We start from the raw sequence: 72089 nt of genomic DNA on the forward strand, positions 1-72089 counted from the left end.
TAACCATGTCAACAATTCAATAGACAAATGATTCAAATGTTCCAACTACGCCATTTAATCAATGATTTCCCCAATTCCATAAATTTAACCATCTTTTCCCAATTCCATGAATTAATTATACAATTTAATTTAATAATAAAACTAGGGTTTTTCCCAAAATTTACCAAAGTATCCCCAACATGTTAAAATACCAAAACTTAGAACAAAACCTATAAAATGGAGTAGGAAATCCCTACCTTGAAGAAAATAACTCAAATGGTGAAGACAGAGATGAGTGCCCAAATACCGATGTGCTCCAAATCGCCAAATGCTCAGATTAAATGAAAGCCCTCGACTCCCTCTATATATTTAATAAAGCAACTAGGGTAGAAACACCCTCTAAATAGATCAAATCTAAGAAAGAAGGTGAGTAGGGAGAAGGAGAAGTCGGACCTAGGGTTTGGAATCAAAAGAAGATGAAAAAGACTGATCAAAACCCGCTGCTGTGTATATAAACTGGACAGGCTCGCTCGAGCGAAGACTTGGTCGCTCGAGCGACCAGACACAAGAAACTACGCTCGAGCCAAGGAAGCCTTGCTCGAGCCAGCAACCCAAAAGCTCGCTCGAGCGAAAGAAAACTCGATCGAGCGAAGAACTCAAACCCTCAGGTCTGAACCCAGACACACGCTCGAGCGAAGGAACTATAGCTCGAGCGAAGGATGAACTAACTCGCTCGAGCGAAGAAAAGCTCGCTCGAGCCAAGAATGCAAAGCTACAGGTCCATACAAGACGCCATCTCTCGCTCGAGCGACCAAACCCCAGCTCGAGCGAAGAACCAAAACGACATCTCGCTCGAGCGACCAACTCCTCGCTCGAGCGAAACACCAAAAACCTGGACAGCAACACTTGGTTTCTAAACCCAACCAACCTGAAACAAACCTGCCCAACACATCCTATAATTCCAAAAGAGAAAATAAAGGACAACAACAACAATTATACAATGACAGAATCTACGGAACCTAAGTCCGGATACAATAATCAAATGGGAAAAGACCGGGGTCGCTATATGGAAAGATCTAGTTTATGGGACCCTTTTGTACATTTTGAGTTGTATGTGTGAAAGGTGCTTTATTTTGTTGATGCAGGTTCTTCACCTCACATCTTTGTAAGGGTGATTAGAACTTGGTTGGGTATGACTTATGGGATAGTATTTATGTTTTTCTGGGGCCAACTACAAATTGACAAAATTAAAAATACAAAGTTTATTGTGCTAAATGGCTCAAAACTTGGTTTTATTTTATTTTTATTATTATTAGTAATTGTCCCCTCCAAAAAAAATGATGAGTTAAGGAGTATTAATGATTTTCATTTGAGAAGAGTTTTCCATGATTTTTTTTATGCTAAATTCCTGTGTGTATTTCCTCGTGTGATTTATGTGTGGTTTTCATTTATATAACTCGGCATAAACATTGAACTTCAAATTATTTTTCAAATGAGTAATTTTATTTTTGTTTTTTTTATATATAAAATTTGTCCTATTCACCTAACTTTAATTAACTTTGCGTAATCATTAAACTTCAAAGTTGCGCATATAGGATACTACAAATCTTGATATGTAGTTTTTGTTTTGTGTTTTCTATATGGACATGTTTTTTATGCATTACATGCTTATGTTTTATTTTGCTTTGTTTCTTCAAGTAAATAGTTTGCTTTATATTTTATGTTTTATATAAATTTATGCTTTTTAGTTACCAAAATGGCCAAAGGGGAGAAACAATGGATTAAACCAGGTTTTCTAGCGAAACAAAAGCTAATAGAGTACAAAAAGGAAAGAAATAAGAGAAATAAAGAAGAATAATAAGAAAATGAATGCTCTACAAGTGAAGGGTTTAACAGCTTCTTTGATGGGTTCTACTCAGCCCAATCGTGTCAATGAGAAGGGAAAGAACATTAGGGTTGAGGTAGATGACAATGACTACATACCATCAGATCATCATCATACTGATGATGATGATGAGTCCTTTGAAAGGGTTGAGGATGAGGTACTATATGCATGATATAGGTTATGTATGATATCTAATTTTTGTTATTATGTCTCGTAACTATATATTCATTATTTTTTGTTATTATGTCTCTCTTATTTTTTCATATCCAAGATTAGAATTCTTCGTAACCAATGAAGATTTTTAATAAAACATTTTTTTTCCCCTTTTGTTATTGTTTCATTGGATTTTCATATGTACCATGATGTGGAATCTAGGGTTTTTTATTTGGGTTTTGAAATCTATATTATATGTGTATATGATCTGATAAGAATTTAAAGCCCCGTGCTATTTCCCTATTTCTATTTCACGATCATTGGGGTTTGATGTAATGAAAAGGTTGGAAAATTTTTGGCAATTAGTGATTATGCTTGTCACTGCAAGGGCCTTTACCAATTAAAGAGTTAAAATGGAAAATTTTGCCTAAATTTGCACATTTTGTTGAAAGATAGTAATCAAGTTAAAGTTTTGAGTAAATATGCTTTTTTATGTGCCCATTTAAATTTTTTGTCAATTAGATTTTTTTTCCATGGGCATGTGATAATTATTAGTTTTGCCTCTTATTTGCAGGTACAATTGTTTAGCTTTTGGACAACTTGGTATGCTATTACCTGTTGTTCGATTTGGATTTGTGGCAGTTTAGGGCAAGAAAAGCCTGTAGATTTAAGGTTCTAGAAGAAGGTATAAGAAAGGTTGTAGGCGTGTGGGGATTGAATAGGACAGCATATTGTTTGGCTTTGGCTTTCTTAAGATAGTTCTCTGGCAATTATTACATGTTGAGCTATTTACACTTTTCTATAAACATTCAATTGAGTATATTTTAAGACATTCAGTGAAGCTCATGATGTGTAAATTTTTTTCTGAAGCTGAGATGGTTATTTGAAGTCAAGGTTTTGAACCACATTCATGTTTTTCAAATCTTTGTAATTAATGTATGTGTGGTGTCTCCATGGAAGAATCAAGTATCTACCGAACCAAGTTAGAGCTTTTGGGATGCTTGTTGGAGGCACTGGCATTACTCCAATGTTCCGGGTACCTAACTTGTTGATAAAAGATGAATAGCTTTCCCAAAACGAGGACTCTTTCTGTGTTGAACAAAAAAGATGTAGGTTATCTATTACCCCTCAAAAGCAAGTTTTATCCTTTTGAATTTTTTTATTGCAGTCCCACTACTTGTCATGAAAATATAAATTGATATTTCTATTACATGTTTAAATTAATTTGTTAATTTTATGTTATGTTTCATATAAAAAAATTTGTTAGGTGCTTGCAATTGATATTTTTGTTGTAACAAATGCATATTTATAATAAGGGTAAATTACACTAACACCCCATGAGGTTTCTGTTTAATACAGATCCTCTCTCACGTTTGAAAAATTACACTTAACTCCTTGTTAGATTAAAATGACATATTTGCCGCTTAGCCTTTATACATATAAAATAATAAAATAATGTTGATATTTTGTTCATGTCATTTTTGGTTTAATTCACACAAAAAAATTATTTTTTTATTTTGTGTTTTTTTTTTATTTGTACTGAATCTTTAAAAATATTTTAAGCAATTTTTTTTATATTTTAGATACACCTAATCTAGATATACTTTAGAAGTATAATATTTTGTGAATTTTTTTTTTAAATTCACCAAATACAAAAAAAAAAAATTAAAAATACAAAAATTCAGTAATACTGTAATATATGTGAATGACAATGTTTGGTAATACTATAATAAATGTGGTTGAATAAATGAGAAAGAAAATGATGGTTTAAATAAAAATGAAAATTTCTATTCATATATAAAAATTTATCATAAAAATGTTGATATAGTGATGTTGTTGTAAATAGAAATCATGTTTATGGATGTTTTGTTCTAAAGGGAAAAGTCATCATTAAGCTATATCATTGTATTTCAAAATTTTATATAAATTTTATGTTTATATAAAATGACATAAAATTTATGTTTGTATTTTTGCCTATTTATGTTTGTATAGTTGGTTATATGCATTCTTGATTTGGATATGGTTTTCTGGAGGTGGATGGTTAAACAGTTTTTGAAGGAAGAAGCTTATCAATGTATATATAGGCTTTTGTGAAACATTTTTGATGTTGATAGAGCTTGTATCTGTGGTAGGGACCTTTGTATTTAGCTTGAAGAATTATGAATATTGAACTATAACAAATTTATTCCTCAAAAAAACTATAGAGATTTAAACAATATGGACTTTATTGGTTTCGTCTATGAAGCATGGACACGGATAAGTGACACTACACGGATAAGTGACACTACACGGACACGTGAACACGAAAATTTTAAAAAAATAAGGGACACGACACGTTAGGGACATGTTCAATATATATAATTTTATTTATTTATTATATGTAAAAAAAATTATTTATATTTATATTATGTTATTTATTTATTTTAATGTCAAATATCATTCATAATTTTTTTTTTACAAAAAAAAAAATTAATGTTTAACAAACAAGAATATTAAAAAAAAATTAAAAAGTAAACGAGGGAATAAAAAAGATTTTTTCATTACCAAAAATAAAACAGGTAAAAAAAAAAAGAAAGAAAAAACAATAAAGAAGAGAAGAGAGAAAGAGACAACAGTCTTTGTTTGGGTGGATATGAGAGGCAGATAGTCAAAGCACAAAGAAAATGAGAGAAAGAGTCGAACAAAAAAGCAAACGGAGAATCGAACAGAGAAAGAAGGAGAGATGAACACAGCAAGAGAGAGACAAAGAGAGACGAACAGAGATAAAGAGACGAAAGAAACGAAGATTCGAAGAAGATGAAGGTGTTATGTTCTAGGACATCTCCAAAAAGGGTTTCAAAAATCTTGGATGAACTAGAACCAAAATTGGAACTAGAGTTAGAATCGCCATTGTTTGGTGGATCTTTGGGCTTCTTTGCCATTACATTTGATTCGATTCCATCAGTTGAGCAGTAGAGGAAGCGGCTATGAAGAGAGAATTCAAATTTGAGAGAGCGAGTTAAACACACAGATTGGAAGAACGCACCTCGATCTAGCCTCGACCTAGGGCTTCAACAAGTTCTTCACCCTTTCTCTTTCTTTATCTATGTTTATGTCTCTGTCTTCAATGGTTAGGGTTTCTCGCTTTATCTCCAATGGGGTAGGGTTTCTGTCTCCGAAGAGTGTCTTGCTACAAAAAAAAATTGGGGGGGGGGACACGTTAGGTAGAGTGTCTGACATGTATCCACCGTGTCCGATGAGTGTCCATGTCTGACACATGTCGGACACCCATACGTTGCCTCTGGAGGTGTCCGTGCTTCATGGGGTTGTGTCTTTGTTCAACTTCATTTGCTTCTTGAGAGATTACATGCTTTTGAATTTTTTTTTATTATCTTGTTGATATGACTTTTTTTTTTGGGGGGGGGGTTATGTAAGGTGCTTTAATGGTAGTTCCTCTCACTTGCAGTTTTCATGTTTTGAAGGACTCTTGTGGAGCTTCTGTTCTTTCCCACTTGTTCTTTCATATTGGCTGACGCTTTTCACATGGTAAGAATATCTTTATTCTTGCTTTTAGTTTTAAATTTATTTTATTGCTACTTCAATAGTTAATGGAAACTGATTTTTATACTGTTGCTTCTTTTTTTAAACTTGCAGATTTGGATGCTTGCCATTTCAAGTTCACACAAGAATTGTGTAGATTTTTCTTTTCATTATGAATACTTTGGTGTGGTCAGTCAGCATGTTAATAAGAAGCACTGACTGTGGTATAAGATCCAGTTTCTAACAAGAGCAAAAAAAATGTCTACTGCATGTATCCACTCAAAATTCTTAGACATTTGGTTTGCAATACTCATGATAACACAATGTCCTTACCTTCCTAATGTTGACCTTCATAATGAAGCATGTACTTTTGATGATTTATATGTGGATGAGGCCATCCCACATGATACATACCATTTCATGTTCCTATAGTGAGGAGAAATTTGATGGAATTGAAGGTTTTGGCGATGATTTAAGCTCAACAAATGGACAAGGATGGTTAACCCTTTTACCAAAGATGACTAGTGATAATAGTACCTTTTTTTCCAAACAGAGATACACAAAATCAAATTTAGCTTGTTTAAATAATTGATTGGCAATTCATTAGAGATTTTGAATTATATGAACACAACAGAAGAAAATGTAACATTCAAACACTTCGGAAAAAATTAGCTAAATTTCATTCACTGAGTAAAATACTTGATATACACATACATTTACAAAGTAATTAATGCTCAATTGACCAAAAAATATTGGGCATACAATGAAGCTACTAAATTGCATTTTCTTCTTAAAAAAAAATAGTTTATTTCTAAACATTCATATCCTTTGGAATCAAAAGCATTTTCTATGCACAAGTGATGGCCCAAACGCATTGTACTATGCCTTAGCAATTTGTATCTAGGACAACTCAAAACTTATTGTAGAAACTGTGTGATAGTGAGATCTTCATATCATCCTAATAGCTCACAATCCCATGTTCAAATATATGCATCGTTCTAGCCCATGCAAATCATATCATATACCAATGTGATGGAGTCCATCGAAATGCTGGGGAACATAGCTCTCCGAGGTTGTTTAATAGGTGACCTACCTACAACAAAGATATAGCTAATGTTCTTCCAATTTAAAATAAAATAAAGGAGAAATAAACTTTATGTTCTTCCATTTTTTTTCCTACCAAGTGAAATCACCCCATATTTTCACTTAACAAGAACATTTTTTTTTTTCTGTTTCATATTTTTAAATCTAGTATTTAAACAAATCTCATGATCTAATACTTACCTGGAGTACTTGAACTCAAATTCCAACATATTTTAATGTAAACAAAAATTCTAGCATGTTAAAAATGATTATAGCACCTAATCACAATCTCTAAGAGTCCACTTAAACACGATGTTTCATCAAGAGTGAAGTGGTTACAACATGTAACAAATAATATTCCAACTCTTAACATGATTTTGAGTTTTTAAAGTTCAATTTTAGAAATGAGACATTTTGTTTCAGCCAAGATACAACAACAACAAAGCAATCAGGCCAAGATACACCAGCAACTCAAAACAAAGTAGCCAACTGATCAATAAACCCATCAACTAAAGTACCATCAACCAGGTTAAACAGCGGCATCCATGAGGCATAAAATCAAATCACAAACAAGCTCTAATACTAACAAAATCAAATATAAAATCAGCCACTGAGAATTCTTTGAACTCCTTAGGTTTTTCCCAAGATGTTACGTTAGACATAACTCTATCCAGAACGATTTTTGTCACGCCCCAATTTTTTATTACTCGAAAACATTACAAAAGCTTGTAAATTTAGGTCCTTTTTTTTTGTAACAAACATTCATTACCCTTGAGTAATAGAAATACAATGATAAATGTTCTCTCTTTCTCAATGAATACAACAATAATAATGATACATGCCAATCTCCTACTGAGAAGCCACAAATAAATAAATACAAATATCAGCATACAACAATTACTTTCTTCACATCCACAACGAGATTACACAGACTTATGGACTTCGTAACTCTTCAACTATGAATCCAAATTTTCTTCCTGTAAAAAGATAAAACAACAAGGGGTGAGCACGAATGCCCAGTAGGAATCTCATAGTTCTCAATCAATAACTAACACACAGATAGAAATGATCATGCATGCAGGGTGATACCATATAGGAGAGTGACATTTTATAATTTCAAAATATCATAAGTAGAGTACCTTTTTCTCAAAAAAAATTATTTAAACACCTTTAAGAAAAACCTTCAGCTATTAAAAATCATGCCTTAACTTTAGAAAATAATAGATCCTTATGAAACAAACATATTTAAGAAACAATATCATTTAAAAGTTATTAACCAATTCCCAAAATATTTCTTATTTAATTCCCATTTTTAATATTCCTCTTTTACTTTCATTCTTCTTTTCTACTCATTATTTTAATTTAGAACCCCATAACTTCAAGTTCAAGTTCCTTTTTGACTTGCTAACAATTCTCCTATACTCAATTCACACCATTAATTACACTCTCAAAATTTCATGTCAAGATAACACAAGATTAATAAACCCCTTTGAATTCAATCCTTTATTTAATTAAAGAACAACACTCACAATTTACTTTTATTGCCACAACTACTTCATTAAGTTTACCATCATAGTCCATGATTCTCATACCCATTTTTGGTTTCCATTCTTTACAAAAAATGTCTATGCACATTTCCTCTTTAAACCATATTACACATCAATATACAATTTCACAAATTCATCACAAGTCACAAATAACATCATTAACTCAATACACTTCTCAACACATAGCTCAACACAATCCACCTTTTGCAGACTTACTACGATGGGACAGCGGGCACCCAATCCATAACACTTTCCACCTTTTGCGGGCTACTATACGGCGGGAAGTGAACTCCCAAAAATCATTTTCTCAAAAGCCATTTTCTTCCAAAAACCATATTTTTTCCAAAAACCATTTTTCAACTTTTTTAAAACCATCCCCCACATTTGCGGGCTACTATACGGCGGGATGTGGGCACCCAAAATATTTTTGAAAACCATCCGTTTTTCCACTTTTTCTGGCTACAATATGACAAGACTATATGGACACCCAAAAATCATTTTTCCACTTTCGCCGGCTACTATACGGCGGGATTGTGTGGACGTCCAAAAACATTTTTCCACATTCGTCCAGCGATAAGCCTAGACAGGGCAGTTGGGCACCTTTAATTCAACCACCCCCACATTTGCCAGCTACTATACAGCAGGAACGTAGGACCCCAAAAACCTTTTTCTACAATTTTTAAAACCATCCCTCACATTTACTGGCTATTATACGGACGATCGTGGGCAGCAAAAAACCATTTTTTCAACTCCCCGCGTGGGTATCAACACAACACCACCCAACACAACTTAATTCAAATTCAACACAACCCAATACAACACAACTCACAATGATTCAACACAATTCAACATAGCCAACACGCTTCAACATAATCAACACAACTCAACATAATCACCACAATTCAACATAATCAACACTATTCAACATTATTCAACTCAACACCACTAAATATAATTCAACATAATTCAAGATAAATTCATAAATCCCATTTCAACATTCCATAACCAAGTTTATATCATCCACATCATCAACAAATCTTTTCCTTCCAATTTCATTTCATATTATAACATGATTTACTATATCCATAATAAAGGTTCAATCGCTAATTTTTAACATAATTTTCAAACACTTCCAAATTTCAATTAAACTTACATATATATAATTCAATACCTCAATTTCATGATTCTACTTTCAATTTGGGAAAAATCATTAATTATCATCATGAATCAACCTAGGGTTTTCAAGAAAAATTAAGATTTTCAAGAAAAATTCAAACTTCTCAAACCATTACTTTTTATTCCAATTTTCCCATTCATTACACACCTAAGGTTCATAATCCATAATCTTAACCCAACAAATAGAACCCCAACACTTCAAACCCTAAACCCCAAAGTTTCATGATATTACACTATATGCTCAAAATATAGATTTTGCATTTATATAATCAAAATACCACAAATTTATCCATTAATGCAAGTATTGAAGAAGAACTAGGACCCCTACCTCAAGAATAAAGCAAAAGAGCAAGCTTTGATGAGATTCCTTCCCAAATCCGAATTCCAATCGGTTGAAAAGTGAGATCTTCAAACCTTCTTCACGTTTTTGCAAGGGATCTTGGCCAAATCTTTGAGAAATTGCAGGTATTTGGGCCGAAATCTTTAGGGTTTTCGGACCTAGGGTGAGAGGAAGGAAGAGGGAAAAAGAAAGTGTAAAGAATGATCTAGAAACCCACTTTTTAAGTTGCTGAATTCGCACAGTCCACTCGAGCCTGTCTTTTCCCGCTCGAGCGTACCTGCTTCCAACACAGATTCCAAAACTTCAAACAGGTATAACTCTCTCATCCGAACTTCGTTTTAGGTCGTTCTTGTGTCCAAATTAAAGCCTCGGAAACAAGATTTCCAATGGTTCTAGCCTCACACCCAAATTCAAAGTGTGGAAAAAGAAAAGGGCAAAAGAGTGACGGTTGATCGTAGGCAAATTATTCGTATGAAAGTTTTTGGTCCAATCTTACTTTACCATCATCTTACCACCTCAATCAATACCCCAAAATAAAATAAGGAAGTTCCAAATACACTAATAAAAATGTCAAGGACAATCTCACTTTTCACGCTAGAGCGTCGCTTTCCACCCTCGAGCACGCAAACCAATAAAGCTGTCCGCTCGAGCGACCACTTCTACGCTTGAGCGGGAATTCACAACTCTCAGAATTTCGGACTGTCTGCAAAAATACTGAGAACCTCTCAAGTCCGCTCGAGCGTCAACTCCCTCACTCGAGCGAAGGGAGAAATTCTATATCGTTACAATTTTCCAATCCAGATTCTTGTTGTTAAATATAATTATTCCACACTACAATATTGAAGAAAATCTTTTACGATTCAAAGGAAAGCTCGGTAGAAATTCAGTTACATACCACATAATGAGAAATCCAAGCTAGATATAAAAACGATTAGCCTTCAAATCACTTTAACAAGTTAAATTCTATTAATATCACACATAATTTTCTTGTGTTACAACATATGTAAAATTCTCAATTAACCAATAATAAATTTCAAAGCAGTGAAAAGCTAGTAATTAATTACATATATGTTACGGCCCTAGGGGTTGGGTTCAATGGATAGGGCTTGGCGCGAAAATGCTTTCAACCCGTGTTCAAGTCTCCATTGCCGCTTAGTGTGGCCCACTTGCGTTCCCCTGGTTTGGCTTGTTGGATCAATAGTTGGGGAAACCTTTCCTGGGGCTGGGGTCTGGCTAAGCCTATGCCACCTCTTTTTTTTATACCCCTCAAAAAAAAAAATTACATACATTTTACGCCAAACAAGAGTCAAAGATGATAGAAAGCAAGAGAGCTGTAACTCCCTCAAAATAAATCCATAAATCATACAATCTTGACAAGCTTAGACATAAGAGAATAAAGCATAATTACATTTCATTAGAGTATTCATTACAAAATGTATTACATGTTGACAACAAAAGTAAATGCCCTACGGGCTTACAACTTTCCAAGCCAACACTTGGTTACAAAAAGAATGAGTACTAACTCAAAACAGATAATAAGCCCTTGGCTTGATATACATGTAATACAAAAATGTAATCACAAAAGATGTCCCAGCCACTAAGCCTCTCAAGCTATGTCCTTGGAGGTGGCATGCTACCTGTACCTGAAAATGATATTCCCATATAGGGTGAGCCAACGCCCAGTAGAGATATGCTAAACATAATATGAGCAATAACTAAAACATCAGCATTTGATAAATGTTTAACTCATATAACCAATGCACAACTCAATCCGGATCCATGACAAAAATCTATGTGTCATTCCACTTTCCTTTACTTAAACAATTTTCGATTTATCAACATGGCTCAGAACCTGGCCAGACAGTTTAGATGGGATTGCACCTCATACTAAAACACTTTCTGTTTACATGAGATAACAACTCATATCAAAACACTTCCATAATTCACAATAGATACACATATTTGCTGTATCAATAACACATTAAAGCACTTCCATACTTCACAAAAGATATACAAATTCGTTGTATCAATACTTCAATAGATACACATATTTGCTGTATCAATGGAGTCCATCCTCTATCTCCTCCTAAATAACATCCGGTTTAGAAGTCCAACCCCTATCTTCCTCTAAACCATGGAGTACATCCCCTATCTCCTCCCACACAACACAATGTATATAAGCATCTATCATATACATGTTCAATCAATACACAAATTTGGTGTATTATTCCATTCATTGTATTCAATGACATTCAACCGATTAGTTTTAATTCGCCTAATCATCATGCAATGTCTACAACAATCAAGACTATCCTCCACCGATAGCCCAAAGCAATTATTTCTAAACAAATAATAATTATATCAACAGATAATTTATCAACATTTTCAAAGGTGAGTGATTAATGAATCCAACTCCACCATTTTACCTCATAATGAGCCAATTTCATCATTTCCATAATAAATGTCATTAATTACACTAATGACCCAAATATGGCATTTTTTCCCTTTTCTCAACATTGACCCGAAGGTCCAACTATTATCAATAGACCTCAATAACTCAATTTTTAAGGCCCAAATATACATATTTAGTTCAATAGAACAAAAACCCTCTTTTTACATTTTAAGGTTTAAAACCCTAACTCCCAAACTTTCCCAACAACAAAATTGCATCAAAATGACTACAAGGTTTATGTAAAAGACCATAAATATGAGTAGTTATCCCTACCTCAAAGTCGGAGCTCAAAGGAAGAAGATGAAGAAACTCGAAGTGCTCCAAACCCCAATATTTTCAGATCAAAATGTAGCCCTCAACAAGCGCCACACTTTTTACAAAGGACCAAGGTTAGAAGATCACTCTTGCTAGATCAAACCCTAGAGAGAAGTTGGAGTTTTATAGTGAGGTGCTCTCAAATGGAGGTTTTAAAAAGTAAGAGAGAGAAAGAAAGTGTGAAAAGTGATTTAAAATCACCTAGCCGCCAACTGATATACAACTAGTCCGCTGGAGCGGAGAATAGAACGCTCGAGCGTCAAGCACAAAAACTGGACCCGCTCGAGCGCCAAGACACAACTGCAAACTCCACCCGCTCGAGCGTAAAGAAAAGCCTGCTCGAGCGCAAATTACACTCCTCCAATATTTTTACAGACATTGAACACCCACTTGAGCGCAAAGAGGCCCGCTCGAGCGCGACCCGCTCAAGCGTAAGGATATCCGCTCGAGCGTGAAAAACACATCTGCAAAAGTTTTGCAGAGGTACAAAACGCTGAAAATGTGCAAACTCCGCTCGAGCGCAAAGGGACCCGCTCGAGCGGATCACCAAAACTCTAGGCAACAAGATTTGATACTCAAACTCAACCAACCTGTAACAACCTTGTCCAACACATCCTAAAACTCAAATAAATGAAATTAAGGGATGACAACAAGACATATACAACAACCAACTCTACAAAACCTAAGTCCGGATACAACAATCGAAGGAGGAAGAACCAGGATCGCTATAACCTCCCCCCCTTAAGGAATTTCGTCCCCGAAATTAAGTACAAGTTATCAAAAACATGTTTCTCTCAATTCTCAACAGTAACACAACTCAACATCATTAACTTGACCCAATACCGGTCATCCTATCTCTTTTCAAGAGGCAAATCACAATATATAACTCAATATGCATTATCGACATGCTTTCCTTGAAATTCAACAAATTCCATAGTATTTTCAATGCCAACAATATATTTGCATTTCTAAAACAGAATTAACATATGCAATGTTAAAATAAACTTCCATTTCAAGGCAAGTTCCACAATACTTCCATAAATCAAAACATATACAACGTTTTACAACTTAAGACATATTTAATGCTCTTAAAGTTCAACAATATTACAAAATTCCCAATGCACGATTATACATTAACAAACAAGTCCAGATATTTCTCACGAACCTCCAACTCACGTTCCCAAGTGGCTTCCTCCACTCCGTGATGTTTCCACAAAACCTTTACCAAGGGAATGGTCTTGCCTCACAAGACTTGATCCCGCCTATCCAAGACTCGCACCGGTCTCTCCTCATATGAGACATCCTCATCTACCTCTAAGTCGGTCCAATCTAACACATGCGATGGATCCGGCTCGTACTTCCGAAGCATACTAACATGAAACACATCATGTACCCCGGACAACTGTGGTGGTAAAGCTAAATGGTACGCAACCTCCCCAATCCTCTCAAGGATTTCAAAGGGACCAATAAACCAAGGGGACAACTTCCCACTCTTCCCAAATCTCATCAAACCCCGCCTAGGTGATATTTTCAGAAAAACATGATCACCCGTCTCAAATGCCAAAGGCCTCCTCCTACGGTCGGCATAACTCTTTTGGCGACTCTGGGCCGTAACAAGCCTCCTATGGATAAGCTCAACTTTCTCCGTCGTTTCCCTTACCAACTCCGGGCCTAACGAAGGTGTATCACCCACCTCAGCCTAACAAATTGGAGACCTACACGGTCGGCCATACAAGGCCTCAAATGGTGCCATACCAATACTCGATTGGAAACTGTTATTGTAGGCAAACTCCACCAAGGACAAGTGCCTCTCCCACGACCCACTAAAGTCAAGGACACAACCTCGAAGCATATTCTCAAGGATCTGAATAGTACGCTCGGACTGCCCGTTAGTTTGAGGATGATAAGTCGTGCTAAAGGTCAATCTAGTGCCCAAGGCACTCTACAAACTTTGCCACAACCTAGCAGTAAAACGCGGATCTCTATCTGAGACGATCGTCACTAGGACCCCGTGCAACCTCACTATGTCCCGAATATACAAGTCAGCAAGATGGTTTACTGAATCTCTCACGCGCATAAGGATAAAGTGCGCCGACTTAGTCAACCGGTCTACAACCACCCAAATAGCATCACAACCCCGCTGTAACGCCCTCAAAATAATACATAAAACCCAACACTTTCGACATGCATTGATATAAGAGAAATAAACATAATTCTATTTATCAGAGTCTTCTAACAAACGATATTACATGTCAACGATAAAAGTAAATGCCCTATTGGCTTACATTTTTCCAAGCCAACACTTGGATACCAAAAAGTGAGTACTAACTCAATTACATATTAAGCCCTTGGCTTGGATTTACATGTAATATCAAATAACAAAAATCATAAAAGAAGTCTTTAACTCTCAGAACCTTCCAAGCTAAGTCCTTGGAGGTGGCATATCATCTGGACTTGAAAATGATGTCCCATATAGGGTGAGCCACAGCCCAGTAGAAATGTACTAAACCAACTATGAGAAATGACTAAAATAATAGCATTTGATAGATGGTCAACATTTATAACAAATTTATATCACATTACAATCCCATGACAATCATGTCCATGTTACATTTCATTTTCCTTTACTTATCCAAATCCTTTCATAAACATGGCTCAGAACCTGGCCAGACAATTAATAAGAATACATCCCATATTAAATATTCCGTTATTCACAATTCAAGTGAGTCTACGGCTCACATTACAACCACTTCCAATATTACAATGTAATACACACATTTTGCTGTATTAACATTTCAAGCGATACACATATTTGCTGTATCTATAGAGTCCATCCCCTATCTCCTCCCAAACAGGTTTGAGAGTCCATCCCCTATCTTCTCTCAAACCATGGAGTACATCTCCTATCTCCTCCAAAACCATATGCATATACAATGTATTTAACACTTGTCATACACAATAATCAATCAACACACGTATTTGCTGTATTAATTCAACTGTCATATTCAATGACATAATCAATGTGATTAGTTTCAGTTTTCCCTAATCAACATACAGTGTCTACAACAATCAAGACTATCCTCCACCGATAGCCCAAAGCAGTTATCTCTAAACAGAAAAAAAATGCATTAACAGATATAATAACAACATTCACATAGGTGAGTAATAAATTAATCCAACTACACCATTAAATCCCATGATTTCCCAATTTCATAGATTTCAACTCAGCTTCATGTTTTCCCAAAATTAATTATACAAATTAATTATTCAATACAATTAGGGCAAATTCCCTTTTTTTCCAACAATAGCCCTAAGGCTCAATTTTCACCCATAATCCATAGACAACCTCCATTACAAGTCTATAACATAAACATGGCTCAAACATGGAAAACCCTCTTTTAGAAATTACACAACAAACCTTAACTTTCTCAATATCACCCAACATTACCAACTAATCAAAATGACCAAATTAAAGACAAAACTCATAAGATGGAGTAGGTTATCCCTACCTCGAAAAGAAGAACTCAAATGGAGATGAAGACCAAAACCCAATGTGCTCCAAATCCAAGATTTTTCAGATTAAAACAAAGCCCAAGTCACCCTTTATCTTTCTTACAAAGAGATTAGGGTAGAAGATCACTAAAAGTGGATGAAACCCTAAAGAGAAGGTAAGTGTAGAGAGAGAAGCTCTCAAATGGCGGTTTTCGAAAAGTAAGAGAGAGAAAGGAAATCAAAAGGTGATCCAAAAAAAGAGATCCCGAAGTGATATAAAAATCTCCCCGCTCGAGCGTTAGACACAGACTCATGCTCAAGCGTCAAAAGCGCCGCTCGAGCGTCGATTGCACACTTTCAGAAGTTTTGAAGACTAGGGTCCCCGCTCAAGCATCAAACTCCCCGCTCGAGTGGAGGAACAAAATCAAAGGGCCACGCTCGAGCGTCAAAACTCCCGCTCGAGCGTACAAAGACCTGCAGAGAAAAATACTGAAAGATGAAAATTCACGCTCGAGCGTCAAAATGCCCGCTTGAGCGGAGAAGCAAAAACAAGGGCCCGCTCGAGCGTCCAAAGCCCCGTTCGAACGTGAAGGCCAAATTTTGGGCATCTACTTTTGGTTTCAAAGCACAACCAACCTGTTTCAAACCTGCCTAACACAACCCATGACTCAAATACAAAGAGTAAAGGATGGAAACGAGAATGAGACGACAACACGTCCACGGAACCAAGTTCGGAATACAATATATAAAGGAAGGGAAAACCGGGATCGTTATAACCTCACCCCCTTAAAGAATTTCATCCCCGAAATTAGGTACAAGTTTTCAAAAACAAGTTTTTCTCAATTCTCAACAATATTACAATTCATTACTCAACAACTTGACCCATTGCCGGTCATTCCATCCCATCTCAAGGGGCAAATTACAATATAAGTTACAACATGCATTATCAACATGCATTGTCAACGTGCATTTCCTTGAAATTTACCAATTTCAACACATATTCCAAATTCTATATCATATTCAATGTTCATGATATAGTTCCACTTCTACAATACATTCAACATATGCAATGTTACATTAAACTTCCATTATTCAAAACATATACGATGTTTTACAACTTAAGACATATTTGATGCTCTTAAAGTTCATTAATATTACAAAATTTCCAATACATGATTAAACATTAACAAACAAGTCCGGATATTTCTCACAAACCTTCAACTCACGTTCCCAAGTGGCTTCTTCCACTCCGTGATGTTTCCACAAAACCTTTACCAAGGGAATGGTCTTACCTCGCAAGACTTGATCCCGCCTATCCAAGACCCGAACCGGCCTCTCCTCATACGAGGCATCCTCGTCAACCTTTATGTAATAACCCTAACCACTGATTACTGCTAAACTGAGACTGATTATGATAAGTAATTGAATCGACTGAAATACTGAACTGACTGATTAAATGTACTAGTTTAAATGCATTTCTATCTGTTTGACTGTTAAATTATCTGTCCATGTTTTATGCTTTAAACTGCAAATTGAAAGCCTTATCGGCGGCCGAATCCGAGAGTGATTAATGTTTTATGATTATTGGAATTTATATAATTTTATGGCATATTTATCTGAAAAGTGATTTGGTATGATTATATTAGATTAAATGGTGATAAATTACAAAGGTTGGCTTAATTACCAACATGCCATCCTAGTGGGCCACTACACCAAACATATTGAGGCTTGTATATACTTAGACAAATGTTTCCTCAGCCATTTTGTTGTCCTAGCCGACTAGAGAGAGGGAGATAAGAGTGAGAGTTTAATTTCATCTCATATTTGCTTGGTTTTGCTTGGAAAATAAGAGGATTGAAGGGTTGATTGCATCATTGGACTCCCAGACTCACAATTGAAGACTTAAGGTAGAGTTTATACCTTCTTGTTCATGAATTCAAGTCATTTTGTTGCATGGTACATGGAAGTCTAGAGATTAAAGGCATGAAATAGCTTCATATGTTGAATTGAGTTAGAATTCATGCATGCATGTGTTCATCCTTGCATTGTGAGGTGGATTTCATGGAAATCTTGCATGCATGCTCATATTTATGTTTAAGTTCATGAATTCACGATGATTTTAGAAGAATTGGCTCATTAGAGCAAGTATTTGAAGCTTGAAAGTTGTTTAAATTCATGCATGTTCAATTTGAATCATGTTCATGAAATTGGGTTTGAAATTGGATTTAATTGAACTACCTATGGGGCTTTGATTTTACAATTGATCCTTGAAACATGTAATATTATGAGTTTTGAAGTGTTTTCCAGAAAATTGGCCCAAAAGGATCGAATTTAGTGCTTTGAAACTTGATTTTGAACTTGAGGTTCAAATCTGGAAATTCCAGATTTTGGACTCACGCTCGAACGGGGAAGTCTACGCTCGAGCGTGCATGCTGAGTTCATGCAGTCCGCTCGAGCGGGTAAAGTGACGCTCGAGCGTGAAATGCGTGCTCCCAATACTTTGCATTGTTTTACAGTCCGCTCGAGCGGGGTATTGGACGCTCGAACAGGGACCTAAGTCACACGCTCGAGCGGGGATCGAGCGCCCATCGAGCATGATTTTCACACATCCAGTACTTTTGTAGTCCACTCGAGCGGGTAAGTCACGCTCGAGCGGATCTCCTTTGTTAGCATGTCCGCTTGAGCGGGGAAACCCACGCTCGAGCGGGACCTCTGTTTTCTGAAAATTCTGAAAATGTTTTTAAAGTGCATATTTGCATCCTCATTCCATCCTAGGCATTCATAGGCCTAGTTTAAGACATCTTAATGAGGATATAGATGTAGAACCACACCGAGTCAAGTAGGGGCTAAGTCTTTGATTCCCAAATGTGAACTTAGTGTGTGTTCATCCTGTAAACTGTGTAGGGTTGGCATTTGAGGACGCGCTCTAGCTTAACTGTAGCCCAGAACTCTGTGAGTAACAACTGTGTAAAGATATGTTCAAATATGAATATCTTCTGAATGGTTAAACTGTACTGTTTCTGAATTGATATTGTTAACTGAATGAATGTATGTCCCCTATTCTGAACTGTATTGTGGCATCCATAGCAACTACTGTTACTGTTACTGCTACTGTTACAGAGATCTCTGTCAGTTCCTATCTTGGAACTTCTGTTTACTGTTATGATGGCCATCATTGACTGCTCGGTCTTTCAAGACCTACTGTTTACTGTACTGTTCTGCTAATGGATGTACCACATATGACTGTATTGACTGAATGACTGATATACCAAATCAATTGACTGTTTTCAATACTGAAAGGACATTCATTCTTAACCTCTTTACGCATTATGTTATTTACTGGGCTTTAGCTCACTGCTCATATATATATGTAGGTGTTCAGGTACCGGACCGCTGCTAGGGGCGTCAGACTAAACACTGTTTTGTCAAACCAACCTTTGTGCCTCACCTCGAGGTTCCAGTACTGTTCAAGCCAAGCTAAGGGGTGTTTTAGATTCCCCCTTTTGTTTATGTCCTATATAGACTGAGTGAGACTTGTACTGTACTGAATGTTTCTGTATACATTGTAAATACTGTGCATACTGTTTTGGTACTGACTGTATATATGTATGAAAAGTCTTTTTGCATTCAGACTGTCACAGCTCATTGGACATTGTTTAATTACTGTTTTGGCTTCCGCCATGCCCCTATACTCTGTAATACTGTCTACTGTTAAGCAGGCCTTCGGTAATCACGGATTACTGGCCGGTTAAGGTGCTAAACCCATAGGGGCGGGTTTGGGTCGTGACACTCTAAGTTGGTCCAATCCAATACATGCGATGGATCTGGCTCGTACTTCCGAAGCATACTAACATGAAATACGTCATGTACTCCGGACAACTACGACGGTAAAGCTAAACGGTATGCAACCTCCCTGACCCTCTCAAGGATCTCAAAGGGACCGATAAACCGAGGGGACAACTTGCCACTCTTCCCAAACCTCATCAAACCCCGTCTAGGTGATATTTTCAGAAATACATGATCACCCACCTCAAATGCCAAAGGCCTCCTCCTACGGTCGGCATAACTCTTTTGACGACTCTAGGCTGTAACAAGCCTCCTACGGATAAGCTCAACTTTCTCTGTCATTTCCTGAACCAACTTCGGGCCCAACAAAGTTGAATCACCCAGCTCGGTCCAACAAATTGGAGACCTACAAGGTCGGCCATACAAGGCCTCGAATGGTGCCATACCGATACTCGACTGAAAACTGTTGTTGTAGGCAAACTCCACTAAGGGCAAATGCCTATCCCACGACCCACTAAAGTCAAGGACACAACCTCGAAGCATATCCTCAAGGATTTGAATAGTACGCTCGAACTGCCCGTCAGTCTGAGGATGATAAGCCGTGCTAAAGGTCAACTTAGTGCCCAAGGCACTCTGCAAACTCTGCCACAACCTAGCAGTAAAACACGAATCTCTATCAGAGACGATCGTCACTGGGACCCCGTCCAACTTCACTATGTCCCGAATATACAAGTCGGCAAGATGATCTACCGAATCTCTCACGCGCATAGAGATAAAGTGCGCCGACTTAGTCAACCGGTCTGCAACCACCCAAATGGCATCACTACCCCGCTGAGTCCTCGGAAGACCTACAACGAAGTCCATAGTGACATGCTCCCACTTCTACTCCACAATAGGCAAGGGTTGTAACAAACCCACTGGCCTCTAATGCTCGGCCTTCACTTGCTGACAAGTAAGGCACTTCGATACGAAGATTGCCACATCCTTCTTCATACCCCGCCACCAAAACTGGCAACCCAAATCACGATACATCTTAGTGCCTCCCGGATGCACTGCAAGGCGTGAATGGTGAAACTCTCAGAGTACTTCCTCTCGGCAAGACTCCGACACAAACAAACGATCTCGGTATCTCACACTCAGGTCGGGATACACTGACAAACCCTTCTCAACCTTCCCACTGGAGATCTTCTCCGAAGGGATTCTACCTCAAGGTCACCTCCCTGTGCCTCAAACACTCGATTCATAAGTGTAGGCTGCGCGACAACAGCAAACAAGGCCGCAGCTTCAACAGATTCGCCCAGAAGCAAATCAAACTCGCCGAGTGCACCCAACATCTCCCATTCCCAGATGGCCATACTAGCTACATCACTAATGGATTTTCTGCTAAGGGCATCGGTCACAACATTGGCCTTTCCCGGATGATAGTGCAACTCAAAGTCGTAATCCTCAATGAACTCCATCCACCTTCTCTGCCTCAAGTTCAAGTCTTTCTGTGTAAACAGATATTTCAGACTCTTATGATCCGAGAATACCTTGAACCTCTCACCATAAAGGTAATGCCTCCAAATCTTCAAGGAAAAAATCACGGCTGCTAACTCTAGGTCATGTGTAGGGTAGTTCTTTTCATGTATTTTCAATTGACGTGAGCCATAGGCAACCACTTTCCCTTCTTGCATCAACACACAACCCAAACCTTCTCGTGAGGCATCACAATAAACGGCATAACCTAAACCTCTCTCCAGAATAATTAAAACCGGAGCGGTGGTCAATGGAACCTTAAACTCTTGGAACAACTTTTCACAAGTCTCACTCCATACAAACTTGATCCCTTTCCGCATCAATCTAGTCAACGGTGAAGCTAGTCTGGAGAAATCTTTCACAAAGCGGCGGTAATACCCAGCTAATCCTAGAAAACTGTGGATCTCAAATACACTCTTAGGCTGTGCCCAATCCTGCACTGCCTCTATCTTGGATGTATCAACAGATACCCCTTCCCCAGAGACCACATGGCCTAAGAACTTGATTTCTCCTAGCCAGAACTCACACTTCCCAAATTTAGCATACAACTTATGGGCTCTAAGCAACTCAAGCACCACTCTCAAGTGTTCCCCATGCTCTTCCTGAGAAGGTGAATAAATTAGAATGTCGTCCACGAAGACGATCACAAAGAGATCTAAGAATTCCTGGAATATTCGCTTCATCAAATCCATAAACACTGCTGGTGCATTGGTGAGCCCAAAAGGTATCACCAGAAACTCATAGTGGTCATACCGCGTACGGAATGCCGTCTTCAGGATATCCTCCTCCCTGACCCTCAACTGGTGGTAACCCGATCTCAAGTCTATCTTAGAGAAACAACGGGAACCCTTTAACTGGTCAAACAAGTCATCTATACGAGGCATAGGGTACTTATTCTTAATCGTAGCCCTATTCAATTTCTGGTAATCGATACAAAGTCTCAAGGCAGCATCTTTCTTCTTAGCAAAGAGGGCCGATGCTCCCCACGGCGAAACACTAGGGTGAATATAGCCCTTATCTAGCAACTCCTGGAGTTGAATCTTCAACTCACTCAACTCAGCTGGGGCAAAATGGTAGGGTGCCATAGAAATCGGTGTCGTGCCAAGCACAAGGTCAATAAAGAATTCAATCTCTCGATGGGGTGGCAAACTGACAAGATCCTCGGGAAAGACATCCGATTACTCACAAACCACTCTCGGCAATACAGTCTGGGTCTCATCACACTCACTACTCATAAAGCTAGCGAGAAGACCACTAAGCTTACTCCGCCCTCGCGGATCATACACAGGTGGCAAAACACTACCAACCCAATCCCCTAAGAAATGGAAACAATCCCCGCTTAAGGTACACACAGTGACCCTCTAGCGGTAACAGTCAATAACAGCCTGGTATGACGATAACCAGTCCATACCCAAAATCACATCAAAACCCGACATAGGCATGACTACAAAAGGAAATGGAATCCGGCGGTCGGCGACCTCTATATCATAGCCCTGACACCCTTGTTTCAAAATCAATTCACCCCCAACAGGTGATACAACACATATAGGAGATGCTAACTGCGCCAACTCAAATCCCAAAACAGATGCAAATGTAGCAGATAAAAAGGAGTGGGATGCACCCGTATCAATCAACACATTGGCAACCGAGTTACAAAACAAAAAGGTACCTCTCACAACAGATGGAGCCGATACAAGATCCTGCGCGGTAACAACATACACGTGCCCTGAAGGTCTCTGATCTACCTGCTCACCCCTAGAAGCATAAGACTGCTGTGCAGACTGGGACGATGAAGCCCCCTGATTGGCCCTCGAGGCCTGAACTGACTGAACTGGCTGATGGCTCTAAGTCTGCCTCAAACCAGATGCACCAGATGTGCCACTCAACTGCAGGCAAAACCTCTTCAGGTGCCCTACCTGACCACACTGGTAACAAGAGAGCGGCTGGCCTCTGCCCTCACTCTGGCTCTAAGGTCGAGCCGAAGATGATGCTGCTCTCTACCCTCCTCACTTCTGTGGGCAAGCTGGAGACTTGTGGCCCAGCTGACCACATTTGAAACAAGTGATGTCTCCCTGACTGCCTCTCCCAGAGCCTGCACTCGGCACTGGAAAGGTTGATCTAGTAAAAGTACCCTGGGATTGCTGAGGGTGAGAACCCCTCTGCCTTTTACCATCCCCCTGGCCATCCTGACTCCTCTTAGAGCCCTCTGTCCCTCCTCCTCCTCCTCCTGCATCATAATCTCCATATGGGCCGCAGCATCCACAAGGCGCCCATAATCTCGGGTCATAGAACCCCCAACTCTCATCTTCAGGCCACGCCTCAACTTCTTCGCAAATTCCAGACAACGGCGTTCTTCGAACGCCACAAGCTCAGTTGCAAACCTGGACAAACTGGTAAAAGTGGCCTCAAACTAGACCACAGAAGAACTTAGTTGCTTAAGTTGACAAAACTGGTCCCTCAGCTTCTCCCTGACAGCTGAAGATAAGAACTTCTCCTGGAAAGCATCTACAAAGGCCTCCCATGTGCCACCAATATGACTCCTCACAAACTTCCACCACTAACCCGCATCTCCCTTCAGTTGGAAAGACGCAAAGGTCACCTTCAAAACCCCGTCCTCGATGCCAAGCATCTCAAACGTCTTCGTTGTCTGTTCGAGCCATTCATCTGCGTTAAGTGGCTCTTTTGGATCACCGACAAACTAGTCCGGGTTAGACCAGAAGAACTAACTCTTCAGAAAAGAAGGCCCTACATCTGCAACATGAACCTGGGCTTGATTATCAGCTCTGAGAATGCCCACGGACTCCCTAAATGCCCCTGCTATCTTGCGGGCTAAGGCGCCCATAGCCTGCTGACCCGCTGGTTCGGCCACATTGGCCTGACCAACACCCTCCTGCTACTCTGGAATCTCATCCGGTATAGGCATCTCTTGCCTATCATGCCTACCACGCCTACCACGTCCTCGTCCTCGTCCTCGTCCTGACATCCTAATAAAGGTAACAAAGACGTTAGCACATTAACAAATGTGCCGAAGCTATAACACTCGCGTCCTAATACATTGGACAACTGTAATTCATTCCACATAAGCACATAATCACATAAGCACCTACGAATTTCATTTCTGGATAATGATAGTCCCGAGGCGTTACTGGAGTTTCGGTTGAAAGCAGCATTGATCAAGTGCTTTTCCAACAAGACTCACAGAAACTCAAGGATCCAATCAACATCCTAGAAACTAAATCTCATACCCATATAGTCACGTAAACATGTTATCACATAAGCACATAACATTACGTCTAAATCTCTAACAAACGAGACGAACCCATTATGATACTAATCACTTCCCACGTACCCAAAGTATTCAAACCCGGTACGCTCTGATACCAAGTTGTAACGCCCTAAAAATAATACATAAAACCCAACACTTTCAACATGCATTGATATAAGAGAAATAAACATAATTCTATTTGTCAGAGTCTTCTAACAAACGATATTACATGTCAACGATAAAAGTAAACGCCCTATTGGCTTACATCTTTCCAAGCCAACACTTGGATACTAAAAAATGAGTACTAACTCAATTACATATTAAGCCCTTGGCTTGGATTTACATGTAATATCAAATAACAAAAATCATAAAAGAAGTCTTTAACTCTCAGAACCTTCCAAGCTAAGTCCTTGGAGGTGGCATATCACCTGGACCTGAAAATGATGTCCCATATAGGGTGAGCCACTGTCACGACCCAAACCCACCCCTATGGGTTTAACACCGTAACCGGCCAGTAATCCGGGATTACCGAAGGCCTGCTTAACAGTAAGACAGTAAAACAAAGTACAGGGGCATGATGGAAGCCAAAACAGTAATTAAACAATGTCCAATGAGCTGTGACAGTCTGTATGCAAAAGAACTTTTCATACGTATATACAGACAGTACCAAAACAGTATGCACAGTATTTACAATGTATACAGAAACATTCAGTACAGTAAAGGTTTCACTCAGTCTATACAGGACATAACAAAAGGGGGAATCTAATACACCCCATAGCCTTGGCTTGAACAGTACTGGAACCTCGAGGTGACGCACGAAGGTTGGCTTGACAAAATAATGCTTAGCCTGACGCCCCTAGCAGTGGTCCGATGCCTGAACACCTACATATATATATGAGCAGTGAGCTAAAGCCCAGTGAATAACATAATGCGTAAAGAGGTTAAGAATGAATGTCCTTTCAGTATTGAAAACAATCAATTGATTCAATATATCAGTCAATTAGTCATAACAGTCATATGTGGTACATCCATTAGCAGAACAGTACAGTAAACAGTAGGTCTTGAAAGACCGAGCAGTCAATGATGGTCATCATAACAGTAAACAGAAGTTCAAAGATAGGAACTGACAGAGATCTCTGTAACAGTAGCAGTAACAGTAACAGTAGTTGCTATGGATGCCACAATACAGTTCAGAATAGGGGACATACATTCATTCAGTTAACAGTATCAATTCAGAAACAGTACAGTTTAACCATTCAGAAGCTATTCATATTTGAACATATCTTTACACAATTGTTACTCACAGAGTTCTGGGCTACAGTTAAGCTAGAGTGCGTCCTCAGATGCCAACCCTACACAGTTTACAGGATAAACACACACTAAGTTCACATTCGGGAATCAAAGGCTTAGACCCTACTTGACTCGGTGTGATTCTACATCTATATCCTCATTAAGATGTCTTAAACTAGGCCTACGAATGCCTACGAGGTATGAGGATGCAAAGATGCACTTTAAAACATTTTTCAGAATTTTTAGAAAACAGGGGCCCCGCTCGAGCATGGGTTTCCCCGCTCGAGCGGAGTGCAAAAGTACTGGATTAGCGAAATTCATGCTCGATGGGCGCTCGACACCCGCTCAAGCGTGTGACACAAGTCCCCGCTCGAGCGTCCATCCCCCGCTTGAGCGGACTGCAAAACAATACAAAGTACTGGGAGCACTCATTTCCCGCTCGATCATCAATTTCCTCGCTCGAGCGGACTACATGAACTCAGCATTCACGCTCGAGCGTGGACTTCCTCGCTCGAGTGTGAGTCCAAAATCTAGAATTTCCAGATTTGAACCTCAAGCTCAAAACCAAGTTTCAAAGCACTAAATTCGATCCTTTTGGGCCAATTTTCTGGAAAACACTTCAAAACTCATAATATAACATGTTTCAAAGATCAATTTGAGAAATTAAAGCCCAAAGGTAGTTCAATTAAATCCAATTTCAAACCAAACTTTCAAGAACATGGTAAACATGTACATGCATGGATTTAAACAACTCCAAGGCTTCAATACTTGCTCCAAAGAGCCAATTCTTACAAAACCATGATGATTTCATGAACCTTAGCTAGAACTTGGACATGCAAGTAACAATTTTCCATGAAATCAACTTCTAAATGCAAGATTATGGACATGCATGCATGGAATGAGCTTCAATTCAACATTATAAGCCATATCTTGGCTCTAATCTTCAATATACTAAGAATCATGCAAGGCAATACACAAATACATCACTGGGAGGCTGAATTTCTACCTTAGGTTCTCAATTACAAGAATGGAAGCACAATTATGCAATCAACCTTCAATTTCTTCAAGTCACCAAGCCAAATTTGTTGAAATCACTCTTTTTCTCTCACTCTCTCTCTCTAGTCGACTATAGCAAGGAGAAGGCTGATGAAATGTTTTGTTTGAATGAAGAGGGCTCAAAAAGTTCCATGTAATGGGCCACTAAGTGGGAAAGTTGTGAATGAAGCCAATTAGTGCAATTTATCAATATTTAATCTAATTTAATCATCCCTTTCGGATAAATACACCATAAAATCACATAAATTCTAATGATCATAAATCATCAATCAATTTCAAATTCGGCCGCCGATAAGGCCTTCAATTTGCAGTTTAAAGCATAAAACATAAACAGATAATTTAACAGTCAACAGATAGATATGCATTTAAACTAGCACATTCAATCGATCAGTTCAGTATTTCAATCGATTCCATTACTTATCATAATCAGTCTCAGTTTAGCAGTAATCAGTGGTTAACCAGTAATCAGTGGTGAGGGTTATTATAGTCTCCCCTCCTTAAAAAGAGTTTGGTCCTCCAAACTCGAATTACCTTCATTCTGGAAAAAAAGAGGATTCAGGGGAAACAATTCAGGATATCTCTTGGCCATGTCATCTTCCCTTTCCCAAGTGGCATACACGCCACCATGATTTTTCCAGTCAACTTTCACTAACGGAATCTCCTTGTTTCTCAACTTCTTGATCCGTCTGTTCACAATCTGAATAGGCCGTTCTTCATAAGTGTAGTCGTCACTTAGCACTACACGGGACGGCTCAATCACATGGAAGGGATCCCAGAGGTAGTCCCTCAACATAGAAATGTGGAACACGTTATGCATATGCTCAATTTCAGGAGGAAGCACTACTTGATACGCCACCGGATTGATTTTCTCGATAATCTCATACGGTCCGACATATCTCGGTGCTAGCTTGCCTTTAACCCCAAAACGGGTCTGCCCTTTCATCGGTGTCACTTTCACAAAAACGTGATCACCTACTTCATATTCTCTGTCTCGCCTTCTGACATCCACATAACTTTTCTGTCGGCTCTGTGCGGTTTTCAGTCTCTGTTGAATCAATTTCACTTTTTCTGTAGTTTCATACACAATCTAGGGCCCAAGCAAAGGCCCATCTCCAACTTCTGCCCAGCAAATCGAAGATCGACATTTTCTGCCATACAATGCCTCGAAAGGCGCCATACTAATACTTGAGTGATAACTGTTGTTGTAGGCGAATTCAGCCAATGGCAAATGGCTTTCCCAATTTTCCTAAAAATCAAGGACACACATTCTCAGTAAGTCTTCCAGAGTCTGGATGGTCCTTTCTGACTGGCCATCTGTCTGAGGATGGTATGCACTACTCAGTCTCAATTCAATACCCAATGCTGTCTGTAGGCTTTACCAGAATCTCGATGTAAATTTCGAGTCCCTATCAGAAACAATGGACACAGGCACTCCATGCAGTGTAACAATCTCATCAATATAGAGTATAGCCAATTTGTTCGCATTATAAATTGTTTTGACAGGTAAGGAGTGAGCAGATTTAGTCAGTCTATCAACTATAACCCAAATTGAGTCCATACCATTACTAGAGCAAGGTAAACCAACAATGAAATCCATGGCGATATGTTCTCATTTCCACTCTGGTATCGGTAAAGGTTGCAGTAAGCCTGCGGGTCGTTGATGTTCGGCTTTAACTTGTTGGCAATGAAGACATTTCGATACAAAATCAGCAATTTCCTTCTTCATTCCCGACCACCAGAAATTCAGTTTCAAATCTTGGTACATTTTTGTATTCCCTGGATGGATAGACAATTTAGAATTGTCGCCTTCTTGCAGAATTCTTCTTTTCAGTTCAGAATCATTCGGTGCACACAATCTTCCCTGAAATTTTAGTACATTATTCTCAAATTTGAAATCCGGCCTCGGTTTAGATTCTCGTTCATCGATGATCTTCTTCAAAAAGTCATCCCGTTGTTGCCTCTCTTTAATCTCTTCAATCAGTGCCAGTTGAGCAGAAATAGCAGCTATTGTCCCACCTTGTTCTCGTAAAACAATCTCAATTTCAGACTTTTCAAGGTCACATAACAACTCTTTCTGTCCGGTGAGTAAACAGGCTAAGTTCCCAATCGATTTCCGACTCAATGTATCGGCAACGGTGTTGGCTTTCCCCGGATGGTACAAAATCTGTAAGTCATAGTCTTTAATCAATTTTAGCCATCTCCGCTATCTTATGTTCAGTTCTTTCTGTATGAAGAAGTACTTCAGACTCTTGTGGTCTGTATACACCTCACATGTTGCCCCATATAGGTAGTGACGCCAGATTTTCAATGCAAACACTACTGCGGCAAGTTTTAAGTCATGGGTCGGGTAGTTCCTTTCATGCGGTCTCAGTTGTCGGGAAGCATAGGCAATTACTCTCCCATTCTGCATCAAAACACATCCCAAACCCTTATGAGAAGAATCACTAAAAATGATAAAACCATCCGTACCTGAAGGTAGGGTAAGAACCGGTGCAGTCACAAGTCGAGTTTTCAACTCTTGGAATGCTGATTCCCTTTGGTCAGTCCAGTCAAATGATATCCCCTTTTGAGTCAATTGAGTCAACGGTAAGGCAATTTTGAAGAAATCTTTGACAAATCTTCTGTAATACCCAGCTAACCCCAAAAAGCTTGGGACTTCTGTAACATTTGTTGGTCTAGGCCAATTCACTACTGCTTCAACTTTCTGTGGATCAACTAAAATTCCATCCCTACTAATAACATGTCCCAAAAACATAACATGATCAAGCCAGAATTCACATTTAGTCAGTTTAGCATAAAGTTTATGTTCTCTTAGGGTCTGTAAGGCAAGTCTCAGATGATGTTCATGTTCTTCTCTACTCTTGGAATAAATCAGAATGTCATCTATGAATACAACAATAAAGTCATCGAGGAATGGTTTAAAAATCCTGTTCATGAGGTCCATAAATGCAGCAGGTGCATTGGTAACTCCAAAAGGCATAACTAAAAATTCGTAATGCCCATACCTCGTTCGAAAAGCAGTTTTATCAATGTCCTCTGGTTTAACTTTCAGCTGATGATATCCGGATCTGAGATCAATCTTAGAGAATACTTGAGCACCCTGTAACTGATCAAATAAGTCATCAATACGCGGTAATGGATATTTATTTTTCACAGTTACCTTGTTCAGTTCACGGTAGTCGATACAAAGTCTCAGTGAGCCGTCTTTCTTTTTCACAAATAAGACAGGTGCGCCCCACGGTGAAGTACTGGGCCTGATGAACTTCTTATCTAACAGTTGTTGCAGCTGCAATTTCAATTCTTTCAGTTCGGTCGGAGCCATTCGGTAAGGAGCTTTAGATACTGGCTGCGTACCCGGAATCACATCAACAGTGAACTCAATCTCCCTATCAATCAAATCCCTTGGTAAATCATCTGAAAAAACATCTGAGAATTCTCTGACTATAGGAATACTGTTCACATTAGCATTATCATCAATAGGTACAGTCAATACAGAACACAAATATCCCTTACACCCCTTCTTAATCAATTTACAGGCTTTCATAGATGAAATCAGATATGGGGGAGGTACTACTCCAATCCCGTCAAACACAAATTCGAGTAAACCAAGTGGACGAAAAATCACTTGTTTCGTTACACAGTCAATAGTAGCATGATATTTTTGTAACCAGTCCATCCCCAATATTACATCAAAATGGTCAGTATTTAATGGCAGTAAATCAATATACAGATGCATGTCCCCAACAATAATTTCACATGCAGGGTACATATAAGCACAAGTCACAGATCCTCCAACAGGTGAAGATACAGCTAAAAAGTAATTCATGGGTTCCAATGGTCTATTCAATTTTCGCGAAAAAGCATGCGATACATATGAATGTGTAGACCCCGAATCAATCAGTACATATACATTTTGAGTACAAATTGAGAGTATACCTGACACAACGGTCTCGGTATCTCCCGGTACGAGTGCGAACACTTGGCCTTGCCTCATAGGCTCTTTCCCGGTAGCTTTAGGGTTAGGTTTTGGTGCGACAGTTGATGCTGCTGTGCTAGGTGCAGCTTTACTATTACCTTGTGAATTGGAAGGGCAATATTTGACCATGTGGCCCACCTTGCCACACCTGTAACAAGCACCAGAGATTTTATAACAAACCCCCTTATGATTCTTATCACATTCAGAACAGGGCGGTATAGAACGGTTCCCTTGGCTAGAACTAGTTGTTGACCCTGTATTCTGCTTTTTGTTCAATGGGTTATTCTTGCCTTTCTTGAACCTAAAACCCCGTCTCTTACCACGCCACTCGATCGATGGTGTGTCAGTCTGTTTCAAAGCTTCAATATTTGCTTCAGTCATGATGGCTCTGTCAAGAACATCTACATACTTCAATAATTTCAGTACATTTATCCTATCAAGGATTTCAACATTAAGGTCGCCCTCAAACTTCCTGGCCTTCTTGTAGTCGGTGTCCACTATGTGTGGTGCATATCTAGCAAGTTCGGTGAACTTTGTTTCATACTCGACTACCAACATGGTGCCTTGTCTCAGCTGTTCAAACTCAGTCACTTTTCTGTCCTTGACACACTGAGGGAAATACTTTTCGAAGAAGGCTCCTTTGAATTGAGCCCAAGTCATAACGGTGTTGGTGTCACGGACTAGCATCCACCACCTTCTAGCTTCTTCTTGCAGGGTGAAGGTAGCTAACAATACTTTATATGCTTCAGTGCACGAAAATACTTCAAATAGCATTTCTGTCTCATGAACCCAAGCTTCAGCTTTTAATGGTTCAAGGCCTCCCTGAAAGGATGGCGGTTTCATTTTGCTGAACTTCTGGGTGAGAGCAATTATATCCCCATCATTATCATTCGGTTCCAGCTGTAACAGAGGAGGTGGGGGCCGTTGGTTCTGTTGTTGTTGTTTCCTTAAGGCTTCAGTTAATAGTTCAACAGTTCTTTCAAGTCTTGCCATTCTGGCTTCAGATGATTCAGGTTTAGTAGCAGTTCTTGCATTGTCTATTTCACTATAAGCAGTTATAGCAATTATAAACATAAGCAGTTATATGTTTAAACAGATTAACAGATATCCATGTCATGTCCACACACACTTTTCATGCTCATGTGATGCCCTAATTACTTTTCTAGGACACCCTATAGCTCATTTGGACACGTGTGTGCGGTATAACGCGTGGTTAAGTATCGCTCTGATACCACTCTATCACGACGCAAACTCGCCCCTATGGGTTTAGCACCGTAACCGGCCAGTAATCCGTGATTACCAAAGGCCTGCTTAACAGTAAGACAGTAAAATAGAGTACAGGGGCATGGCGGAAACCAAAACAATAATTAAACAATGCCCAATGAGCTGTGACAGTCTGTATGCAAAAGGACTTTTCATACGTATATACAGTCAGTACCAAAACAGTATGCACAGTATTTACTATGTATACAGAAACATTCAGTACAGTAAAGGTTTCACTCAGTCTATACAGGACATAACAAAAGGGGGAATCTAATACGCCCCATAGCCTTGGCTTGAACAGTACTGGAACCTCGAGGTGACGCACGAAGGTTGGCTTGACAAAATAGTGCTTAGCCTGACGCCCCTAGTAGTGGTTCGGTGCCTGAACACCTACATATATATATGAGCAGTGAGCTAAAGCCCAGTGAATAACATAATGCATAAAGAGGTTAAGAATGAATGTCCTTTCAGTATTGAAAATAATCAATTGATTCAGTATATCAGTCAATCAGTCATAACAGTCATATGTGGTACATCCATTAGCAGAACAGTACAGTAAACAGTAGGTCTTGAAAGACCGAGCAGTCAATGATGGTCATCATAACAGTAAACAGAAGTTCAAAGATAGGAACTGACAGAGATCTCTGTAACAGTAGCAGTAACAGTAACAGTAGTTGCTATGAATGCCACAATACAGTTCAGAAAAGAGGACATACATTCATTCAGTTAACAGTATCAATTCAGAAACAGTACAGTTTAACCATTCAGAAGATATTCATATTTGAACATATCTTTACACAGTTGTTACTCACAGAGTTCTGGGCTACAGTTAAGCTAGAGCGCGTCCTCAGATGCCAACCCTACACAGTTTACAGGATGAACACACACTAAGTTCACATTCGGGAATCAAAGACTTAGCCCCTACTTGACTCGGTGTGGTTCTACATCTATATCCTCATTAAGATGTCTTAAACTAGGCCTACGAATGCCAAGGATGGCATGAGGATTCAAAGATGCACTTTAAAACATTTTTCAGAATTTTTAGAAAACATGGGCCCCGCTCGAGCGTGGGTTTCCCCGCTCGAGCGGACATGCTGACAAAAGAGCTCCGCTCGAGCGTAAACTTCCCCGCTCGAGCGGACTGCAAAAGTACTGGATAGGTGAAATTCACGCTCGATAGGCGCTCGACACCCGCTCGAGTGTGTGACACAAGTCCTCGCTCGAGCGTCCATCCCCCGCTCGAGCGAACTACAAAACAATAGAAAGTACTGGGAGCACGCATTTCCCGCTTGATCATCAATTTCCCCGCTCGAGCGGACTGCATGAACTCAGCATTCACGCTCAAGCGTGGACTTCCCCGCTCGAGCGTGAGTCCAAAATCTGGAATTTCCAGATTTGAACCTCAAGCACTAAATTCGATCCTTTTGGGCCAATTTTCTGGAAAACACTTCAAAACTCATAATATAACATGTTTCAAAGATCAATTAGAGAAATTAAAGCCCAAAGGTAGTTCAATTAAATCCAATTTTAAACCAAACTTTCAAGAACATGGTAAACATGTACATGCATGGATTTAAACAACTCCAAGGCTTCAATACTTGCTCCAAAGAGCCAATTCTTACAAAAACATGATGATTTCATGATGAACCTTAGCTAGAACTTGGACATGCAAGTAACAATTTTCCATGAAATCAACTTCTAAATGCAAGATTATGGACATGCATGCATGGAATGAGCTTCAATTCAACATTATAAGCCATATCTTGGCTCTAATCTTCAATATACCAAGAATCATGCAAGGCAATACACAAATACATCAATGGGAGGCTGAATTTCTACCTTAGGTCCTCAATTACAAGAATGCAAGCACAATTATGCAATCAACCCTCAATTTCTTCAAGTCACCAAGCCAAATTTGTTGAAATCACTCTTTTCCTCTCACTCTCTCTCTCTCTAGTCGACTATAGCAAGGAGAAGGCTGATGAAAATGTTTTGTTTGAATGAAGAGGGCTCAAAAAGTTCCATGTAATGGGCCACTAAGTGGCAAAGTTGTGAATTAAGCCAATTAGTGCAATTTATCAATATTTAATCTAATTTAATCATACCAAATCACCTTTCGGATAAATACACCATAAAATCACATAAATTCTAATGATCATAAATCATCAATCAATTTCAGGTTCGGCCGCCGATAAGGCCTTCAATTTGCAGTTTAAAGCATAAAACATAAACAGATAATTTAACAGTCAACAGATAGATATGCATTCAAACTAGCACATTCAATCGATCAGTTCAGTATTTCAGTCGATTCCATTACTTATCATAATCAGTCTCAGTTTAGCAGTAATCAGTGGTTAACCAGTAATCAGTGGTGAGGGTTATGACAGCCACAGCCTAGTAGAAATATACTAAACCAACTATAAGCAATGACTAAAATAATAGCATTTGATAGATGGTCAACATTTATAACAAATTTATATCACATTACAATCCCATGACAATCATGTCCATGTTACGTTTCATTTTCCTTTACTTATCCAAATCCTTTCATAAACATGGCTCAGAACCTGGCCAAACAATTAATAAGAATACATCCCATATTAAACATTCCGTTATTCACAATTCAAGTGAGTCTACGACTCACATTGCAACCACTTCTAATATTACAATGTAATACACACATTGTGCAATATTAACATTTCAAGCGATACACATATTTGTTGTATCTATGGAGTCCATCCCCTATCTCCTCCCAAACAGGTTTGAGAGTCCATCCCCTATCTTCTCTCAAACCATGGAGTACATCCCCTATTTCCTCCCAAACCATATGCATATATAATGTATTTAACACTTGTCATACACAATAATCAATCAATACACGTATTTGTTGTATTAATTCAACTGTCATATTCAATGACATAATCAATGTGATTAGTTTTAGTTTTCCCGAATCAACATACAGTGTCTACAACAATCAAGACTATCCTCCACCGATAGCCCAAAGCAGTTATCTCTAAACAGAAAAAAAATGCATTAACAGATATAATATCAACATTCACATAAGTGAGTTATAAATTAATCCAACTACGCCATTAAATCCCATGATTTCCCAATTTCATAGATTTCAACTCAGCTTCATGTTTTCCCAAAATTAATTATACAAATTAATTATTCAATACAATTAGGGCAAATTCCCTTTTTTCCAACAGTAGCCTTAAGGCTCAATTTTCACCCATAATCCATAGAAAACCTCCATTACAAGTCTATAACATAAATATGGCTCAAACATGGAAAACCCCTCTTTTAGAAATTACACAACAAACCCTAACTTTCTCAATATCGTCCAACATTACCAACTAATGAAAATGACCAAAATTAAAGACAAAACTCATAAGATGGAGTAGGTTATACCTACCTCGAAAAGAAGAACTCAAATGGAGATGAAGACCAAAACCTAATGTGCTCCAAATCCAAGATTTTTTAGATTGAAACAAAGCCCAAGTCACCCTCTATCTTTCTTACAAAGAGACTAGGGTAGAAGATCACTAAAAATTGATGAAACCCTAGAGAGAAGGTAAGTGTAGAGAGAGAAGCTCTCAAATGGCGATTTTTGAAAAGTAAGAGAGAAAAAGGAAATCAAAAAGTGATCCGAAAAGAGAGATCCCGAAGTGATATAAAAATCTCCCCGCTCGAGCGTGGAAACCCCCGCTCGAGCGTCAGACACAGACTCACGCTCGAGCTTCAAAAGCGCCGCATGAGCGTCGATTGCACACTTTCAAAAGTTTTGCAGACCAGGGTCTCCGCTCGAGCGTCAAACTCCCCGCTTGAGCGGAGGAACAAAATCAAAGGGCCACGCTCAAGCGTTGAAACTCCCGCTCGAGCGTACGAAGACCTGCAGAGAGAAATACTGGAAGTTGAAAATTCACGCTTGAGCGTCAAAATGCCCGCTCGAGCGGAGAAGCAACAACAAGGGCCCACTCGAGCATCCAAAGCCCTGCTCGAGCGTGAAGGCCAAATTCTGGGCATCTACTTTTGGTTTCAAAGCACAACCAACCTATTTCAAACCTGCCCAACACAACCCAAGACTCAAATACAAAGAGTAAAGGATGGAAACGAGAATGAGACAACAACACGTCCACGGAACCTACTCCGGAATACAATATATAAAGGAAGGAAAAATCGGGATCGCTATACCCGCTAAGTCCTCAAAAGACCTACAACAAAGTCCATAGTGACATGCTCCCACTTCCACTCGGCAATAGGCAAGGGTTGTAACAAACCCACTAGCCTCTGATGTTCGGCCTTCACTTGCTAACAAGTAAGGCATTTAGACACGAAGACTGCCACATCTCTCTTCATACCCCGCCACCAAAACTGACGACCCCGATCACGATACATCTTGGTGCCTCCCGGATGCACCGCAAGGCGTGAATGGTGAAACTCTCGAAGTACTTTCTCTCGACAAGACTCCGGCACAAACAATCGATCTCGGTATCTCATACTCAGGTCGGGATACACCGTCAAACCTTTCTCAACCTTCCCACTGGAGATCTTCTCTCGGAGGGATTCTACCTCAAGGTCACCTCCCTGTGCCTCTAACACTAGAGTCACAAGTGTAGGTTGCGCAACAACAGAAAACAAGGCCGCAGCCTCAACGGATTCGCCCAGAAGCAAATCAAACTCGCCAAGTGCACCCAACATCTCCCACTCTCGGATGGCTATACAAGCTACATCACTAATGGATTTCCTGCTAAAGGCATCGGCCACAACATTGGCCTTACCCGGGTGATAGTGCAACTCGAAATCGTAGTCCTCAATGAACTCCATCCACCTCCTCTGCCTTAAATTCAAGTCTCTCTGTGTAAACAGATACCTCAGACTCTTATGATCCGAGAACACCTCGAATCTCTCACCGTAAAGGTAGTGTCTCCAAATCTTCAAAGCAAATATCACAGCTGCTAACTCAAGGTCGTGTGTAGGGTAATTCCTCTCGTGTATTTTCAACTGACGTGAACCATAGGCTACCACTTTCCCCTCTTGCATTAATACACAACCCAAACCTTCTCGTGAGGCATCACAATAAACCGCATAACCCGAACCTCTCTCCGGAATAATAAAAACCAGAGCGGTGGTCAATCTAACCTTCAACTCTTGGAACGACTTTTCACAAGTCTCACTCCATACGAACTTGACCCCTTTCCGCGTCAATCTAGTCAACGGTGAAACTAGCCTGGAGAAATCCTTCACAAACTGACGGTAATACCCAGCTAATCCCAGAAAACTGCGAATCTCAAAAACACTCTTAGGTTGTGCCCAATCTTACACTGCCTCAATCTTGGATGTATCAACAGACACCCCTTCCCCGAAAACCACATGGCCTAAGAATTTGACCTCTCCTAGCCAGAACTCACACTTCCCGAACTTGGCATACAACCTATGGGCTCTAAGCAACTCAAGCACCACTCTCAAGTGTTCCTCGTGCTCCTCCTCAGAAGGTGAATAGACTAGAATGTCGTATACAAAAACGACCACAAAGCGATCTAAGAATTCCCAGAATATCCGGTTCATCAAATCCATAAACACTGCCGGTGCATTGGTGAGCCCAAAAGGCATCACCAGAAACTCATAGTGGCCATACCACATACGGAATGCCGTCTTCGGAATATCCTCCTCCCTGACCCTCAACTGGTGGTAACCCGATCTCAAGTCTATCTTAGAGAAACGACGAGACCCCTTCAACTGGTCAAACAGATCATATATACGTGGCATAGGGTATTTATTCTTAACCGTAGTCCGATTTAACTTCCGGTAATCGATACAAAGTCTCAAGGCACCATATTTCTTTTTACCAAAGAGGGCCAGTGCTCCCCACGGCGAAACACTAAGGCGGACAAAACCCTTATGAAGCAACTCCTGCAGTTGAACCTTCAACTCACTCAACTCGGCTGGGGCAAAATGATAAGGTGCCATAGAAATCGGTGTCGTACCAAGCACTAAGTCAATATAGAACTCGAGCTCTCGATGAGGTCGCAAACGAACAAGGTCCTCGGGAAAAACATCCGAATACTTGTAAACCACTCTCGGCAACTCAATGCCAGTCTCATCACACTCACTACTCATAAGGCTAGCGAGAAGACCACTAAGCTCACTCCGCCCTCGCGGATCATACACCGGTGGCAAAATACTACCAACCCGATCTCCCAAGAAATGGAAACAATCCCCGCTCAAGGTACATATAGTGACCCTCTAGCGGTAACAATCAATAACTGCTCGGTATGACGATAACCAGTCCATGCCCAAAATTACATCAAAACCCGACATAGCCATAACTACAAACGAAAATGGAAGTCGGCGATCAGCTACCTCTATATCGCAGCCCCGACATCCTTGTTTCAAAATCAACTCAGGTGATACAACACATATAGGAGATGCTAATTGTGCCAACTCTAACCCCAAAATAGATGCAAATGCAGCAGATATAAAAGAATGAGATGCACCCGTATCAATCAACACATTTGCAACCGAGTTGCAAAACAAGAAGGTACCTCTCACAACAGATGGAGCCGGTACTAGATCCTGTGCAGTAACAGCATACACGCGCCCTGTAGGCGCCTGATCTACCTGCTCACCTCTCGGAGCAAAAGACTGCTGCACAGACTGGGACGACGAAGCTCCCTGATTGGCCCTCGAGGCCTGAACTGACTATGCGGGCTGAAAACTCTGCGTCTGCCTAGAACCAGACGCACCCGATGTGGCACTCAACTGCGGGCAAAACCTCTTCAGGTGCCCCGCCTGACCACACTGGTAACAAGAGAGAGGCTGGCCTCTGCCCTGACTCTGGTTCTGAGGTCGAGCCGAAGATGAAGATGCACTTTGACCTCCTCCCCTCTGTGGACAAGCTAAAGACTTGTGGCCCAGCTGACCATACTCGTAACATGTAACGTCTCCCTGACTGCCTCTCCCCGAGCCTGCACTTGGCACTGGAAAGGTCGATCTAGCCAAAGCACTCTGGGACTACTGAGGGTGAGAACCCCTCTACCTCCTACCGTCTCCCTGACCATCCTGACTCCTCTTAGAGCCCCTATGTCCCTCCCCCTCCTCTTGCATCGTAATTTCCATATGGGTCGCGGCATCTACAAGGCACCCATAATCCTGGGTCATAGACCCCCCAACTCTCATCTTGCTCAACTTCTTCTCAAATTCTAGAAAACGGCATTCTTCGGACGCCACAAGCTCAGGTGCAAACCAGGACAAACTGGTAAAAGTGGCCTCAAACTCGGCCACTGAAGAACTCAGCTGCTTAAGCTGACAAAACTGGTTCCTCAGCTTCTCCCTGACAGCTGGAGATAAGAACTTCTCCTGTAAAGCATCTACAAAGGCCTCCCATGTGCCCCCAATACGACCCCTCATGAACTTCCACCACTGACCCGCATCTCCCTTCAGCTGGAAAGATGCCAAGGTCACCTTCAAAACCCCATCCTCGATGCCAAGTATCTCGAACGTCGTCGTCATCTATTCGAGCCATTCATCCGCCTTAAGTCGCTCTTTCGAATCACCGACAAATTCATCCAGATTAGACCAAAAAAACTCCCTCTTTAGAAAAGAAGGCCCTGCATCAACAACTTGGGCCAGGGCTTGATTCTCAGCTCTGAGAATGCCCATGGATTCCCTGAACGCTCCTGCTATTTGGCGGGCTAAGGCGCCCATAGCCTGTTGACCTATTGGCTCGGCCACATTGGCCTGACCAACACCCTCCTGTTGTGCCGGAATCTCATATGGTATAGGCATCTCCTGCCTACCTCGCCTACCACGCCTACCACCTCGTCCTCGTCCTAACATCCTAATAAAGGTAACGAAGACATTAGCACATTCACAAATGTGCCAAAGCTATAACACTCGCGTCCTAATACATTGGACAACTGTAATTCACTCCACGTAAGCACATAATCACATAAGCAATTACGAATTTCATTTCCAGATAATGATAGTCCCATGGCGTTACTAGAGTTCCAGTTAGAAACAGTACTGGTCAAGTGCCTTTCCAATAAGACTCCCAGAAACCCAAGGATCCGATCAACATCCTAGAAACTAAATCCCATACCCATATAGTCACATAAACATGTTATCACATAAGCACATAACATTAAGTCTAAGTCTCAAACAAGCGAGACAAACCCATTGTGATACTAATCACTTCCCACGTACCCAAAGTATTCAAACCCGGTACACTCTGATACCAAGTTGTAACGCCCTCAAAATAAATCCATAAATCATACAATCTTGACAAGCTTAGACATAAGAGAATAAAGCATAATTACATTTCATCAGAGTATTCATTACAAAATGTATTACATGTTAACAACAAAAGTAAGTGCCCTACGGGCTTACAACTTTCCAAGCCAACACTTGGTTACAAAAAGAATGAGTGCTAACTCAAAACAGATAATAAGCCCTTGGCTTGATATACATGTAATACAAAAATGTAATCATAAAAGATGTCTCAACCACTAAGCCTCTCAAGCTACGTCCTTGGAAGTGGCATGCTACCTGTGCCTGAAAATGATATTTCCATATAAGGTGAGCCAACGTCCAGTAGAGATATACTAAACATAATATGAGCAATAACTAAAATATCAGCATTTGATAAATGTTTAACTCCTATAACCAATACACAACTCAATCCGGATCCATGACAAAAATCTATGTGTCATTCCACTTTCCTTTACTTAAACAATTTTCGATTTATCAACATGGCTCAGAACCTGGCCAGACAGTTTAGATGGGATTGCACCTCATACTAAAACACTTTCTATTTACATGAGATAACAACTCATATCAAAACACTTCCATAATTCACAATAGATACACATATTTGTTGTATCAATAACACATTAAAACACTTCCATACTTCACAAATGATACACAGATTCGCTGTATCAATACTTCAATAGATACACATATTTGCTGTATCAATGGAGTCCATCCCCTATCTCCTCCTAAATAACATCCGGTTTAGGAGTCCATCGCCAATCTTCCCCTAAACCGTGGAGTACATCCCCTATCTCCTCCCACACAACACAATGTATATAAGCATCTATCATATACATGTTCAATCAATACACAAATTTGGTGTATTATTCCATTCATCGTATTCAATGACATTCAACTGATTAGTTTTAGTTCGCCTAATCATCATGCAATGTCTACAACAATCAAGACTATCCTCCACCGATAGCCCAAAGCAATTATTTCTAAATAGATAATAATTATATCAACAGATAATTTATCAACACTTTCAAAGGTGAGTAATTAATGAATCCAACTCCACCATTCTACCTCATAATGAGCCAATTTCATCATTTCCATAATAAATGTCATTAATTACACTAATGACCCAAATATACCCAAACATGGCATTTTTTCCCTTTTCTCAACATTGACCCGAAGGTCCAACTACTATCAATAGACCTCAATAACTCAATTTTTAAGGCCCAGATATACGTATTTAGTTCAATAGAACAAAAACCCTCTTTTTACATTTTAAGGTTTAAAACCCTAACTCCCAAACTTTCCCAACAACAACATTACATCAAAATGACTACAAGGTTTATGTCAAAGACCATAAATATGAGTAGTTATCCCTACCTCAAAGTCGGAGCTCAAAGGAAAAAGATGAAGAAATTCGAAGTGCTCCAAACCCCAATATTTTCGGATCAAAATGTAGCCCTCAACAAGCTCCACACTTTTTACAAAGGACCAAGGATAGAAGATCACTCCTGCTCGATCAAACCCTAGAGAGAAGTTGGAGTTTTAGAGTGAGGTGCTCTCAAATGGAGGTTTTGAAAAGTAAGAGAGAGAAAAAAAGTGTGAAAAGTGATTTAAAATCACCCAGCCGCCAACTGATATATGACTAGTCCGCTCGAGCGGAGAATAGAACGCTCGAGCATCAAGCACAAAAACTGCACCCGCTCAAGCGCAAGAATACCCGCTCGAGCGCCAAGACACAACTGCAAACTCCACCCGCTCAAGCGCAAAGGAAAGCCCGCTCGAGCGCAAATTACACTCCTCCAGTATTTTTACAGACATTGAACACCCACTCGAGCGTGAAAAACACATCTGCAGAAGTTTTGCAGAGGTACAAAATGCTGAAAGTGTTCAAACTCTGCTCGAGAGCAAAGGGACCCGCTCAAGCGGATCACCAAAACTCTGGGCAACAATATTTGAGACTCAAACTCAACCAACCTGTAACAACCCTGTCCAACACATCCTAAAACTCAAATAAATGAAATTAAGGGATGACAACAAGACATATACAACAACCAACTCCACGAACCTAAGTCCGGATACAACAATCGAAGGAGGAAGAACTAGGATCGCTATAAGAGCAATGGACAAAAAATCATAGAGAGAAAAATGACAATGTCAATGTAAATAATTCTTTCATTTTTCTCATAATTAATTCTTTCTTTCACTTTCCCTCCCCTCAATCCAAACGAAGCATAAAAGTATTCTAAGAATTTCATTTCATTCACATCCATTTTTAGCTAGTGGTGCCCAAACCTCTTCCACTCTCACAGTACCTAAGTCTTGCACAGAATAATTGTGCATCCTAATTGAGTAAGACATACTTTGAGGCTAAAAACAAGTCCTATTCTATCCCGCCTATGCCTCAAGTAGCTTTTGCTTGAAAGCTAGTTGTTTTTAGCTTCAAAGTGAAAGAGAAAGTATTGACTTATCGGACTATAAATTTTTTTAAATAAGGGAAAGAAAGAATAAACATATGAAATTAATATGACAATGCTAGGAAGTTTAATGGAGTACAAGAGAAAATAATCCACTGAATGTGAAAGAAAGACAAATTGGGACACTAGCGTGGTTGATTGAACTTTAATAGTCACCCTAATAGAAAGAAGAGAACTTCAAATGGCAGATTGATAGACCAGCATTTAGCATGTTAGATCATAACGCGAAAAGATGCAGCTCTGTCACTATCAGGAATAAGGAGTGAAGCCAAATCAAGAACAAAACTGATAAAAAGAGACCAATGGAATACCCCAGACAACAAGCAATTCATGAGAAATTCCCTCACCAGTTACTCCAAGTAAAAATGTGAGACACACCGTGAGTTCTCTAAAGTTGGGAGAAACACATGCATAGAAGTATCCAAAACGTACACTTGACAATGTGAACTGATCAGATGTAGTGACAAATAACTCAAGGGAAGAAAAACCAAATAACCTTCAGAGGAAGTTCATTTCATAATTTCAAACATAAAACACCATAAATATGGAGCACAAACAGTGAATTAGAAAAATATATATATTGAGTACAAAGGTTCTCCGACAGTCAGTACATATTGATTGAATCCTTTAAAATAGTTTGGGGCAACTTACCAGTTGAATTGTCACAATTAGTGATCATTATTTCCCAAATTCTAGAACTTAACTGGAAGAAACCCCACATTGCTGATTGGAGTTGATAGCAGTTAAATTTAAATTTCTTTTGGGGGAACTGTGTTTCAGTGAGACGAACTCAAAATAATGACTACGTGCACCAGAGCATAGATGTTATTTGGATAATAAATTTATCAAGAGAAGCAGAACTCCTAAATGCCATGATAGCTAAACAACAATTTAAATGACACAAGGTGTTATGCAATCCCAACAAATTAAATTTAAAATTAAACACCAACCAATGCACACCAGCCAGTGCACTGCAATTCTAAAAAAAAATAAAATTAAACACTACACACTAAACAATCCATTCCAAAACAATAAAATTAAATATTAAATATTAAATAAGTAATACATCAAATTATCAAAAGCACCTCAAAAACCTGCAAGTGGTATGTAAACTTGCAAACATAACTAAGTTAAGAAACAACTAACATGCCTATGCAGTTCAATACAAAGCTAGACATTTGGTCATTGATAGTCCATTAATGTGTAAATTTTGTTAAATTATCCGTCTCTATAAATCCCAATGGTATTATAAATCTCAATGACGGTTCATTAATGTGTAGATTTTGGTTGTGTAGCATTTACAAAATCACAAAATCACACCTGAAAAAATAAATCAAAATCTTCAATAAAAAATTAAAACCTAAGAGTATGAGGAGAAATGTCTGCATTTGAAAATTGAAAATGGAAGATCCAAAGTCTCCCCCATGTACAATTGCACTTGTAAACCTTGCAAAACCCAGATTACAGAAAATATTATTGCACCTCTAAAGTCTTTAAACAAACTAAACTGCTAAAAGAATTTCCCACTTATGCCTGATTTCATGAAGTGAACAAAATGTGCATGTTCTGTTAGGATTGTATGCCTAATGGGTGATCATAGTTTGTGTTACCAGGTAAGCTTTGTTAACCAAGGGGAAAAAAAAAACTTAGTATGGTTGTGTGCCTAATGAGTATGTAATTATGTTGCCACAAAAGAACACGCGACAAAAAGCACTCACTCACAAAAATATATTCAACACAACAATGTTTACAGTAAAATCATAAAATTCAAGCAAATCAAATAATCCAAAGCCTTGACAATGAAATTATTGAACAAATACCTCAAGTAACACCTTTTTCAGATTTTTTTTAACAAAAATAATTTAAAACCAATACAGTTAAAAAGAAAACTCAAAAAGGAACCTAATCTGTGCATGCATTACATGCATATATCCAATGATTGGTTACAAAAGCTAAATGAAAAAGATTTTAAGGTTATTACATTTCACATAAACATTGATCTGTAGAAATAAAAGTAGCAAATAAAAAATTAATGTGATGCACAATGCTTTCCCCAACCAATGTGCTACGTTTTGAATGAGTTAAAATTCAAAAAATTCTAGTAAGATATATTTGATCATGGGATACCCAAGACATATTTGATCTATTTCAGTGAGCCAGATTTTAACCATTTTTGGCAGCACATTCAAATTCCTCTCCAAATGCTCTTCACTAATGTTTATTTTTGTTGATCAAAAAAAAAAAACTAATGCATTTTTACAAACATCTTAAATGCAATCAAAATTCAAAGAACAGTTTGAAAACAATCATTTACAATCCAATTAGGAATAGTTTGGAACATTCTCTCATTCTCCAGATTATCTTAACTGCAATAAAAAAAATCATTTAGAACAGTTTGGAACAGCTTAAATCCAATCAAATTCAAACATCTTAAACACTAGAGAGAAAAATAGTTTAAAATCGTTAACAAGTTTGGAAAAAAAAGCCTTAAGTTGTAGTTTCACTAGCCCTAGTTAAAAATTCTGAGATAATCTAAGATAATCCGAAGAATGAGAACAAAATTGGATAAAAATCAAAGTGAATAGAGTTTTCCAAGCAGCAAAAAATGAAGGGTTAGTAAAAATTATAATAAATAGGTCATATGAGTTTCACCCTACAAACAATGGACTTAAAAGAAGTAAAAAAATCAACAAGCAAAGAAGAGTTCACAAAATGGACCATAACACAATAATGAGAGAAAGAGAGAATATATCAGCAGAAGAACACAAGAAGATGCATAGACTTCAACTGCTTCCATATATTAACACAAAACCAGAATAAGGCTCACAAAATGGACCAACATATATACTAGATTTTTTTGGGGAGGTCGGGGGGAGAGAGAGAGAGAGAGCCCTGACCTAGGGCTTCGATGGCAAAGTACAAGGGATTCTGTGGCAACAACAAACGTAGCAAAATCCTCCTGCCACCATGTAATCACCTTCGCATTCTCGCATGAGAGAGAGAGAGAGAAAGAGAGAGAGAGGGTTTATAGCCTTCACGGTGTGTTGACTAACCAGTGTAGCCGGTTGCCTATTTTCCACCCTTAAACAATTGAATGGTTCAGATCAAATTTAAGTAATCCAAGGGCTTAGAATTAAGGTGCAAAGCTCCCATGTATATTTTGCAAGAAATTGACAAGCAACTTACCATGTTGCTATGGGTTGTACACAAAATTTAACAATCTTACATTTTCCAACATTATCATTTATCATGCCAAACAAACAAGGAAAAAAAAAATTCAAAATTCACCCTTTCTCACACTTTCCACTACTTCAATCCTAAAGTTTCACAGTAATCTTTTATGGTCGCTAGGAAAGCCTCCACGCTTAGAGGGAAGACAGTAATTCATGGATTATCTTAGCATCAATACACTTTGAAGAAAGTATGCGGAGGAAAGTCATTTTATTAAACATAAGCATCAGGTGAATTGAAAATTAAAATTAAAATCGTATAACAGAGGAAATTCATTTTATTAAACATAAGCTTCATGTCGACCACTTTTTAGCTAAAATTAAAATCATATCCTTCAATTCTTTCTAGCTTTTCACACTTTTTTGTTGGTTGGAGTCTCTTCCGCATTATCTTGTCAACTGCTCATGATTAAACAAGGATACAACTGAAGTTCAAGCACTATTTGTTTAGCATTTTTGGAAGTATTTCTATTGTATGTTAACTACATTCGCTTATGTATATATATATATATATATTTAAAAACCAATCAAACAAATGATTTACTTGAGATGCCTATTTAATTCAACTAGAACAACTAGTACTAAACATTACCAAAAACACTTGGAATAACTATTTGCCCTAACTTACAAATTGGGAGGTCCCAACCACAAGTGATAGTTCCTTCATGTGAATATCACTAAATATATTTTGCGATAAATCTTCGGAGAACATGTTAAGTCAATTACAAGTTTTCAACATCTGAATGCAATGAAAATATAGTTCCAAAATACATTTGTTTAAATTGCTAATGAACTAGGCATTTTTACAAACATCTTAAATACAATCAAAATTCAAATAACATAATTAGACCTATAATTTTAATGCCAAAATTTCTCATGAAATATTTTGCAACAACTCAAGAACAAGTCATGGAAACAACAATATGGTTACAAAATAGTATATTAATTAATGTAAAAATGGATTATTTCGTTAAGAATGTCAACCGAGATATATAAATAGCAAAATAAAATAAAATCCTTACCAAGCCTTGCTTCAGTACAAATTTTGAATCAGTGTGAGTCAAGAGAGACTGGAATAGAGAGTTTTAGAAGAGGGTTTAGGGTTTCAGAAATAATAAGAGGAAGGAATACCTTGTTGATTGCTCTTCAAAAAAAAAAAAAAATCCTTTGATTTCTCATAAACCAAACAGAGGCTCACTGGGTTGAATTAGAGTTTTAAACCCAACAACCACTTAGAATCTGCAATCAATCGAACCAGAGGAAGACAGATGAATAAGCGCAGTAGAGAGAGAGAAAGAGAGAGAGAAGCAGGGGAAGAGATCACTCGAAGGAGGGAGTACCGGAGGGAGAGGAAGCGAGAGAAAATACACTGTGGAAGAAGAAGAGAGATGGTCAACCGGTTGCTCCGGTGTCCAATTTTTCAAAATTAAAGAATTCAATAGGCAGGATGTATTTGTGTAATCCAATGGCCAATAATGAAGTTGCATATGGTGTGCAACTCTTAGAGGCTTTTCCCAAATTAAGCCAAAATAGCAACTTATTTCCCAAATTAGGCCTAGTTTGGACGGAATTCCCAAAATAGGCTAAAGCGCTATTACAAACCACGCTTTCATTGTTTCTAGGACTCTCCCGCGGAAAATTTGTGAAATAGTAAAAGTGTGGTTACAAACCACGCTTTTAAGGAAATTTCATTTATACATAAAACGTGGTTAGAAAGCACGCTTTTAAGCAAAATTTGTTTTCTTCAGAAAACGTGGTTCACAATCACGCTTTCACTGTTCACTATGCTTATAAATTTTGTTTTCTTCAGAAAACGTGATGCACAATCACGCTTTCACTGTTCACTACATAAAGCGTGGATTACAACCATGCTTTTAACATTGTAAAATCGTTTATATTTTTCAACATAAAATTGCCACAAAATATTTTTCATGTAAATTTATTTTTTTTTCTGTTGTCTTTGTTCTGGTGTAATTCAGAAAACGGGTTTGTTAAAACAGTTTTCTAATACGGCTTTCCTAAAGGCGTTTTAACGTAATTTTTTTTCCTGTTGTCTTTGTTCTGGTGATAATGTAATTGAAAAAATGGGTTTACTAAAATCGTTTTCTAATACGGCTTTCCTAAAGCTGTTTTCATGTAAAAAAAAAATTTTCCTGTTGTCTTTGTTCTGGTGATAATGTAATTCAAAAAAAAAATTTGGCTTTACTAAAGTCGTTCTCATGTTAATTTATTTTTTGTTTCTTTTGTCTTTGTTTTGGGTTAGAAGGTGTAATTCAGAAATTTTTTTTGGCTTCACTAAAGCCGTTTTCATGTAAATTTTTTTTGTTTTTTCTTTTGTCTTTGTTTTGGGTTAGAAGGTGATAATGTAATTCAGAAATGTTTTTTGGCTTTACTAAAGCCGTTTTCATGTAAAAAAAAAAAAAAATTCTTTTGTCTTTGTTTTGGGTTAGAAGGTATAATTCAGAAATTTTTTTTGACTTTACTAAAGCCGTTTTCATTTTTTTTTTTTTTCTTTTGTCTTTGTTTTGGGTTAGAAGGTGATAACGTAATTCAGAAAACCAATTTAGTAAAACCATTTTCTAGCCGTTTTAATTAATTTTTTTTTTCTTTCGTCTTTGTTTTGGGTTAGAAGGTGATATACATGTGCTACAGTCCGAAGCACACCCACACACTCTGCACTTCGACGAACAACGACGAAGGGTGAGACGCGAATAGCACCACGGAGAAGGCCAAGAAGACGAAGGCCACCGCGAGAGCTGCAGCAAGAAGGAAGAAGAGAAAGACCTCAAATTTTGGTGATGTATTTTTTACATACGAATGGTACTTTTTCCATTTTTTTGCTATGTAATGTAACTTGTATGTAATTTGGTGTCTAATTACGAACAGGAACTTATGTAATGTAAATATTGGGTTGGAGTTGATGTTATTGTGATTCAATTGGTTTCGCTTATTTCATAAGACTAATGTTGTGCAATGAATGAATGAATGGAAAGGTTGTTTGTTTTATTCAATTGGTAGTGTATTTTTTTGTAAGAATGAGAACATTATTTGTTATATTCAATGAATAATGGTTACATTTTTGGATTGTCACGATTGAGAAGATGAACAAGTTAAGAGAATGTGTATTTCCCCTAAAATAAATTTTGTCAACATTTTTGTAATAAAACTTAATACATAATATACAAAGTCACTAATTTACTAAATACTCATACGGGCATGAAAACAACATAACTGAAGTTGCAAATATAACAGTTTTCAGTTACATAGGTAGTACAGACATAAGTCTCCTACAAAAATACATTATGAACACCATGAACTGAACACACAATACATACATCGTGGACACCCTGAACTGAACACACAATACATAAACATAATAGTTAGATAGACAAATATTAGGCAAACAATCTGACAAACTCATTACGGAAACACTTAGTCTAACACACACATTACATATTAATGCATGACCTAATATTGCCAAAGTATAGACATAAACACCTAATTCGCGCTTAAATCGGCAATCTCAGAGTCTGAATAATTCGAAAGCTCAGGGTCAAAGACAAGTTTAGGATCCTCTATGATACCCTTGATAGCCGCAACATTTGGTTCTGTTCTGTTCTTCTGGGCATCCTTCTTAACTATGTATAGTTGCATATCGCGGGCTAACCTACGGCGGATTTGAGAAATCTCACGTTATAGTCTTTCACATAGTCGATCAACATTATCAGAATCTTCCTTTTGGATCTCAACAGAACGTGCTTTTGGCACCTTAAGTTGATTTTCCCGACTTAAGGTTCTAGTTGTACCCGCTCTATAAATAGTGCGGGCCACTTCAGACGAGCAGCGTCAGATAAACCATATCTTGTTTGATTGTCAGATGGCTCCATACATGAACCTCCTTGAACTCGATAATACTTGGGCATCAAAAAATGTCGCTTCCCAAACCTATCACGATAACCACAAGCATAATCTAAAACAGGTATTGTTGTTTCGTCTTCAGCATCGCCACGTCCCCTTCCTCCTCCTCCTCGTGAACTGTCACCCCTTTGTAAGTTCCTACCACCTCTGCGATTCGCACTCCCTCCCATGAATCGTGTAGCCACGCTAATTTTTTTAAACAAATGAATGATAATTTCGTAGGGCGAAATGAGTTGTAAGGTCGTGTCTTCACCTTTAGTCGTTTATATAGTTGGTTATGAACGGCATTAGAAAGACACTAAAGGAAAAACCATAGAAAATAAATGCCTCTGCATGACAATCCCACATATACGAACAAGGTATGAGTTGTCACTAGAATGAAAAAACAGAGAAAAGCAAATACTGTGTACCAAGTGACGTGACTTTACAATCCATCTGCATATATCAACAAAATAAGGGCATGCTCACTGTAAGGTAAATAAGTGAATTCACTGTTGCCATGTGACTTTCTGAATTGGCAATCCCACATATATCAATAAGAGATGAGTTGTCACTGTAATCAGAAAATAAAGAAAAGCAATGCTTGTGCACTAAGTCACATGACTTGACAATCAGTATATACTGACAAAATAAGGGCATGCTCATTGTAAGGTAAATCAGTGAATTCACTGTTGCCATGTGACTTTATGAATTGACAATCCCACATATATTAATAAGAGATGAGTTGTCACTGTAATCAAAAAATCGAGAAAACCAATGCCTGTGCACCAAGTCACATGACTTGACAATCCATCTGCATATACCGACAAAATAAGGGCATGATCACTATAAGGTAAATCAGTGAAAATTAAAGCGTATGCGCAAAGTCACTGTTGCCATGTGACACTGTCAATTTGTAAAAAGGGCGAGGGGTGTTAGAAACGCAACTTGAATTTCTTGGAACATAACTCACTTGCATGTTCGATGTGACAACTCAGTGACTACTCACTGTAACGAGGGATGTAAGAAAAACCGAAAAACTGACTTTACAAGTCACTGCATGTTGACAAGTCACGAACTAGTATAGCATTTTATCTTCTACCATCCTCTATTTGATTTTATGATTGAATTTCAAATTTCTTCAAAACACCATATTTTAGACCTCGATATCGTAACTTCGAAGTGACTACTCACTGTATGAAAGAAGCACGCATGCGTTCGAAGTTTATTGTGCCCATGTAAAATTCACCAATTCGTAGGGGGATTAATTTATTAACTGTGTTCAATGTCACTGCATCAGTAAGGCATTTTTGACGGATCTGTGAACGGCTTGACAAGTCTCTCCACGATTTGACTACTCAATGTGTGAAAAAAGGGAGCTTATGTAGGCAATGTTGTGTTTCACTTAGCTATGCATCATTCGTTGTTACGACCAACTATTTGTATTTCATTGAAAAGGATGACTATTTCAATTTTTGTTGTCATTTGGAATTATTTTAAAATCGACTTTTGAATATTCAATTTGTAATATTTTGGGAAACATTTACAACATCAACTGAACATTGATCGTAACGTACCCATCCGCAGATCAATCGTAACAAATTTGTAAATCCCACGCACGCCCACTTAACCCCATACGTATGGAAGATTAATTGTTATTTTGATTTTTTCTGGAAATCACTCGTAATAAATTTGCAAATCTCACGCACAACCACTTAACCCAATAGTATTGGAAGACTAGTGTATGAAAATATTGTTGGAATGAAAATGTAATTGAATATAAAAGTATTGGGTTAAAATGGAATTTATTCAAATAGATAATCCGTATGGTTTTGTATTTGAAATGAATATTATAATTACATTTTTTAAAAGAGTTTGTCAAACTTAAAATTTTGTTTGCTTGTATATATTAAAAATAATTTTTATAAATTTTAAATCCATAAGTTACTTTGTTTTCGAATTTCCAAGAACAGTTTTTTGAAAATTTATTAATCCCCCAATTGGACCAACCACTTGGCTTTGAGCTTGTTTGTCCTGCCCCCAAGTTTAGTTTTCTGTCAACCCCCCATTCCTTACCAGAGTCATCATTTTGACTGGACTACCAAGACTTGAAAGGCAACTCTTGCTTCTTTCCTAATGGAGATTGAAATTCTTTACGTAGAGGATCACTATTTGAGGAGCCCCAGTTAAGGGAAGCTTTTGATTGAGATACCTGTTCTGTTTTCTGTGTTGTTGAAGGTGGTAGTTTGTCTGTCTGAACTTTATTAGTCCCCCAACTGGACCAACCACTTGTTTTTGGGTAATGTTTGTCCAGCCCCCAAGTTTAGTTTTTTGTCAACCCCCCATTCCTTACCAGAGTCATCATTTTCACTGGACTTCTAGGAATTGGAAGGTGACTCTTTCTTCTTACCTGATGGAGATTGAAATTCTTTACGTAGAGGTCACTATTTGAGGAGCCCTTGTTGAGGGAAAATTTTGACTAAGCTACTTGTTCTGTGAGAACCCAAATATAAAAATTAAGTAAATAATTAAATAATAATAATATTACAATCTCAAATATTTTGGTGGTCAATCCTAAAGTGAAAATTAAATATTTGGAAGGTCTTTTAATTAATTTTTAAGCCTAGCATGCAGACAAGAACAACACCGACTTAAATCAACACATAGTTAACTTCAAATTAAATTGGTCAAACTTCTCCAATTAAATTAAATGAAATATGTAAGGTGAAAAGTGAAAAGTGAAATTAAATATATTGTGAAGGAAAAATAAATTGAATTATATTTGTAAGCGGAAAAATCAAATTAAATTTCTAAGCGGATTTGAACTTTGCTTAAAACCTTTAGATATGCATTGAGTAGTAAATAAAAGTCAAAGTGACAACTCCTATAAAATTGATGCATAGTTGTTCAGGTCATAAAAGTTAACGTGACAACTCTGATGCATAGTTGTTTACAATAATTTCAAACATACAGCTACCATGTGTAATGGCTTTGCAATGCTTATACAAATTCGTAACAAATCTTGACATGTGTACTTATAAATGTAGTTATTTCATAAACTTCAGGTTCATATAACAAATAGTTAAAATACATCCGTAAGTTAGATGAACAACAACATTGTCTTACACTCCAGTAACGAAGATACGACACAACATACAAACATATATGAAAGATAAAGGTGTTTGATTTCTCATTCCTCATCTGACATGTAGTAGTCAGAGAGATATTTTTCATTGTTTAAGACATTATTTCGCTCAATCACCGTCAAATCTCTGTTGCTTGCTTCTGCCATTTCGGTGGCCAGTTAAAGCATGAAATGTCGACATTTCCGCATCAATATTCTGTTGTTCTCCTTCTTAATTCTGCTAACTGCCTTTTCATAGTCACTCACATTTCATCTAGCCATGGTCAATGAACGACGATGAGGTACCGGTGCCCCAAAGTTACATAGATCATTAAACAATCCTTCTTGCTCCGTTACCCTGAACGCCCATTCTGCTCGGATACCAGCATAATAATCCTTCGGACTCGAGTAGTTTTCGCTCTTGTAGTCATAAGTAAATGGAGGTAGTAGCCACACTTTCGGATTTCTTTGATGGCGTGAACTTCCTGCACCTCTTGAAGACATTGTTCATAAAATAAAAAAATTAATAATAATAGTAATTGTAAATATATTACTATTGTTATGACTTGAACAAATATCATACTGGGGGTAGCGCAATTTATAGACATCATACTGGGGGTTAACTAGAGATGACCTGGTGACAATAATTGAGTTGGGGCACTATGGAAGAAGTGATACCCGCTATATTATTTTATCTTATTCTTTTCATGCAATCCTGAGTACCCGTGACTTTGTGTACCTGTGATGTAGTCACGGACGTGGTTGTCAAATAAAATCATAATTATAGGTCGTCCTTTTCACAATGCAATCCCTTCATATTCGAGCAGTGAGTTGTCAAATTAATCAGTAATACAGTGAGTTGTCACATCGCCACATTGAACTATTTTTTCATGCTTGCTTTTTTAATACAGTAAGTAGTCACTTCGAACTGACGATTTCAGTACAAATTGGTGTTTTCAAAAAATTATAAATAAAATCATAAAATGAAACAGCGGCTTTAATTTTCTTTGTTTTAAAGTAATAATGTTCATAAACAACTATGAAACAGAGTGCAAGTAAATACACAACCTTCCAACTCACTTCGACCTACAAAACTATCGTTGATTTTTTCACCAAAACAATGTTCAAAACACAAACAAAACAAAATAATATAATGGCCACATGATATGTAAAGAAGATTGGCACTGCAGCTTATATTTTATCTTATTTTCACTTAATGAAACTTCACAGTCATCCCCTTTTCTCCTCTTTGCATTTTTTGCTTGTTTTTGTATTCGGTAAATCACACTTCACTCCTTCATATAATTGTTTATCAACACTATTGCCATGTGGTCGTATTAATGTGACTTAGATTAATTCTGAAATGTGAGGAAAAAATAAAGCATCTAAGTTGCACTGCACAAAGTCACATGCATCACTACATGTGAGGAAAAAAGTCACAAAGTATATAATTTACAAAGTCAGAAAGTCCTATGCATCACTGCATCACTGAATCACTGCATTAAGTCACATGCATCACTGTATCTGTAACGCCCTAAAAATTAACCCATTATATATATATCAATGACATGCATTATTTAAAGAAAACACTTCAATAATTCATTATAATATTCATCAGAGTCTTACTAAACAAAAACATTACATGTAACATCAAATTAAATGCCCTAATGGCTTACATCTTTCCAAGCCAACACTTGGACACAAAAGTATGAGTTCTAACTCAAATATAAATAAAGCCCTAGGCTTGAGTGTTTACATGTACTAACAATGAAAAATAAAACAAATAACTAGAAATAGTCTTCAAAGTCCAAGTCCTTCCAAGCTAAGTCATTGGAGGTAGCTTATCACCTGAACCTGAAAATGATGTTCCCATAAAGGGTGAGCCACAGCCCAGTAGAAATATACTAAACCACATATAAGCAATGAATAAAGCAATAACATTCAACAGATGGTTAACCAAGATAATCAATTACTCCATTTTACAGTCTCATGACACTATTGTCTAAGACACATTTTACTTTCCAACTTTATCAACATGGCTCAGAACCTGGCCAAACTTACAACAGTGAATTATATATATCATATTCACATCCTTCCAATATCAACAAACAAATGAGACTCAAGCTCAAATCAAAACACTTCATACTTCCAGATTGATACACATTTTAGTGCTGTATCAATAAAAACACTTCTATATAAATAAGCACACATAAAAGTGATGCTAATGGAGTCCATCCCCTATCTCCTCCCAAACAAAATCCGGTTTAGAGGTCCATCCCCTATCTTCCCCTAAACCGTGGAGTACATCCCATATCTCCTCCCACACAAAACAATGTATGCAAATGCAATGCTCAATCAATACACGTATTTTCTGTATCAATGCAATAATCAAAATTAATGACTTAACCAATGTGATTAGTTTCAGTTATTCCTAATCCACATGCAATGTCTACAACAATCACGACTATCCTCCACCGATAGCCCAAAACAGTTATTTCTAGACTGGAAATAAATATATCAACAATTCAATGGGCGAGTGATTTACATTATCCAACTACACCATTTAAGCAATAAATTTCCCAATTTCATGAATTTAACCAAATTCCCCAATTTCCTTAAATTAATTATTCAAATTAACTAATTTAAACAACTAGGGTTTTCCCAAAATTATCAAAGTAACCCCAACTTATCAAAATACCAAAACTTAGAACAAAACTTATAAAATGGAGTAGGAAATCCCTACCTCGAAGAAAACAACCCAAAATGGAGAAGACAAAGATGAATACCAAATACCAATGTGCTCCAAACCGCCAAATGTTCAGATTAAATGAAAGCCCTCGACTCCCTCTATCTTTTTAATAAAGCAACTAGGGTAGAAACACACTCTAAATAGATCAAACCTAAGAGAGAAGGTGAGTAGGGAGAGAGAGAAGTCGGACCTTAGGGTTTGGAATCTAAAAAGATGATGAAAATTGATTAAAAACCCGCTGCTGTCTAATTAAACTGGACAGGCTCGCTCGAGCGAAGACTTGGTCGCTCGAGCGACCAGACACAAGAAATACTCGCTCGAGCAAAGAAAAGCTCGCTCGAGCCAAGAATGCAAAGCTACAGGTTCAAACCAGACGCAAACTCTCGCTCGAGCGACCAAACCCCGGCTCGAGCGAATAACCAAAAACAACATCTCGCTCGAGCGACAAACTCCTCGCTCGAGCGAAGATCCAAAGTTCTGGACAGCAACACTTGATTTCTAAACCGAACCAACCTGAAACAAACCTGCCCAACACATCCTAACTCCAAATGAGAAAATAAGGAACAACAACAACAATTATACAATGACAGAATCTATGGAACCTAAGTCCGGATACTATAATCAAATGGGAAAGGACCGGGGTCGCTATAACCTCCCCCCCTTAAAAGAATTTCGTCCTCGAAATTAAGCACAAGTTTTTTTTTTTTTTTTTTTTTTTTGAAAGCAGGTTTTTCTCAATTCCAAAAGATATTATATAACAATACTAAACAACTTGACCCAATATTGGTCACTTCATCTCTTTATCAAGAGGCATCTCACAATATATAAAACAACATATATTTCAACCTGCATCACCATTATGCATTATTCCTTTCAATGTTAGCAATTCCCATATCATATTCAATTGCAAGATATATACAACACAACACATTCAACAATGTAAACAACATCTGCAATGTTACACTAAACTTCAATGATACACCCATTTACCAAAACATACTCAATGTTTTACAACTTAAGACATATATAAAGCTCTTAAGTTCAACAATATTACCAAATCTAAATACAAGATTACAAATCAATAAACATGTCCGGGTATTTCTGGCGGACTTCCAATTCACGTTCCCAAGTGGCTTCCTCCACTCCGTGATGTTTCCACAAAACTTTGACCAAAGGGATGGTTTTGCCTCGCAAAACTTGATCCCGCCTATCCAAGACCCGAACCGGTCTCTCCTCATACGAAACATCCTCATCAACCACTAAATCGGTCCAATCCAACACATGTGATGGATCCGGCTCATACTTCCGAAGCATACTCACATGAAACACGTCATGTACTCCGGACAACTGCGGTGGCAAAGCTAGACGATAGGCAGCCTCGCCAATCCTCTCAAGGATCTCAAAAGGACCAATGAACCGAGGGGACAACTTCCCGCTCTTCCCAAATCTCATCAAACCCCGTCTAGGTGATATCTTCAAAAAGACATGATCACCCACCTCAAACACCAAAGGTCTCCTCCTACGGTCGGCATAAGATTTCTGACGACTCTGTACTGTAACAAGTCTCTTACGGATAAGCTCAACTTTCTCCGTCGTTTCCCTCACCAACTCCGGACCCAACAGAGGTGCATCACCCACCTCGGCCCAACAAACAGGAGATCTACACGGTCGGCCATACAAGGCCTCAAACGGTGCCATACCGATACTAGACTGGAAACTGTTGTTGCAGGCAAACTCCACCAATGGCAAGTGCCTCTCCCATGACCCACTAAAGTCTAGAATACAACCCCGAAGCATATCCTCAAGGATCTGAATAGTACGCTCGGACTGCCCGTCAGTCTGAGGATGATAAGCCGTGCTAAAGGTCAACTTAGTGCCTAAGGCACTCTGCAAACTCTGCCACAACCTGGCAGTAAAACGAGGATCTCTATCTGAGACGATCGTCACTGGAACCCCGTGTAACCTCACTATGTCCCGAATGTACAAGTCGGCAAGATGATCTACCGAATCTCTCAAGCGCATAGGAATGAAGTGCGCCGACTTAGTCAACCGGTCTACAACCACCCAAATAGCATCACTACCCCGCTGAGTCCTCGGAAGACCCACAACGAAGTCCATAGTGACGTGTTCCCACTTCCACTCGGCAATAGGCAAGGGTTGCAACAAACCCGCTGGCCTCTGATGTTCGGCCTTCACTTGCTGACAAGTAAGGCACTTAGATACGAAAGCTGCCACATCTCTCTTCATACCCCGCCACCAGAACTGGCGACCCAAATCCCGATACATCTTAGTGCCTCCCGGATGCACCGCAAGGCGTGAATGATGGAACTCTCGGAGTACCTCCTCTCGACAAGATTCCGGCACAAACAGACGGTCTCGGTATCTCATACTGAGGTCGGGATACACTGCCAAACCCTTCTTAACCTTCCCACTGGAAATCTTCTCACGAAGAGATTCTACCTCAAAGTCACCTCTCTGAGCCTCTAACACTCGATTCACAAGTGTAGGCTGTGCAACAACAGAAAACAAGGCCGCAGCCTCAACGGATTCGCCCAAAAGTAAATCAAACTCCCCAAGTGCACCCAACATCACCCATTCTCGGATGGCTATACCAGCTATGTCACCAACAGGTTTCCTGCTAAGGGCATCGGCCACTACATTGGCCTTTCCCGGATGATAATGCAACTCAAAGTCATAATCCTCTATGAACTCCATCCACCTCCTCTGCCTCAAGTTTAAATCTTTCTGTGTAAACAAATATTTCAGACTCTTATGATCCGAGAACACCTCGAACCTCTCACCATAAAGATAATGCCTCCAAATCTTCAAGGCAAATATCACAGCTGCTAACTCTAGATCATGCGTAGAGTAATTCTGCTCATGAATTTTCAACTGACGTGAGCCATAGGCAACTACTTTTCCTTCTTGCATCAACACACAACCCAGACCCTCTCGTGAGGCGTCACAATAGACTGCATAACCCAACCCTCTCTCTGGAATAATCAATACTGGAGCGGTGGTCAGTCTAACTTTCAACTCCTGGAACGACTTTTCACAAGTCTCACTCCATACAAATTTGACTCCCTTCCGAGTCAACCTAGTCAAAGGCGAAGCTAATCTGGAGAAATCTTTCACAAACCGACGGTAATACCCAGCTAACCCCAGAAAACTGCGGATCTCAAACACACTCTTAGGCTGTGCCCAATCTTGCACTGCCTCAGTCTTGGATGTATCAACAGACACTCCTTCCCCAGAAACTACATGGCCTAAGAACTTGACATCTTCTAGCCAGAACTCACACTTCCCAAACTTAGCATAAAGCTTATGGGCTCTAAGTAACTCAAGCACCACTCTCAAGTGTTCCTTGTGCTTCTCCTCAGAAGGTGAATAGATAAGGATGTCGTCCACGAAGACGACTACAAAACGATCTAAAAATTCCCGGAATATCCGGTTCATCAAATCCATAAAAACTGTCGGTGCATTGGTGAGCCCAAATGGCATCACCAGAAACTCATAGTGGCCATACCGTGTACGGAATGCCGTCTTCGGAATATCCTCCTCCCTGACTCTCAACTGATGATAACCCGATCTCAAGTCTATCTTCGAGAAACAACGGGAACCCTTCAACTGATCGAACAGATCATCTATACGAGGCATAGGGTACTTATTCTTAACCGTAGCCCGATTCAATTTCCGGTAATCTATACAAAGTCTCAAACCACCACCTTTCTTTTTAACAAAGAGGGCCGGTGCTCCCCACGGCGAAACACTAGGACGTATAAAACCCTTATCTAGCAACTCCTGGAGCTGAATCTTCAACTCAACTAACTCGGCTGGGGCAAAACGATAAGGTGCCATAGAAATCGGCGCCGTGCCGGGCACTAGGTCAATAGAGAACTCAATCTCCCGATGCGGTGGCAAACCAATAAGATCCTCGGGAAAGACGTCCGAGTACTCACAAACCACCCTTGGCAACACAATCTGAGTCTCATCATCCTCACTAATCGAAAGGTTAGTAAGTAGACCACTAAGCTCACTCCGTCCTCGCGGAACATACCCCGGTGGCAACACATTACCAACCCGGTCCCCCAGAAAATGAAAATACTCTCCGCTCACGGTACAACAAGTGACCCTCTGGCGGTAGCAATCAATAACTGCCCGGTATGACGATAACCAGTCCATACCCAAAATAACATCGAAACCCCTCATAGGCATAACTACAAATGAAAATGGGATTCTATGGTAATCAACCTCTATATCACAACCCCTAACACCTTGTTTCAAAATCAATTCACCCCCAAGAGGTGACACTACACAAATAGGAGATGCTAACTGTGCTAACTCCAACTCCAAAACAGATGCAAATGCAGCAGACACAAAGGAATGGGATGCACCCGTATCAATTAAAATATTAGCAACCGAGTTGCAAAACAAGAAGTTACCTCTCACAACTGATGGTGCCGGCACAAGATCCTGCGCGGTAACAGCGTACACGCGCCCAGACGACCTCTGATCCACCTGCTCACCCCTAGGAGCATAAGATTGCTGCACTGACTGGGACGATGAAGCCCCCTGATTGGCCCTCGAGGCCTGACCCGACTGAGCTGGCTGCTGACCCTGAATCTGCCTCAAACCAGATGCACCAGGTGTGCCACCCAACTGAGGGCAATACCTCTTCATAGGGGTGGGCGCGGATCGGTTGCGGCCACGGAACCTCCAATCCGCCATCTGTCCGCCAGATTGGCGGATTGAAGAAAATCAATCCGCATCCGTCCGCCAATCCGGCGGATGTGGATTGAGCGGATTGACGGTTTGGCGGATGGATGCGAATCGGTTTGGCGGTTTAAAATTTTATAAATTTTCAACATAATTCAACTTGTGCACTTCCTCAAAAAAAAAAAAAAAAAAAAAAGTATTACAGTCATTGACTTAAAAAGTATTACAATCACTGTATGCCTTATTCAAAGAAAGAAAGTTTGAAACTTTAGAACATCACGATCACTGCATGCCTTATCCACATATTATAATCACAGCATGATTCATCCACATAAAGTATTACAATCTGTGATTCTTAAAATATAATAACAATTTAAACCACTAAAACCATGAACAGAGCAGTATCTACATATGTTTTTGAAAATAAAAACCAACCAGCATATATCATATTTTCTATTTATTATTTTTAGAGTTAGATTTAAAAGCTAAAAAATATAGATGAATAATACGTTCATTTTTTTCAATTCAAAAAATATATTTAAGTTGAAAACTTTTTTTCAACAGAATATTTAAACTCTTTTTCAATTGAAAACACAAACATAATATTTAAACAAATTGAAAATACAAAGTCTTATAAATTACTAGGGGTGCTCACGATTTGGCGGTTTGGCGGTTCGGTTGCGGCCACAATATCTCAAATCCGCCATCCGTCCGCCAAATTGGCGGATTGGAGAAAATCAATCCGCAACCGTCCGCTCGCCATCACGCATCCGTCCAAAATGCAGCGGATCGGTTCGGTTCAGTCGGTTTTGGCGGATCGGTATATCCGCTGCTCACCCCTACCTCTTCATATGCCCTGGCTGACCACACTGATAACACGAGAGTGGCTGGCCTCTACCCTGACTCTGGCTCTGAGATCGAGCCGAAGATGATGCTGCTCTCTGCACTCCTCCCCTCTGAGGACAAACTGGAGACTTGTGGCCCAGCTGGCCACACTTGAAACAGGTAATGTCTCCCTGACTGCCTTTTCCCGAACTAGCACTCGGCACAGGAAAAGTCGATCTAGAAAAGCTACTCTGAGACTGCTGAGGATTAAAACCCTTCTATCTCTTACCATCACTCTGACCATCCTGACTCCTCTTGAAGCCCTTCTGCCCTTCCTCCTCCTCCTGCATCATGATCTCCATATGGGCTGCAGCATCAACCATACACCCATAATCCCGAATCATAGTTCCCCCAACTCTCAGCTTGAGGCCACGCCTCAACTTCTTCTCGAACTCGATACAACGGCGTTCCTCAGACGCCACCAACTCAGGTGCAAACTTGGACAAGCTAGTAAACGCAGCCTCAAACTCGGCCACTGAAGAACTCGACTGCTTAAGCTGGCAGAACTGGTCTCTCAGCTTCTCCCTAACTGCTGGAGATAAGAACTTCTCCTGGAAAGCATTCACAAAAGCCTCCCACGTACCTCCTATACGACCCTTAGTAAACTTCCACCACTGACCCGCATCCCCCTTCAACGGGAAAGATGCCAAGGTCACTTTCAACCCCTCGTCTTCGATGCCAAGCATCTCAAACGTCTTTGTTGTCTGTTCGAGCCATTCATCTGCCTTAAGTGGCTCTTTAGGATCACCCACAAATTCATCCGGATTAGACCGGAAGAACTCCCTCTTCAGAAAGGAAGGTCCTGCATCCGCAACAACAACCTGAGCTTGATTCTCAGCTCTGAGAATGCCTACTGACTCCCTGAATGCCCCTGCTATCTCTCGGGCTAGAGCGCCCATAGCTTGCTGGCCTACTGGCTCGGCCACATTGGCCTGGCCAATTCCCTCCTGAACTGCCGGAATCTCCTCTGGCACAGGCACCTCCTGCCTACCCGGCCTACCACGCCTACCGCGTCCTCGTCCTCGTCCTGACATCCTAATAAAGGAAACAAAGACATTAGCACATTAATAAATGTACCGAAGCTAAACACTCGCGTCCTAATGCATTGGACAATAATAATTCATTCCACGTAAGCACATAATCACATAAGCACCTACGAATTTCATTCCTGGATAATGATAGTCCCAATGCGTTACTATAGTTCCGGTTGGAAGCAGCAGTGATCAAGTGCCTTTCCAACAAGACTACTAGAAACTCAAGGGTCCAATCAACATCCTAGAAACTACATTCCATACCCACATAATCACATAAACATGTTATCACGTCAGCATATAACATTACTTTAAGTCTCTATCAAACGAGACGAACCCAATGTGATACTAATCACTTCCCACGTACCCAAAGTATTCAAACCTGGCACGCTCTGATACCAAGTTGTAACGCCCTAAAAATTAACCCATTATATATATATATCAATGACATGCATTATTTAAAGAAAACACTTCAATAATTCATTATAATATTCATCAGAGTCTTACTAAACAAAAACATTACATGTAACATCAAATTAAATGCCCTAACGGCTTACATCTTTCCAAGCCAACACTTGGACACAAAAGTATGAGTTCTAACTCAAATATAAATAAAGCCCTAGGCTTGAGTGTTTACATGTACTAACAATGAAAAATAAAACAAATAACTAGAAATAGTCTTCAAAGTCCAAGTCCTTCCAAGCTAAGTCCTTGGAGGTAGCTTATCACCTGAACCTGAAAATGATGTTCCCATAAAGGGTGAGCCACAACCCAGTAGAAATATACTAAACCACATATAAGCAATGAATAAAGCAATACCATTCAACAGATGGTTAACCAAGATAATCAATTACTCCATTTTACAGTCTCATGACACTATTGTCTAAGACACGTTTTACTTTCCAACTTTATCAACATGGCTCAGAACCTGGCCAAACTTACAACAGTGAATTATATATATCATATTCACATCCTTCCAATATCAACAAACAAATAAGACTCAAGCTCAAATCAAAACACTTCATACTTCCAGATTGATACACATTTTAGTGCTGTATCAATAAAAACACTTCTATATAAATAAGCACACATAAAAGTGATGCTAATGGAGTCCATCCCCTATCTCCTCCCAAACAAAATCCGGTTTAGAGGTCCATCCCCTATCTTCCCCTAAACCGTGGAGTACATCCCCTATCTCCTCCCACACAAAACAATGTATGCAAATACAATGCTCAATCAATACACGTATTTTCTGTATCAATGCAATAATCAAAATTAATGACTTAACCAATGTGATTAGTTTCAGTTATTCCTAATCCACATGCAATGTCTACAACAATCACGACTATCCTCCACCGATAGCCCAAAACAGTTATTTCTAGACTGGAAATAAATATATCAACAATTCAATGGGCGAGTGATTTACATTATCCAACTACACCATTTAAGCAATAAATTTTCTAATTTCATGAATTTAACCAAATTCCCCAATTTCCTTAAATTAATTATTCAAATTAACTAATTTAAACAGCTAGGGTTTTCCCAAAATTATCAAAGTAACCCCAACTTATCAAAATACCAAAACTTAGAACAAAACTTATAAAATGGAGTAGGAAATCCCTACCTCGAAGAAAACAACCCAAAATGGAGAAGACAAAGATGAATACCAAATACCAATGTGCTCCAAACCGCCAAATGTTCAGATTAAATGAAAGCCCTCGACTCCCTCTATCTTTTTAATAAAGCAACTAGGGTAGAAACACACTCTAAATAGATCAAACCTAAGAGAGAAGGTGAGTAGGGAGAGAGAGAAGTCGGACCTTAGGGTTTGGAATCTAAAAAGATGATGAAAACTGATTAAAAACCCGCTGCTGTCTAATTAAACTGGACAGGCTCGCTCGAGCGAAGACTTGGTCGCTCGAGCGACCAGACACAAGAAATACTCGCTCGAGCAAAGAAAAGCTCGCTCGAGCCAAGAATGCAAAGCTACAGGTTCAAACCAGACGCAAACTCTCGCTCGAGCGACCAAACCCCGGCTCGAGCGAATAACCAAAAACAACATCTCGCTCGAGCGACAAACTCCTCGCTCGAGCGAAGATCCAAAGTTCTGGACAGCAACACTTGATTTCTAAACCCAACCAACCTGAAACAAACCTGCCCAACACATCCTAACTCCAAATGAGAAAATAAGGAACAACAACAACAATTACACAATGACAGAATCTATGGAACCTAAGTCCGGATACTATAATCAAATGGGAAAGGACCGGGGTCGCTATAGTATCACTGCACAAAGTCACATGCATCACTGCCTCACTGCATCACTGCACAAACTCACATGCATCACTACATCTGAGGAAAAAAAGACACATACATCACTGCATTGCTGCAGAAAGTCACATAGCATCTAAGGAAAAAACAAAGCATACAATTTATTACGTCTGTTAAAGTCTTTGCATCACTGATGAATGTTAGACGTATTACTGCACCAAGTTACAATTTATTATCATACCATAGCTATTGTGCCCATGTGAATTTCTGCAATTCATAATGGGATGAGGGGGTGTCAGAACAAAACGACATAACAATTAGACCCTTTCTGTTTAAAAAGCTACCCTATGTAGCTCCAAATAGATTCATAAAATATTATAGAGTTATAATGTATTGAAGATTAATTTGTAGTAGAGTTAGAATGAATGGGTTTTTCGATGTATAGAACTTGAAAGTTTTACAGATAAAAGCTAGCCTAGTATGCAGACAAGAACAACACCGACTTAAATCAATACATAGTTAGCTTCAAATTTAATTGGTCAAATTTCTTCAATTAAATTAAATAAAATATGTAAGGTGAAAAGTGAAATTAAATATATTGTCAAGGCAAAATAAATAAAATTATATTTGTAAGCGAAAAAATTAAATTAAATTTCTAAGCGGATTTGAACTTTGCTTAAAAGTCGAAATTAAATTACTTAAATTTCAGATATGTACTGAGAAGTAAATAAAAGTCGAAGTGACAGCTTCTATAAAATTGAGGCATAGTTGTTCAGGTCATAAAAATAGATGGGACAACTCTAATGCATAGTTGTTTACAATAAGTTCAAACATACAGCTACCATGTGTATATGTGGTATAAATATTGCATCATACCACAACAAAAGTTTTATAGCTATTTTGAGCGATATCATCATGAGATATACGGTGGTTGATCTATATTCAGCAATGGGTCGCTATTGGGTTGCAGATGGAGATGAATTTCAATACCCATTAAATCCAAATTTACGTTACTCACATGCCGCCATCAATACCATGAGAGCTGAGTGGGAATTTCGCATAACTCGAGCAAACATTCTCATTGAGCTATGTCGTGAAGTTAATATTAAATTTCCTAGCCGATTAGCCATGCGTATGCCAACTGACACTCCACAATTGTTGCAAAGGGCATTGCATCGTATCTGCGACGAAGTTAATCGCATGACCCAACATTTGCAAAGGTCCGAACTAATGAAGACCGCAAATGAGCATGCCGAAGATGGGTTAATGGATGATGCACACCAGTACTTCGCCTGGAGCATGGATGTTATGTATGAATCTGATATTGAGATGTCAGATGATGATGATAATGAATGGAATTGTTTGGATGAATGACCAAACCATTTATCTTGTAATGGATTTATAATGCTTATCCACGACTTATCCATGAAGGGAGAAATTTCAATAGTTTTTGAATAGTTCTTGTAATTCTACAAATAAAAAATACCTTTGCTTTCTCTTCGTTATTATTATTTTGAAGAACGCTACTTGAACTAGGCTTTCATGATTTCATGCATTATTGAAGAGGAACACCAATTTTGGTGTCATGAATCTGAAGCCTGGCTTACAAATTTTTTTATATTTTTCCTAAAATGACCATAACTTGTTAAATAATCTATTATTTTAACTTATATCAAATTGTAATTATGGGTAAAATCGTAAATTACCAACTCAGTAAATAGCTTCCACGTTTCCACTTCTCACATTTTAGAAACTGTTGTATAAGTTCCACAGTTCATCATGTTCACTCTATTGAAAAACTAAAATTTGTTTCTTTTTTCTTTTTTAAGAAAGACTATTCAAGTATTAAAGAACTTTTTTCTTTCTTTGTTCCTTTCTTTTTTTTGGGGGGGGAGGGGGGAAGCAGAGTATATAAAATTTGTGTTTTTGTTTTCTTAATGTTGTATGTGTGTGTGTGCGCACGTTGTTTAAAAAAATCAATGTTCTTCAAATTTTTATTATATTATCAAGTTCTGTACCTTTTTTTATTTTTTTGGGTAGTCTTATGTAGTATGAAATTTGTGTGTGTATTTAAAAAAAAAAAGTATTCTTAAATCCATTGTGACATCATGATTTGAATATTTGAAGTATTTAGGAAATGTTTAAAATAAGTAAGAATAAAAAATTGTAAAATTTTATTTTCGAATAAATAAGCATGGCACATTTACATCCTCTATACAAGTTTGATTTATAAAAACTATAACAAAAACTATAAATACAAAAATACTCCATATCACACCAGCTAATGCCCTAACCTGCCCCCAATCCCACAACCCCGACCGTGGACCTCCCTCTTCGATCTCCTACAGTAGACTCTCTGAATATCTGGCTCCCCCAATCATAAATGCGTATCCAGTGGCACTCCCTCTCCTGCATGTGCTGCCCCTGATCCTGTCTCTGGCCGAAGATCGGATACTGCTGTGAGCTGTGAAACTCCCTCATCTGGTGCAACTGTATCACGATCTACAGTTGGACCTCGACCTCGACCTCTCCCTCTACCCGCACCCCGACCTCGGACGCAACGTCCGCCACGACCATAACCTTGGCCTCTCACTCGCACTCTAGGGGGGCTCAATATGGGCCTCATCCTCAACATGGGAGATGTCAGTGAGAACTGCATCATGTGTACTCATGGTCGCGGTCGAACTAGTCCCCACAAAAGCAAGTGTATGTAGTGTGGGAGTATGTGATGTACATGTATCAACTCCAACACTACACACACCTGAACTGTGTGGTGGTGGTAACTGGATGGGTGGGGTAAGAACGTCATGCATGTATCGGGGCGCTGTCCAATCAAGGTCAGCATGCTAGGTAGGATGTACGTGTAGGGAATCTAGAGAAATGTATGGGGTATCATGCGGTGGGGTGACAGAAGTCCAAGGACCTGCTATGGCTGGCGCTAAAGGAAGGCACTGACGTGGACGGGACTGATGTGTCTGGAGCAGCTGCTGCACTGTGTACACCGTAGTGGCCAAAATGCAGACGATATACTCGATGGGCATGCTGCATCCCCTCGTACAATAACTCTCGGATCTCTACAACGGCTTGTAAGGCATGCTGTCCATCACATTTGAAAAGGGCGTCCTCAGCCAAGTGATATGACCTCCCAGCTCGAACCACTTGAACAAAAATTCAGACGTATTAGGCTACAGTTGACTGAAAGTAAATCAATTATGATCTTAACAATTATCTGACACATACTATGATACTCACCAATGCCTCGAGAGAAGGCCCAACTCCCTGATATCCGGACTTAGACAGGTGGCTCGGATTATCGACTAGTAGGTGTGTATGTGCAGACACCCCATTTTTGACCGACCTTAAGACTTAGATGTCACCAGTTGAGTGCTTGGTGATGTTGCATAATGTGCTCGTTCAGAAGTTTCAGAGTCGCGGCCGTGAGCCCTGCCTCCGGATTTCCGAACCCTCTTCTGTGCTTTGCCTCGGTTTGCGAACCAGGCTCGATTTTCTTTGTTTCTTTTCCTGAGGGGAGGGAGAGGTCCCGTAGACCATCTCTCAATGGCCGTGGGCTACATTTCGTGGGCACGGGCCATTTTGCCCATTTCGGAGTCCGGTTCCCGGTTTTCGGAGCTGTCAGGCCGTGTGCCTAGGTTCGGGACCGCTCAACCATCTCCGTTTGCTCTAAATTTTGGCATGCATATTATTTACTCCCTTTTGAGGGACACTGGGGTCTGAGAAACCCACTTCGTGGCCGAATGCCACTTTCAGTGCTTAACGGGCAGTTTCCGGGGCCCCGAACTGCGTGTTTTGGCCCCCGAACATTCGTTTTGCATCGGTTTTCGTTCGTTTTTGGCAAGTACCTCTGTTTTATCACTAGGAAGGCCGTAGAAGGGTGGGAGGCCAGCAATTGTTGCAGCAACCAAGTTATACGCCCTCCGGCGCCATCCGACGCCCGTTTTTCGCACTTCCGGGCCAATGTTGAACACCTTGGAGCCATTTTCTCCAAACCCAAACCACATATTTGTGATGTACACACATGGGAGGACCCTAAAAGTTCATGGCCGGCCACTAATTCTTCTTGACCTTTTTGAACCCCTCCTTCCGAGCCAATGTTGAACACCCTTGGGCCACTTTCTTGAACTTTGAACCACATATTTGTGTTGTACACACATGGGAGGATCCTAATATCATATGGCCGGCCATTAATTCCTTTTGACCCTTTTGAACCCCTCCTCAAAATGGCTTGTTCTCTCTCCTGTTTTAGAATTTCCAAATTCGAACCACGGGGTTGTGAAGAGGAGACCTGGGAGGCCACCAATATGTGGTGGCCGGCCACTAATTATACTTGACCCTTTTGACCCCTAGCTGGCCGGCTAGGGGGGGTGGCTGGCCGGCCACCTGCAGCAAAAGTAAGGGGCCGGCCTGCTTCCTCTCAACTTGCACTTTACAGCTGTGCAGCTGTTTCCCCCAGAAAATATCCCAATCCGGGGGATATTTTGTGGGGGAAAGCTTGCCTCCTTTTCCCCCACCTTTACACCCCCTTTTTGGCCCTTATAACCAGCTGATGGCATCACAATTAAGGGTTAGAAAATTTGTTCTTCAAGCCTCAAGATCCATATCTCCCTCCATCCCTCTCATTTTGCTTAAAAACTCCAAGTCCTACACCTTGTTTTCTTCATCACCACCAAGCTCTACCACCACCCCTCCATTCCAGCAGCAAGGGGAGGAATTCCAGCAGCTAAGAGGCAACAAATTTGGTCCAAGAAGCAACAAAAGCATTGGTCTTCAAGGGTAAGTCCACTTTCCCTCTTTTCTAGCTCATTTTTGCAACATTTGTAAGCCATACATGCTTATTGATTTGAGCTCCGACCAAAACTGAAAAGGTCATTTTTTTGAGCTCATTTTCTTGTTTCATTAAGGGCTCAACCCTGTTTGAGCCCTCCATATTGAACTTGCTTCAATATCCTCCTTAAATACCGTTTTCTTGCATGCTTTGGCAGCCTATCATGCTTCCATTTTTGGACGATTTACAGGCCTAGAGATGGCCTTATTTTGACCTTCTTAACATGTTTCATTAAGGGTCTTTGGCCATTTGTGGAATATTTTGCATACTTCATGTTATAGCCTCCTTTGAGCCTCATTTTGCATTGCATTTCTAGCATGTTTGTATATTGTTTTGGAGTTTTTACAGTTCTGAAAATATTCTTATTTTTGGTCCCTCTTCAATGTTGTAGAAGGGAATTTTTCAGTTTGGGCATTGCATATACCACTTGCCTCTTTGGCCACCTTTTGGTCCATTTTCTTGCATAAGAACTTAGCCTTATCTATGTTTGTTTTTGAGTTTTTTACAGTTCTGTGAAAGTGCCTATTTTTGGTCCCTCTTCAATGTTGTTGAAGGGTCCTAACCCATTTGGAGTTTGCAGCTGTGAGTTGCTTCATAATCTCATGTTTAGGGCCATTTTCGCATGCTAATTTTGCCCTATCTTTGCCTGCTGTTTGGCCATGTTTTGTACTAGAAAAATGCTAATTTTGGGACTGCCTTGCTTCTGTATTTTCATTGCATATCCATATTGTGCATGTTTGGTATAGCTATAGGCCATTTCGGGTCCCAAAATTCATGTTTCGGGACTATTCCGTGCATCGGGTGTGTTTTCGCCTCATTTCGGCGCTGTTTTCCCCCACATTTCATTGCTGAAAATCCATTAATATATTTGCATGTCATTCCCATGCCATTGCATTGCATATGCCATTGCCTCGGTTTGCGTGCCCGTGTGCACGCATTTCGAGGCACTTCATTTTCAACCACCGGCATCCTATGTGAGTGTGGCTGAGGCTCACTCATGTTGGTATAAGCCCATATCATGTTTTCATGTCATTGTTCGCATTCTATCATTGCCTCGGTTTGCGTGCCCGTGTGCACGCATTTCGAGGCACTTCATTTTTATCCGTCGGCATCCTATGTGAGTGTGGCTGAGGCTCACTCATGTTGGTATAAGCCCATATCATGTTTTCATGTCATTGTTCGCATTCTATCATTGCCTCGGTTTGCGTGCCCGTGTGCACGTATTTCGAGGCAATTCATTTTCATCTACCGGCATCCTATGTGAGTGTGGCTGAGGCTCACTCATGTTGGTATAAGCCCATATCATGTTTATGTGTCATTGCATCGCATTCTGTCATTGCCTCGGTTTGCGTGCCCGTGTGCACGCATTTCGAGGCACTTCATTTTCATCCGCCGGCATCCTATGTGAGTGTGGCTGAGGCTCACTCATGTTGGTATAAGCCCATATCACATTTTCATGTCATTTGCATTGCGTATGTCATCGCCTCGGTTTGCGTGCCCGTGTGCACGCATTTCGAAGCATTTCATTTTCAACCATCGGCATCTTATGTGAGTGTGGCTGAGGCTCACTCATGTTGGTATAAGCCCATATCACATTTTCATGTTATTTAGATCACATTCTGTCATTTTCTCGGTTTGCGTACCCGTGTGCACGCATTTCGAGGCATCTCATTTTTATAGCACAGTGCATACTAGGTTGTATCTTAGATCACATTCTGTCATTTTCTCAGTTTGCGTGCTCGTGTGCACGCATTTCGAGGCATCTCATTTTCACAGCATTGTGCATACTAGGTTGTATCTTAGATCACATTCTGTCATTTTCTCGGTTTGCGTGCCTGTGTGCACGCATTTCGAGGCATGTCATTCCATAGCATTGTGTATGTTAGGATTGCATCTTAGTTGCATGTCGTGCATATTGCATAGTGTTCGGAATAGGAGTTAGCCCGGGCACGGGAAACGAGGTACATTTCGTACTCCGAGTGACGGAATGTGTCTCAATTCCCCAGTCACCGACACTCCGGATTATCCATGATGGAGTTAGGTTTTAGCTGTAGTTTTATGTGCATTCATCCTATATTGAGTTGTGCATTTCGACTCCTCGGCCATCATGCCTCGGTATGCGTGATTGGTGGCACGAGGATCGAGACATGCATATATCTGTGAAAATACATTGCTATGCCCCTTTCCTGCTCTCTGTTGCAGCAAAATGAAGAATCAGCAACTTTTCGGAGTCTGGCACGCTTTCCAAGAAAAACTACTAAACAGAGGCTAATTGGGGCATCCCGGTGGATTTCCGCACAAGACAACCCGGACATCCATCATCCATCAGAAGCAAGGCAGTCCCTGGCTTGCATGCCAGTTTTATTTATCTTCTTAGTTAATTTGTTAATTAATTAGGAATTTGTATATTATTTGGACTGTAATATTTGGACTGTAATATTCGGACTGTATATTTATTCGGACCCTCTGTGCGAGGGCACAACTGTAATAAGTGTGCGTGTGTGTG

The sequence above is a fragment of the Camellia sinensis genome, chromosome 2 (assembly GCF_055761805.1).
Source record: "Camellia sinensis isolate YWXY chromosome 2, ASM5576180v1, whole genome shotgun sequence".
NCBI classification, from domain to species: domain Eukaryota; kingdom Viridiplantae; phylum Streptophyta; class Magnoliopsida; order Ericales; family Theaceae; genus Camellia; species Camellia sinensis.